This window comes from Carlito syrichta, unplaced genomic scaffold (assembly GCF_000164805.1).
Source record: "Carlito syrichta isolate Samal-C Ts95f unplaced genomic scaffold, Tarsius_syrichta-2.0.1 Scaffold300909, whole genome shotgun sequence".
NCBI lineage: Eukaryota > Metazoa > Chordata > Mammalia > Primates > Tarsiidae > Carlito > Carlito syrichta.
This window is the reverse complement of record NW_007245005.1, coordinates 158,501-230,589: the sequence shown is the minus strand read 5'-3', so window position 1 is coordinate 230,589 and position 72,089 is coordinate 158,501. Positions and strand designations below refer to the sequence as shown.

General features: G+C 46.6%; 1 protein-coding gene across 1 annotated transcript; it reads left to right on the top strand.

The window, feature by feature from the left end:
• The first annotated feature begins 28,437 nt into the window (after positions 1–28,437).
• THBS2 (thrombospondin 2) lies at positions 28,438–60,597 on the top strand. The gene is made up of 21 exons (XM_021710742.1): positions 28,438–28,489; positions 30,377–30,933; positions 32,636–32,720; positions 34,903–35,096; positions 37,374–37,514; positions 38,211–38,307; positions 40,030–40,200; positions 40,447–40,623; positions 41,456–41,629; positions 44,875–45,002; positions 45,079–45,231; positions 45,648–45,866; positions 48,476–48,583; positions 49,367–49,526; positions 52,184–52,302; positions 52,975–53,209; positions 54,788–55,015; positions 55,470–55,741; positions 56,294–56,391; positions 57,544–57,683; positions 60,170–60,597. The coding sequence occupies exons 1-21, from the start codon at positions 28,438–28,440 to the stop codon at positions 60,175–60,177; spliced, it is 3,516 nt and encodes a 1,171-aa protein (XP_021566417.1). The 3' UTR covers positions 60,178–60,597.
• The last annotated feature ends 11,492 nt before the right edge of the window (positions 60,598–72,089 follow it).

Sequence of the window (72,089 nt, the reverse complement as noted above, 5' to 3'; positions counted from 1 at the left end):
TGTGAGTCTGGGCAACAGAAACACAAGGTCTTGTATTCCCAGAAGACCTGGTGGGCTGGAAGGGTTTGGATGGGAGGATGCGCTCCTGGGAACAGGGCAGCTGCATGGCAGTGGACAACCGCTGAGAGGACCAGCATGGAGTGGCTCCCCCACCCAAGCCCTCGATTTCTCTGGAAGGCAGACATGCTGGAACTGTGCTGAAGGGCCTCCCAAACCAGATCGTAATGAGCAACAGTTCTGGTCTCCATGACATCTCCACAGGGCCTTGAGGCATGGATATGTCAGAACACTGTGGGTCAAAGTGGAATACGCACTGCCCAACTGGCTTTACAAACTCCAAATTCATGTCCCTTGACACCTGCTTCCCTGCCCCCAATGGTTTCTCCACATGGTATTTCCTGTCTGATGTGTCAATGCCATACAGTGGGAGACTGTGGCCTGCACCTGTCTTGGTCCTTGTGTGCTCAACCCAGGTGCAGTGGGAGGCATGCATGGTAGAGGACTCGCAGGGGAGCCAGTGTCTGGGGAGACCTGACCACGTGCAGGGAAGGGATGCTGGGATGCATACAGGAATACTGGGACTTGGGTGTACTTTGAAATTAGAATTTTCATTTTACATAAGAGATCATTTTTTGTGGCAAGCCTTCCATTGGATCTTCCTCATGGGGCTGAAGGCTCCAGACACTCAGGAGATATCACTTTTCTTTTTCCTGGAAAGCAGCTGGAGTCACAAGTGGAGATAGCCTATCTATCTGTCTTTTCCCCAGAAAATAAACCATGTTGGACAAGGAGACAATAGAACACTTACCAATGAGTCTCATCACCAAATCTCTTCATCTACAGGCTGGATCAACTTGCCTTCTTACCTCCTCTCTGAGGGAAGAACATGCCTCTTTTTTACAAGGTTCAGCATCACCACTGAATCAGCCCAACATGATAACGTGTGTGACTGGGTGATGCCTCTCTGCCCCAGGAGAGGGAAAGTGGTCAGAAAGTATTCTCTGAAACAGTTCAACCATTTGTTCCCACTGAACTTGGCTCTGGCTGCTGGAATAGTTCCATGGTACTTACATTTCTGTACAAGAACTGGTGACATTCTTGGTATCCTTAACTGCTTGGACAGCAGAGTCTCCCTGGCAGCCAGCCAGGAGCAGGAGGGCCATGCTGGAATGTTGCTCTCACTGCCCTGGATAAAGATGAAAGGGAAAGTGAGAGCCTGTGGAGGCCACTGTCTATGGATGGCCAGGCCTTTTCCCAACTGCACTGGGGAGAATCAGAGGAAGGCTCAGGCAGACAGGGGAGTCATCTTGATGGCTGCTTCAAAGGCATCTGTGAAACATCAATCTTTATCACTGGACTTTTTGGGAAAGTTGTGGCAAATGGCTGGGACCCAGCCCTGTCCTGAAGAGAACAAGTGACTCAGTCATATTTATCTTGACACGTTCTTGTTCCCCTCACTCATCCGCCACGGCTCCTTACATGGGCATCAGACATGCCCTCAGCACGAGAGAGGGCTCTCTGAGGAAGGGTGGCTCGGGGTCAAGTGCCTTTACTGGGCACATTCCTCTTTCCCACATCCATCTCTGGCCTGCGTTCTCAGAGACGACCCCAGTCTCCTGCTTTCTCTCTGCAGCAAAAGCCCTTGGTGCTCTAGTGTTCGTTCTCCCCTTTTCCTCAGGAATGCAGTCCCCATGGCAGACTGAATAACAGCCCCAAAGATATCTAGGTCCTAATCCCTGGAGCCGGTGGCTGTTACCTTATAAGACAGAAGAGACTTTGAAGATGTGATTGAATTAAAGATCTCGAGATGTGGAGGTTGGATTATCCATGTGGACACTGGTTGCAAGCATCTGTGTCCTTCTAAGAGAGAGGCAGAAGGACACCGACAGCACAGAAGGGGGATGACTTCTGAAGCACCATGCTACCCAGCTGATTTGGAGATGGAGACAGGGGCCAGAAGCCAAGGAAACAGACTTTTCCATGGAGCCTCCAGGGCAGAGCCTGATTTTGGAGTGGGGAAACAGAGCTATAAGAAAATAAATGTATGTTGTTTTAAGCCAACAAGTTTGTGATTATTTGTTAAATAGCTATGGAAAATTAATACAGTGGACAAATGTCTGGTAAGAATAAATTCTACATTTATTAGCTCTTTTTGCAGGTACCTGTGGCCTTGTTACAGGTTGAGTATCCCTTATTCAAAATGTTTGGGACCAGAACTGTTTCAGATTTTGGATTTTGGACTATTTGCCTTATAATTACCAGTTGAGCACTCTCATCCGAGAACCTAGCATCCAGTATGCGCCAATGAATTTTTCCTTTGAGAGTCAGGCTGGTGCTCAAAAGGTTTTGGATTTTGGATGTCAAGTTTTCAGATTTGGATACTCAACCTGCACTGGGGTCTGACCATAGAGATATACATGAAAATGTGGTATCAATTTCTAGAAAGTATTCTTAAAGAAAGGTGTTTTCCTCTCCCCTCAGTTCTCCTTCATGCTGGGTGAAATGCTGATGCATTCTCTGGAGTATGTAGCCATCTTGGACCATGAGATGAACTTGGGACTTGAGTCTATTCGAGGTGGATCAGCAATATAGAGCAAGCTTGGCAACACATACTAGGGGTCACACCAACCTAGATTGCCCACCAAGTATTTTATGTAATGATAAAAGAAACTGTATTCTATTTAGGTAAATATTATTTGGGTCTTTCTGTCAGCCTGATCTAATCATAGCTAACAGAAAGTTATAATTATATAACAGATCTCCTTATCTGCCTTCTCCAAAGGATCTCGTAGATTAATGTATGCCTATATCACAGTATTGATCATAAATTAATAACTAGGAAGAAAACAATGTAATTAGATTAATTTACAAAAAGATATACTTGACTAATAACCTCATGATTTACATTTTAAGAATAAATACAGTAAATATATTTTAAATCAAATGTCTCACCCACATGGCACATTTCAGCCTTAGGAAAAAATTAAAAGGAAAATCAATGAGGGAACATCCTCTATGCATATGCTCCATCTTCAAAGTTTCACCAGTGGCTGAAGTGTCTGGAGTTGCAGATGAACATTTCTCTTAATTTTTTTTATTTTTAAGTGTTAGTTTGTGCCGTTGGTATTCATGTTGACTCTTATTTTGTTACTATTTGACTCATATAAGAGAGAAATTTCTATGAGAATCGTGTCTGAGCCTTCTCACATTCTCAGTGCATCATTTTATGGAAGGAAGAGTCATGTGATGCCTGCTCCACACTTGTTGGAACCATCCAGATATGTCTTTAGCTCTTTTTCCTCTTTATGGAATACAGATGGGCACCTTAAAAATATGATAGTAGTAAGAGTCGTAAAGTTTACCCAACATTGAGTTATTTTTTCTTCTGTTTATGGAACAAAACTATCAATGGCTTTTTAAAGTTGGTTTCCAAATACCTTTTCTCGGAGAGGCCAGTAGAGATGGAGTTACAAATGCTGGAATCCGGCCCGCTCAGCCCACATATGTCCTCCCAGCTTAGAGTGGAAGAAGATTAAAGCTGGCTCTTCAGTGTTGGTGCTATGAAGAGTTTGGAGAAATTCATTGAAAATGAAAGCAGCATTTGATTATACGCAGCTTATTCTATGATGTACAAAGTACTTGAGACTCATAAAACACTTTTTGTTGCCGGATTTTGTGCCTTCATGTCTTTAGCAAGTCCTTTTTCTCAATATCTTGGCAACCTCAGCTCCAGATTCAACCAAAATCTACAAGTGCAGATAGCGGCGATTGAGAAGACCTGTAAAAAACGGGAAGAGAAACGCCAGTGTGTTCAACACTACACAATTGGTTGACTTGGTCTCAGAAAAGAATCTTCAACTTCAATCTTTTCTATCAGTTTGGTTTCAACAGATTTTATTGGCTACCTTGTAGAAGAATGACTATATTTTTATCCCTTCAAAGTACATTTAACTTCCACAAAATATTTTTAAGTTAATATGAGCCAACTGAATATGTCTTTTCAGAAATCCATTGAAGAGGGTCCATGCTTTCTAATCAACTTTGATATTTGACTATTCAGTGGATTGAAGTTGTACTTCTAAACTTAATGCTATCCCTGTTAGATTTTGTACCTTTTGCAGAAAATTCTAAATGTATCATTAAAAATTGCAAGAAGTTTATTGTTGAGAGTATGAACCGTTCATATGAACATATGAGCTGAAATTCAGAGATGCTTGGGAAACTGTATTTCTACTAGGAGAAATCAGCTTTTCAAACCCAGAATACTGAACAAGGGCCTTCTCGTTGTAAATACCAAAAGTCTAAGAAATATCCACTTTTAAGAATCTGTAGCAGTGGAGGCTGTGTGGTTGTGCAATTGATGGTGAATTTGGCTTCTGTCCGTATCTGTTGGTTTCCTCCAGCCCTGAGGTAGGTGAGGAGGGTTGTGGGGTGGGGATGAGAGGTTCTGCCTGGGGGTCCTTGCCTCACCAGCCTCTTCTCCTGGAGTCACACCCTTGCCTGTTCCATCTACTTGGCCATTATGAAATGCTTTCCTGGGATGACCTGCTTTGTGGGAGCTATCTAGAAGTTTTTGGGTCCATGACAGAGGGAGCTCTTCCCTGTTTGAAATGTCATTGATGGGCAGGTGGCTGTGTGTGCCTGGGTAAATGAAGAGCTAATCATCGTGGGAGCAGACGGAACGTTCTCATGCAGTGTGATCTCTCCTTAGCAGAAGTGACTGCATGGTTCCTCAGGGCTCTAAAGTGATTATGAGTATTCACACAGAGACTTAGAAAATCATTATATTATTAAATGGTCCTTTATTGTATATAGATTCATTGACCAAAAAAAAAAAAAATGCTATCAGCATGCTCTTAAAACGCCTTCTATACTGAAGTCTTTGGTAGTTGGCCCAAGAGCATGAAGGGAAGCTCTCTGGCCTTGAATCACACTTGTGAATCTTCGAAGTGTGGTTTCATGTCATTTCAAGGGGCAATTGGACCACGATAATAAATGTAATTCCTAATCAATGTACATCAAATGTTTGTGGGGTTTTTATTTTCAAGATTCCTGAGACTTTTCCATTTTATGTAGAGAAAATGTATTCATCAAAGTGTGGCAATTATATCTGTGAATTATATTTCCTTTCTCTCTGAGTGGGGATAAGAAAAGAGTTAAAAAGGGAATTCTCTTTCCCCATAGAGTGGCAATCGGTGGGTCTAACCATGTTGACAATTCCTACCTCTCTGTCCCTGAGCTCACAGCTGCCTTGTCCTAGATCCTATGGGCTATAGGTGGTGGAAAATAGCATCGACCATCTTGTCTCACATAACCCCATATGTAAAGGATTCGAGACAGAATACAGCTAAAGTGTTATCCCAGAGACAACTCCTGCTGTGACCTTTACGTGGATTGCCGTCTGCACAGTGGCCGAGACCAGAAGATCTGGGCCACAGCACTGTGCTGGCTCTGGAACAACATGCTTCCATCTTTCTGGTGAGAAAAGGGTTGTGTGTCTCTCTCTCCATGACTGACTGGACGTAGCTGCACCAACCACTCTTTGTCAATACTTCTGAGTCTTCCTGCCCCAATTTTAGGGGACCTGATAGGGATCCTTAACAAATTAATTAGAAGGAATAAAACAAAATAAAATGATTCCTCATTTCTGCCTGTCCAGATTCTAGACTCATGTATTCCCTAACTGTGCAATTTGCTTTCTCACCTTCTTTATTAAACACCCTTCTATTGGGACACACATTGGACAGGAATTAGCAAGGGCCATTTTCTTGTGGATGTGCACCAGCCTGGGTAACCCAGATGTCTATTTTGCTTTCACTAATGTCATAAGAAAAAACTCAGGGTAAATATTTACGAAGTCTGAGCAGGTGTTGGAGTCACAACGTGCATGTTGATGGGGAGGCTTTGCATTGGTAAATCCCCCCTGGTTCACATAGGCCTGTGTCTAACTGCATGTGCATATTTGCAGACTGCTCAATTCACATTCAGATCACAAACTCCACTGTAACAACAGCAGATATCATGCAGTGTAGTTAGACATAATAATTACAGTAGTGCCATTGATGGAAATCTTAGTGCATCCCTGGTGCCTCATTCATGTTTTACACAAATAATTTCATTAATTCTCAGAATAAAACTACTAGGTAAGATGTCTCTATGTATCTTCTATCTCTATCTCTATCTCTATCTCTAACCTCTATCTCCATCTCCATCATTTATCCATACATATCACTAATCGAATTAGTTAGCTGTTTCTGCAATGCTGCATGACTTGTCCAGGTCTTGGGGAATCTCAGGTCCCAGGCTTGCATAAGTCTTAAGCTTTCCACTATCTCCTCTCATAAATCATGAAATTAAGAAATAGAAGAGATAAGTTGTTTTGGGCTTTTCGTACTTATCTGGCATGAAAACTTTATTCTTAGCATGAATAGCCTAAACAATGCTGACGTGTATATTCAGGGAAATAATTATGCAAAATTAGTGAGGTCATTGCAGGGTATTTAAACCTTTGATGTAATCTTATTTCTAGATATCTGGTTCAGGAGAATTGGTAAAAGTAAATGAGTCATGTCACTGTGTGTTGATTTTTCATTAATTTTGAGGCCACACAGAAAGTTTCAAAATTAATAGACTTAGGTTTGGAAAAATCATAGCATAATCTGAGTAGAAGCCAGAGAGTTCATTCCTAGGTCGAACTGGCTGGAGAACAGATTACAGAGCCAATAATGAATGAGGGTTAGATGCCGGGACGCTGACAGGCAACACACAACGGGTAACAAGAATGTATGTTCACAGGAATGGCCAAAGTCCAAGGGCTTTGATGGAAAGTCACTGCCACAAAATCATTAGTATTATTTCATAGACAGATATGCTTTCATGATCGGTTTTTCCAAAATCATTGATGTGGTCTCTGTTACTAAATGTCACTGAATAACGCAGTTAGCACAGACTCCCTGTTTGCTTTTGCTGTGGACTCTGACAACCCACACCAACTCATTCTCACAGCAATCAAAAGCATGTGGCTTGTCACTGCTAGCATTGGCCTCCACTCAGTGGCCACGTGTTGTGTCCCGCAGGTAGGAACTAACCTCTTCCCAGAATTCTCACTGAACCTCTTCCCAGAGGAAGGAGTGGTGATGTCATGAGGTATTTTCTGGACATAGACTGTTTCCCCCTACACCTGACTTCTTTCCATCCCTACCCTCAGGGAGCACCTCCGGCCATGGCTGGTCTCTTAAGGGTGTGCATATTTCAGTAATGAGTTACAGGATGCAGGTGACCAAGCAAAATTGAAAGCAATGTAGGCATCCCTCTTACTCAGTGTAATTATAAACACCATATGGTAATTCGAATTCCTATCTTGCTTGATTACAAACTGCTTACTGTGCTGCCCGGAGGAGCGGATTTTTCAGCAACCACCCACCATTGGTGACTCCCATAAGTTCTAATAAACCAATGACTTTCCCTGCTGGACCTCCAGGTGACTTCTTTGGAATAGGTAAACATTACATGCAAAGCTCTCTCAGAGAGGGAGACAACCTTGAGTGTCCACCGAAATTTCTGAGGTCATGGATGAGCACATTTCACAGCTGCGGTTCATGGGAATCCACAAATTGTGGGCATAGCTCATCTAGTGGCTGAACAAGGTGCCTCCTAAAATGCAGGAAATGTGTACTGTGCTATTAATATTTTTTCAATGATGCATGTCAACACTCTCTTAAAGTAATAGCTGGGGGATACTTTCCATTCCAGAAAGGCATCAAAGTGACTTTTAAAATCCAAAATAGAAACAGTGTGGCATTGTTTTTTTGCCTTTATTTAGCTGGAAGCAATCATGGGCAATCCTCTGGCTGATCCTGGCTGGATTCATCCCTTTCCTGCTGTCGCCCACTTCTCTGGTTTTTCCTTTTCAGTTTCCTTCCCTGGCTCCAACTCCTCTTGCTCACTGCTGGTTCCCCCATTTTTTTGTCTTCCTCTCTTGTCTCCTAAATTCACCTTTGTCACTATGAGTCAGGTCTTTGGGGACTCCATTAGGCTGGCATCTTCAAACCTGTGTCTGCGCTGCTGGTATTATTTATGACTTGTGACTGCACATCTGACTGCCTGGACCTCTGGCTGGAGCATCAAACCCAACATGCCCATGCCTGGGAGACAGTTATGGGCAAAACCATAAACCAATGCATGTAGTGTATACCTTGGTTCAGTCTGGCAATTGGGGGTATCTTGAAGTAGGGGCTTATAGGTCCAGAGGTGGATTCAAAGATTTTCCATTTGGCAGTTGGTTGAAAGCGTAAAGCTTTGTCTAAAAAATTCTGAAGTTGGTAGAAAGGAATTCTTGAGTTAAGATGGTGGGGGAAGGCATGTTGTGAAATCCAAGGTTCTTGTTATGCAGTTGAAGCCTCTAAGAAGCAGACTTCATGGAGAATAGACAGCAAATGGCAGCTTTTGGACTTTGAAAGGTGTCATACTCTCAGTTAACTCTCTCCTGGTCTGGGAGAGCACAGGGAAGGAGATTCTCTACAGAGGCAAATGTCCCCAAAAGAAGGCTTTGTAGGCCTGGTCCAAAATATGTCAAATAACATATCTTGGGGTAAAGTATGTTTATGTCCTGTAGGGCCTTTTACCTGTTGTGTGATGCTGTACCAGAGTCAGATTGGTGTTTGGTATCTTATTCCCACAGAGTTTGTGCTTTTCAGTCTGACAATCTGTTTTAATGTCAGTGCTGGTGTGTTGTGCCTACACTCCAAAGGGAGGGACCCTAACCAGAAGCATCTGCCCTCCTGTCCTGTCGTGGTCTGGATTTGGTCTTCCACGTTTCCCTTGACCCAGAGGAGCTTTGCTCAATTATTGGGAGGTTCAGAATTTTATGTTTGGTTTACAATACCACCACAGCACATGCACAAGTGCACGCGCGCACACACACACACACACACACACACACACCCCAGTAGATCCATCAGCTCAAAACTGTCCTTCTGCCTCTCTGCAATCCCCCCCTTCTTTTTCTCTCCACCTGTCCCTCTCTAGGCAACTGCTGATGTCCCTGTCACCTCAGGTTAGTTTGCATGTTAGTTAGTTTGCATGTTCCAGAGTTTTCATAAACAGACCCTGACAGTTTATACTCTTTTTACTCATTTTTCTCTGAATAATTATTTTAAGATTCACCTATATTGTGGCATAAAACAACAGTTCCTTTCTTTTTTAAAAAATTTAATTAATGTATTTATTATAAAGATGTGGTGTACAATTCAGGGTTAGGAATGCAAACATTGATCATGCAGGTACCTTTGTTGATGAGGTATGTCCCCCCTTCCCTAGCAGTTTCCCTCAACTGCCAGTCCCACCCCCACACCCGACAATTTTCCACTACTGCCAATTGCTTTCTTATAGCATTATAATTGTTCAAGTTCACCTTATGAGTGAGAACATATGGAACTCAGTTCTTTGTTTCTGTGATAAGTCACTGAGTATGATCGGCTCCAAATCCATCCAATTTGCTACAAAGTCCATAAATTTATCCTTTTTTATGGTTGCATAATATTCCATTGTGTATATGTACCACTTTTTTTATCCAGTCCAACTTCGATGGGCAACACAGTTGGTTCCATATTTTTGCTATTGTGAATAGAGCTGCAACAAACATGCATGTGCAGGCATCTTTTTCATAGAATAATTTGAGTTCTATGGGCATATTCCCAATAGGTGAATTGCTGGGTCATATGGAATGTCAATTTCTACTTCTTTCATAAATCTCCAGACTGTTTTCCAGAGAGGTTGTACAAGTTTGCATTCCCACCGGCAGTGTAGAAGCATTTCCTCTTCTCCACCTCCTCGCCAGCATCTGTTGTTGCTTGTTTTATTAATGATAGTCATTCTTACAGGGGTTAGGTGGTACCTCAGTGTGGTTTTGATTTGCATTTCTCTGATGATGAGTGAGGCTGAGCACTTTTCATGTGTCTGTTGGCTGCCCATATCTTCCTAACCAGAGAAGTGAAAGACCTTTACAATGAAAATTACAAAACACTGCTCAAAGAAATCCAAGAAGACACAAACAAATGCTCATGGATAGGAAGAATCAACATTGCTAAGATGCCCATCCTACTAAAGGCAATCTACAGATTCAATGCAATACCCATTAAGTTACCAACATCATTCTTCTCAGATCTGGAAACGACAATACAGAAATTCATATGGAAACATAAACGACCATGAATAGCCAAAACAATCCTTAGCAAGAGAAACAAAGCAGGAGATATCACACTTCCAAACTTTAAACTCTACTATAAAGCTACAGTAATCAAAACAGCTTGGTATTGGTATAAAAACAGGCACATAGACCAATGGAACAGGATCGAGATTCTGAAAGCAAAGCCTCAATTCCTCAACCAATTCATCTTTGACAATGACTCCAACAAAAACTGCTTGGGAGATGAAACCCTATTCAGTAAATGGTGCTGGGAAAACAGGCTGACCACATGCAGAAGACTGAAACTGGACCCCTACCTATCACCATATACAAAAATTAACTCTGAATGGATCAAAGATCTAAACGTAAAACCTCAAACTATAAGAACCTTAGAAAACGCAGGAGACACCCTTATGGAAATTGGAACCGGCAACAAATTCCTATCCAGAACGCTAAAGGCTAATACCTTAAGAAATAAGATAGACAAGTGGGACCTCATCAAATTAATGAGCTTCTGCAAAGCAAAAGAAACCATCAAGAGAGCAGGGAGACACTCCACAGAATGGGAAAAATATTTGCCAACTGTATATCGGACAAAGGCCTAACATCTAGGATCTACAAGGAACTCATATGCACCAAAAGGAAAAAAACAAACAGCCCCTTTAAAAAGTGGGCAAAAGACATGAATAGACACTTCTCAAAAGAAGATATATGGGCAATTCATTTCTTTCATGATTGAATAGTATTCCATTGAATGACTGCACCACATTTTGTTTATTCATTCTTCTGCTATGGACACTGGGTTGTTTCCAGTTTTTGACTTTTACAAGTTGTTGTGTGGATACGTCCTTTCATTTCTCTTGAGTAGATACCTAGATGTGGATTGGCTGGATGGTATGGTAGGTGTATGTTTAACATTTGAAGAAATAGAGAAACTGTTTCCTAAATGGTTATGAATTTTTGCCTTTCTAACTTGAATGTCTAAAAGTTCCAGTTCATCTACATCTTCCAGCATGTGGTGGGTCATTTAAAAAATTTTAGTCATTCTGATTGCTATGCAGCAGAATCTCATTGGGGTTTTAATTTTCATTGCTCTGGTGACTAATGATTTTGAGTATCTTTTCAGCCACAAGTATTCTTTGTGAAGTGTGTACCCAAGTCTGTCTTTCTTTCTCTTTCTCTTTCTTTCTGCAGGGAACAAGAAATTGAGAAATCTTGCCATATTATGAATGCGGGTCATTTGTTAGATAAAAGATTTGCAATTCCCCCATCCCCCCCCCCCATTTTGTGGTTTCTTTTAATTCTCATACCAGGATTGTTTTTTTTTTGATGGACAGAACAATTTCATTTTGTTGATTTTCAATTTATCAATGTTTTATTTTATGAATATGCTTTTGAAGTACAATTGAATATTTTCTTCAAGCAAAGTCTCAAATATATTTTTGTACTATTTCTTATACGATGTTTAGAGTGTTAGATTTTATAGTTAGGAATATCATTCATTTTGTGTCCATCTGTGTACACGATGCAAGGTAAACACTGAAGGCTATTTCTTGCTGTTTTGATATCAGGTGTTCCAAAATCATTAGCAAAAATAACAATCTTTTCTCCACTATACTGCTTTTGTAACTTTGTCATAAACCACTTGTACATACTTTTATTGTCCTATTTTTGGACTCTTTCCGTTCTATTGATTTTTCTGTTTTTTAAAAGAATACTATGCTGTTTTGATTAGCTTTCTAATAACTAGTGTTAGTCCTCTCATGTTGTTCTGCTTTTTCAAAGTCATTTTGTCTATTCTGGATACTTTAAGCATTTTCATATGGAATTTATAATTAGCTTCTCAGTTTCTACCAAAAAGCATATCCATATTTTGATGGAAATTATACTGAATTTATAAGTTCATTTGGGGAAAATTGGTATTTTAACAACTATTAAGTCTTCTGTACATACACATTGCATACCTCTTCATTTACTTAGGACTTCTTCAATTACTATCAGAAATGTTTTATACTTGTAAGTAGCAAGGTATTGCATTTGTCTTGTTTGATTAATCTCTAACTATTTAATGTTTTTGTTGTTAATGTAAATATTTTTTAAAATGTCAATTTCTCATGATTTATTACATATATGTGCATATATAATTGATTTTTTGCATATTAATTTTGTATCCTAAAAGCTAAACTCATTATTTTTAGTAGTTTTTGGTAGGTTTTATTAGATTTTCTACATAGATGCTCATATTGTCTGCAAATAAAGGGACAGTTTTACTTCTACCTTTTCATTCTGAATATTCTTTTTTTCTTGCCCATTGGCTAAAAGTTCCATTCAGACATTGACTAGGAGTGATGAGAGCAGACATCTATGTCTTGTTCTACACCGTAGGATTCAGACTTTTGCTATTAAGTATTAATTAGTGATAAGTTTTGTTTTATTTTGTTTTTTGTTTTTGAGTTGGAGTCTCACTCTGTTGCCTAGACTGGACTGCAGTGGCACGCTTACAGCCACCCCATCGTCCATCTGCTGGGCTCAGGCAGTGCTTCCAACTCAGCCTTCCAAGTAGCCAGAACTACAGGTGTGTGCTACGATGCCTGGCTAATTTTTTGATTTATTGTAGAGATGGGTCTTGTCAAGTTGCCTGGGCTGTTCTTGAACCCGTGGGCTCAGGCAATCCCCTCACCTTGGCCTCCCAAAATGCTGGGATTACAGGCCTGAGCCACTGCGCCCGGCCTACTTAACTATTTAAACATATGTATTACAGTTTTAAGCATACAAAATATAGTCATAAAAACAATAAAAATTGTTTTAATGCAGTTCTCTGTGAATGCTAATATCTGTGCCAATTCTGGGTTAGTTTCAGTGGACTGAGTATTTTTCTCATTGTGCGTTCAACATTTCTACATCATTGCATACTTTGTAATCTTTGATTAGATAACAAGACATTGTGAGTATTGCATTGTGGAGTGCTGAGGTTTTTTTTCCCTATAAATATTCTTATATGATATTTTGGAGTTCAGTTAAGCCTGGTCTCATCCTTTCGGGTCTTGCTTTTAAGATCCATGAAGTAGAATGAGAGCAGCTTATAGTTTAGGGCTAATTATTGCTCATGACAGGCAAGAGCTTTCCAAGGACGCTACTCAATACCTCATGAAACATGAAGGTTTCCAGTGAGGCAGGCATGATTCCAGGTTCTATGCGAGTGGGGATTTCCCCCTGCAGTGACAGTTTCTACTCGTGAATATTCTGATGGAGTCCACTGAATATTAGAGGCGGACTCACTGCAGGTCTCTGAAGTTCTCTCTGCTCTGCTCTCTACTCTTCAGACCTCTCTCCTGTGAATTCTCACTTTCTCAGCTCCCCAGGATCTCAGCTGTGTCAGCTGATACAGGGAGTCAACCGAGCTTTCCCTGGGTACCCCCAGTCCTGCCTGCTCCCCTGGGGTCTGGGGGTGCTCTCCAGGTAGTCATTTGGGGTGATCATAGGGCTCAGATCATTTCTAATCTCTAGAGCTTCACCATCCTTTGTTGCTGATATCCAGTTTCTCAAAACTCGTTCTGTCATGTATTTTGTCTTTTTCTCTATGTATCTTATATAGTTTGTTTGTTTGCTTTTTTTTTTTTTTTTTTGCTGGGTCAACGTGAAAGGGTAAATCTGGTTGCTGTTGTTTAATTTTCTCTGGATGTGAAAGAGACTTTTGTTTTTTATTTGTGATTGGTATTGATAGAAGAATGATACCATCTCAGCACTATTTTGTGGGAGAAGAAATAGCTACAACAAACAAGGATAAAAGTAAAAACTGGTGTTGATGCTTTCTTTCTATTTCACTTGAGATGCAGATGAGTTGGGATGCACAGCCAAGGGGCTTCACTGTGTACTCGGTCTCATGGGACCTGCCTAGTGGTGACTGGTTCTACCCAAATCTGGACACATGGGATGGAATTTTGCACAGATTTAAGAGGAACATCTGAGAATTATCCTTTCTACTATATGCAGTGATATAAAGTTGAATGAATTAATAATAATAAAGCATTTAGAAAAAATGTCTTGTATGTAGCAGTCCAATAAAAGTGATATGTAGGTTGGCAAAGACAGGTAACATTTTACTGTTGATTTGCATGTTAGCCAGTGCTGCTATATAATTCCATATTAGATTTTGGCATATAATTCTGAGACAGAGACTCTGTGCTGCTTCTGGGGTAGCACAGATGAGAAACAAGGCTTAGAGACAGTGACCCCTCATCTGAGGGCACACGGTCTGTACTGTCTGAATGAGAAGTTGACTCATAGTTTCTGCTCCCAAGGTCATTGCTCCTCCAGCCACAGCAGTTTCCAAATTTTAACTTCTTTTCTAACTTCAGCTACTTGTTCTGGGACTCCTCAGTGGCTGTCAACTCCCAGATCATGAGCAGAGTGCTTCTTTCCAGTATCCGCTCCAGCTGTCTTGCCCAGATCCCGCCTCCCTTGTTATCGTAAACAGGGGCTGGAGCCCCACCTGCCTCTATTTCTCATGCAAGGCATGGCCGAACTGGAGCACATATGATCAAGCCATGGACTTGATGTGTTTGCTAAATTTTATTTGCTTTTATGGCAGGCAGGGCAAAGAGGAACTTAGCTGCTGGCAACTGCACGGTGGTGAGGGCGTCTGGCCTATCCAAGGGTCAGCCTTCCTGCCGCCCAGCTCTCCCCTTTTGGTCTCTGCAGCTTTTTGGCCAACAGTTCAGGAAATTGAGCCTGGACTTGCAGGGAGAAAGGCAGCATGATCCTGGCCTTCTAGGCCTATTTTGGGTGGGCCGTTCAAGCTCCCTGGGCTTCTGAGGTTTTTATAATGGAATGAACAATGAACTTCCCAGGGAAGAGGCAAAGATCAGGATGCGAATGCCATGGGAAACTCCCTGCTGGGTTTAGTCCATGTTCTAGGTCTTGAGGGAAAAAAGACAAAAATCTCTTTTCTCATGAAACTTTCATTCTAGCAAAAAGCATTCTTTATAAACTCCAAAATTCTAGAGACTCATAAGGCAGTAACATTTAATCCAATCAGAACCATGGGTCTGTCTACAGCAAAGTAGAAACCCATGAACCTTCTCCCCAGAAAAACAGACACATGTTTACACCTATATTTTCATTCAGTGTAAGCAGTTTTAGTTGTTTCAACATTGATTCTGCCCTTAGGGCCTCTTGGCATCTTCTTCCTGCTCTTCTGAATGAATGAACTAAAAATACTTTACAAAACCACAATCAGACTATTTCTGTCTATTTTATTTTTCAATAGCTTCAAAGATTAGAAAAACAACAAAATACTTGTGATAAGAAACACTTTCAAGATCAAGTATTTAATTTAAAAAGGTTCTTTTTAAACTCCCTCAATCCAGCCAGCTTATTCTTGATGTAGTGGCACCATGGCCACTGCAGCCTTGACCTGCTGGGCTCAGGTGATCCTTCCACCTCAGCCTTCCAAGTCGCTGGAACTGCAGGCAAGCGCCACTATGCCTGGCTAGTTTTTTGATTTATTGTAGAGACGAGGTCTTGTCTAGTTGCCCAGGCTGGTCTCACCTCTGGCTCAGGTAATCCTCTCCACCTCCCAAAGTACTGGGATAACATGCTTGAGCCACTGTGCCCGATTCATTCGCATTAGTATCCTGGTGGTCCCTTGAAGAATGAACACATCCTAGACGAGAGTATCCTTTGTGAGTCTCATTACCGGCCTGTGCCCACGATAAGCTCCACTCAGCAGAGCAATCCTTTTGCTTTCTCTTCTTTTGGTTTTTAACTTTTGTCCACATAAGGTGTAAAGGTCAATTTTATGTGTCAACTTGCCTGGGTCATGGGGCACCCAGGTATTTGATTGAACATTATTCCTGGGTGTTTTAGAATGAGATGAACCTTTGAATCAGAAGATTGAGTTGAGCACGGCGCCCTTCCCAGTGTGCTGGGGCCTTATCTGGTCCAGGGAAGCCCCAGCAAGGCTGACCCTTCCCTGGGTGAGAGAGGGCACTCTAGCCTGACAGCTTGAGCTGGGAATCAACCTTTTCCTTATTTAGATCCGTGTTTCGGTTCCTCCTGGGTCTCAAGCCTGCTGACTTTCAGACAAGACCCCTGTGGGGTCAGTTCTCCTGGGTCTCCAGCTCACCCACAGCAGGTCTTGGGCTTTGTCACCTCCTTAACCATGTGGCCCAATTCTTTATAATGAATCTCCTTCTACGTAAACTCATACATCCTACCGATTCATTTCTCTGGAGACCCCTGACTAATACACAGGTTTGCCAAGCACTTTTTAAACAATCCAGTATTAGGCAGAGAATGAAGGACCTGAGGCCTCCTCATGAAACAATACAGTGTGGGCGTTTTGCAAAATGTAGTCTTGTCACTCACTTGCAGTGACACTGAAAAGAAAGGAGATACTCCTAAGCTCTTTTCCATGATTGCATCTTGCAAAAGGTTGTGCTTGCTCAATGCTGGGAGTCATGTTTACATCTGTCATCCCAGCGGGGACATTTTACAATCACTGGCATTCTCCTGCCCTTTCTGATTAAATGCTGAATTCCACAATAGCAAGGCACACACAAGTCCTCCGCCAGTGAGCGGTGAGCAGGGAGCCGGCTGATCCTCCTCTGGTCTCCATGCTCAGATTCTTGCCTAATTGCAAAAACATTGAGCAAATGTCAGTCACATGAATCTGTTTATGAGAACCCCATTCTCCCAGGACACCACACAGAGAGTGACTCAGCACCAAGATGCTTCACTGCGGACGGACAATGTTGACCAAAACACCCTGATGTTGAGTACATGGAAACACACCCTTGCTGGCCCACAACCTGAGCGCCAGCACCTCCCTGCTCAGTCACATAGGATGGCAGAAGGCAGGCCACGTGTGTGCCCAGCTCTGGTTGCCGTGGCAGACCCTGCTCTCTCTCCTGTGTCTCAGGTGTAATAAGATAGCAGCCTTCAGGATTTGAACAGAATAAAAGCACCACAACTGCATGCAAGCAAACCTTGTGAGAGATGTGGTGTCTGTCTGCTCCTTTCACAGTTCCACTGGCCACAGCCAACCTGTGCAGGCTCAGCAGCAAATGAACCTGACGTATGCATTCAGAGTCAACTTTTGCTTGGGGGCTGTATGGAGCAGAGGTGGCTGTGACTGCCTTCCGAGGACCTCTCAGCAGATGCTGGGGTATGGTGAGCTGTGATGCCTACCCTGGCCTCACACCTGGGGCCTCGAGACACACAAGCTCCCATGCCAGAGGGAGGTTCATTAATGTGTTCATGGGAGGAAGAGGATGCTTTCTTACTAGCAACAGGTGTCAGAACCAGCCACAGAAAATGCCCTAGTCTGTCACTCCATCTCTGCGTTCCTTATGCTCTCACTCCATCTCTGTGTTTCCTGCTTCCCGCCCACTCTGAGAATCTTCTAGAGATTGGGGAGCCACCAGAGGCTCCTGCCACTTGAGGACATCCTGACCAGGTAGGATGGGCCTGCAGCCTCAGCCCCATCTTCCAGTCCTGAGGTGCCCCATCCGCACACCCACAGTCGCATATGTGCACCCACTTGGGTTTTTGTCTTTTGGTCTTGGTGCCCTTAGCAAGCCCGAGACACTTTCTGAGCCTGCACTGGCTTCCATAAGGCCCTGCCTGGCCTTTCTTCTCTCTCCCCTCTTCAGAGGGGCAGGATCTGGGTTCTGAGTCTTTCCCCGTGTGTTTCTGCCACGGCCTGGGCCTGGTTGACTTCAAGTTCTCACCATGGCCCCAAATTTCTCCACTACACGCTACATCTGCTGAGTCAAAGAACCTGACACCAGCCTCTGCTTAAAGGAAGTCTGCACAGTTGGAACTGCCTTATGGTGAGGCATGGGTGCCTGCCCCTCTGCCTCTGTAGCCAGGCCGGATTCACAAATAGTTCTGCTTAGTTCCAGCTGTTGCTGCTTCCCTTCCCTTCCCTCCCTCCTTTCCCCTCCCCCCCCCCCCCCCCCCCCCTCTTTCCCTTCTCCTTCCTTCCTTCTCTTCCTCCCTCCCTCTCTTCCTCCTTCCCTCTCTCCTTCCTTCCTCCTCCCTCCCTCCCTCTTTTCTTCTTCCTTTTCCTCTCGCCCTTCTCCCCCCGCCCCATGGCCTGTTTTACTGTGGCCTCCAGTGTCTGGTCCTCCTGAGTTCATGCTGCTGTGACACAACTTTGCAGAGTGACTGCCAGCTCAGAGGTTTGAGTTAGGAGCAGGGAGAGGCCTAGGGGGTGGAGAGAAGGTGGAGAGACCCTGCCCAGTGCCTGATGAGACCCAGTCCTCCCTGAGGTCTCCGCTGCCCCCTTCCTTCCCACAGACAAGCTGGTTTTGGGGATCTCTGCTGTCTTGAACTGCTGCTCTTAGGCCCACTACCTGGCACGTGTGAGGGACCAGAGGATCCAGTTTGGATGTCAGGACTCTTTTCTGAGCCTCCCACCCTGGCCCACGTGCCATCCCACAGCCAGGAAAACAAGCCCATGCCCCAGAGGGAGACTTTGCTTTGAGTTTTAGACCTTGGACTTGGCTTCTCTTCCTGGTGCTTCGTGAACAGGGAGCTTCCAAGTTCTTGTCTTAATGTTTTCTCTTCTCTCTCTCTAGATCCTCTCCCTGGAGGCTTTATCATGTGGCATTGGCCTCTGCTTCCTTGGATGTTCCTGTCCATTCATCTGTTGGTTATTTCAAATGGTTCCTCCTCCTCTGGAGGAGGGGTGCTGAGGGGTCAGCCTCCAGTGCAGAACACTCATATGGCCGTCTTGGAGACTCTTCTTATGACATATTTCCAGTCCTTGTGTTTCTGCTAAGGTCTGCCGTCCATGGCTATGTTTTGTGGCACACCAGACTTCCCGCCTGAGATCTACACTAGTGTTTCAAGAACACTGATATCCCCTGATGCCAGTGACGGTTGGGGACAGTGGGAAAGTGGGCAGGGAGGGAATGACAGAGGTGTGGTGCCTGATCTCATGCAGACCAGCTCTGCTGCTCCCAGCATGAGCAGATAATTCACCCTTTCTGATTCTTTGTTTCTACAAAATGCATCCAGTATACCCACCATGCGATCTTGTGAATCACAGATGGTGTATTCAAGTGATGGATGGGGGGTCCTCGCCATGGTGGGCATTTAGTACATGGCATCTATTCCAGTCAGGACAAAACACTCTCTGATTCCTGGCTTCTGCCTTCTCCTTGTCTGTCAATGGCCCCAGTGTGATCCTGTGCTCTCTCTACTCCTCAGCTTCCGCATCGTAACTTGAATCCCTTTTCTCTGCACACAGCAGTGGGTTTTCTAGACATACACACGCACCCTCTGCCCCTGCCTTCACGACAACTCAGCCCACAGCACATGGCCACCCAAACTGCCCCTCGGCTGGCTCTCTGACAAGCTGCCCCATCTCACTGAACGGGGGCTGCTGGCTAGAGTTGCAGTCTGGAGCCTGGACTGCAATGCTCAGTTGCTCCCGCAGTGCTCTGCAAGGACTTCCCTCCACCACTTGGTCTTCTGGGTTTAGGAATCATTCTCTGGTATCGCTTTTTAGAGCTGCAATCGGTGTCCCGAATTCCACATGCTAGAGCCCTTGGAACCCGTTCTACTACCCAGCACCATGAAGGCCGTGCACTGGATGTCATGTTCACAATGAGCACATACTTGTTGACTCACAGAGTCCTGGGTTTACAGCATTTACAGAGTTTATGGTTGACTTCACACACAAGCAAAGATGTTAATGTATTTCTGTGGGAAAATCAGGATGTCTTCTCTGATTGTGAAAGGAAGGATACATAAGACTCTGGATGAACAGCCTGGCGGCCTTCCCTCTTTCCCAGCTGATCAAACTGCCTAGGCCTGTAGCCAAGAGCAGGCCCATTTGCAGAGACATTCACCCATTCACTCATTCATTCACTCATTCACTCACTCACTCACTCATTCATCTGTTTTCACTGAGTCTGTGGTCTGTGTCATGCTCCCAATGGGGCCGTAGTAGATGGGAAGAGGTGCTTGCAGGGCTTTTCCTCTGGTGGAGCTGACTGTTGGGAGCCAGAAGATGTGTCCCATGAGCCACAGGAAGACCACAGGGTGAATCTGGAGGCTATTGGCTGCAGATGCTAAATACACAGCAGTGGACAGTGAGCAGAGGTGGCCGAGGAAGCTGGGGTTGGCTGATCAGAGGAAACCCTGGGGAGTGGCTTGACCTGAGATCCGGGTGACCCAGGTGACCTTTCACAGAAGATGTGGCATCTGGATGTGACATGGAAGGTGCTTCAGGTAGGAGGAACAGTGAGTTCAAGGCCCAGGACTGTACTGGGCACAGAAAGGTGCAGGGTGGGGTGGGAGAGCCCTGACGAGGCATGGGGGGAGGCAGGGCCAGGTCATGGAAGGACAATGTGGTCTGTGTGTTTTATTCTATACACACTGGGAGGCCCCTGGGGCTTTCCAGGAGGTCTCATTCATAGAAATCCCTGTGGGCACTACATGGGGACCGGCAGATCTGATGCCCGGCAGCGGCGAGGTGCTGGCCTGTCTCTACCAAGCACCAGGCATGTTCTGAGCACTCTGAGACATGGTCTTACACCCACCTGTGAGAAAGGCCCTGGCACCTCCCCAGTTCACTGTGATTCTGTGGGTGCACAAGGTAGTTGAGTGACTTCTTGGGGGCCTTAGCAAGGATGTCCTGCTGACCCATGGAAGGGGTGTAGAATGAGGGGCTGGCGCCCAAGGCTGGGTTTGCAGTAGGGCTGGCACAGAAAGTGCAGCAGGAGGATAGGGGAATTGCAAACTGCTCAGGAATTGCAGACTGATTGGGTCCACTTCCAGGGAGAGCTAGGAACGAGGGTAGGGGAGAGGTTTTGACTTGAAAACACTTGGTGCTCTGGGGAGGGTCAAGGCAGGCACCATTTCTGTTCCTGGGTGGGGGCTGCTGTGGACATGGAGTTGCACCTCAATGGGTGCAACTGACCAGAAGCCAGACGCGTCTAGAGCCAGGGTAGTCCTTGGCTAGAGGTGATGTCCAGCCCTGAGGCAGGTGAAGCCACGTGGGAGGAATGAGGATGGGGGAGGGATAGACATGGTGGGAGGAATAAAGGTAGGGGAGGTGTGGTGAGGTAAACCAGGTGGGAAGAGTGGAGGTTGGGGTGTGGTCAGGTGGTGCAGTGTGAGAGGTGGAAAAGTGAGGTGGGGGATGGATAGGTGGGAGGAATGAGGGTAGGGAACGGATGGGGGAGGGGTGGATGGGTGGGGGCGTGAGAGTGGGGAAGGGGTGGAGGAGGGGTGGACTGGTGGGAGAAGTGAGGGCAGAGGAAGAGTGGACAGGCGTGAAGAGTGAGCTGAGGGAGGGGTAGACAGGTGGGAGGAGTGAGGGTCCATGGGCCGCAAGCTGAGTTGAGCCATGGATGGGAAGCACAGGTGACCAGGACAACTGCAGCAGAGCCAGGGTGAGGCCTGGTCACAGTGCGGCCTCCTGACCCCGGACATCCACTGCTACTCTGTGCTTTCCACCATCCAGATGTTCACAGGCTAAGTCAGAAGAACAGCAAAGCCCCATGTGGGCACTGCAGAGAGTTTGAAAGAAACAGACACATGGCACGTGAGGAGCCTGGGACAACTTGGCCTGTAGGAGGGGCTGGATGGGACCAGGGCCAGTGGCTCCTGGCAGCATGTCCAGTCAGAGTGTTCAGAAGCCACTTCTTCTTGCTCTGCTTTCGGCCTGGACCTGCTTCCTAGTACCCCGAGGTGGCCTGGGGACCCTTGCATGGGGATGGAGTTTGGAGCTTGCTGAAATTACCAGAAGAGCCAGCGGACAGACCTCTCACCTTGGCTGCTCCAGTGGAAACAGGCCACAGGCCCTAGGCCAGCCAGAGACAGGCTCTGACTCAGTAGATTTGGGGCTGAGGACAGAGGTGTGTTTGGAACAAGTCCCTCCCCGCTACAGAGGTCAGGTTGGGGACAGCAGACCTAGTGTCGGGTGATCTGCAGGGCATGTTCATCCCTGCCCCATCCTGGGATGGGCTTGTCATTGCACCCATTTTGCAGGGAGAAAGCAGAGGGCTTTCTGTTACAGCAGCACAGTTGGAAGTGTAGAAGAGAAGTCTGAAGATAGTAGAGGCTGGTTCATGGGGTTTAAGGAAAGAGGCTGTCGCCGTAACACAGAAGTACAGGTGAAGGAGCAAGTGCTGATGGGGAAGCTGCAACAAGTTCTCCAGAAGATCTAGCTGAGGTCACTGGTAGAATGGCTACATGAACATCAGATTTCCAATGTAGAAGACACAGCCTTCTATTGAGAAGATGCCATCAGGGACTTTTATAATAGAGAGGAGAAATCAGTGCCTGACTTGCAAAGCTTCAAAGGACAGGCCGACTCTTGCTAGGGGCTGATGCAACTGGAGACTTAAGGTTGAAGCCAGTGTCCACTGACCACTCTGAAAATCCCAGGGTCCTCAAGAATAATGTTAATCAGACTCTGCCTGTGCTCTGGAAATTGAAAAACAAAGCCTACATTTCAGCACATCTATGTATGGCATAGCTTACTGAATATTTTAAGCCCATCATTGAGACCTGCTGCTCAGAAAAGAGGATTCTTTTCAAAATATTACTGCTCACTGATGATGCTCCTGACCACCCAAGAGCTCTGATGGAGGTGTACAAGAATATTCATGTTGTTTTTCTCCCTGATAATGCAACATTCATTCTGTTAGTCATGAACTAAGGAGAAGTTTTTGAGACTTTTGAGTCTCATTATTTAAAGAAAGACATTTCATAAGGCCATAGCTGTTCATTGACAGTGACTCCTTTGATGGATCTGGGCAAAGTAAATTGAAAACTTTCTGGAAAGGACTCACCATTCTAGATGTCGCGAAGAGCATTCATGATTCAGAAGAAGAGAAAAAACATCAGCATCAGCAGGAGTTGGGAAGAAGTAGACTCCACCCCTCATGGGTAACTCTGGGAGGTTCAAGACTTCAACAGAGGAAGAAAGTGCAGTTGTGGTGGAAACAGCAAAGAACTAGAATCAGGAGTGGAGTCTGAAGATGAGACTGAGTTGTGCCACGTCATGATGAACCTTGCATGGCTGAGGAGTTGCTTCTTATGGATGAGCAAAGAAAGTGGTTTCCTGGAATAGAATTCATTCCCGATGAAGATGCTGTGGACATGGTTGAAATGACGGCAACATATTTTCAATATTTCACAAAGCTGATAAAGCACCGCAGGGTTTGAGAGGCTTGACTCCAATTTTACAGGAGACTTTCAGAAGCACACATCTCCATCCATCCTTTTCCCTTCCAGCCCCACCCCTCTTCTCACACACCACATCCCTCTTTCCCCTCTGTCCACATTGACACTCTTGATGTGACCTGTCCCTTCTCTCCACCCCGACCCCGCTGGTGTGACTTCTCTCCTCTCCCTCCTTCCACCCTGACACATGGAGACTGGTGGAAGCAGCGAGGCTCTCCCCCTGAGTGGGAACTGCTGTCACTGTGCGGTTCCCACTTCATATGAATCCAAGGGTACAGAATCCAAGGGTACAGAATGCCAGGACGGGTCACGGATACTCCTCTACCAAAGCCACGGGAACTGTTGACATCTCCATGCAAATTATTTGCCATGTCCTGTAGTTAATACATGATGTCATACTGAGAGGCCATCAAGGAAGAATAACACCAAGCTCCCCTTGGGGAAGGGTGACAGATCAAGACTCTACAGGTCGTGTTGGGTGATGTGACCCCTCCGTCCACCCTGATGCTGTTGATGTGATCCCTCCCCTCCCCTCCCCTCCCTCCACTCCGACCCTGGTGACCCCTCCCCATCTCTCTCCCTCCACCATCACCCTGGTGGTGGGCTCCCTCCCCTCTGTCCGCCCTCCACCCTGACTCTGGTGAGGTGACCCCTTCCCTCCCCTCCCTCCACCCTGACTCTGGTGATGTGATCTCCCCTCCCTCTACCCTGACCTGGTGATGTGACCCTTCCACTCCCCTCCTTCCATCCTGACTCTGGGGATGTGACCCCCTCCCCCTCTTTCCCTGCACCATTACCCTGGTGATGGGACCCCTCCCCTCTGTTCATCCTCCACCCTGACCCTGGTGATACACCCTGCTCCTCTGTGCACTGTGTTCCATGAGTCTGCCTTTCAGGGGTCATGGGTTGGGGAGGGGTGGAATGCTGGCTGCTGCCACTGCTTTTGCCTCTCCTGATCCCTTTCTGTGCCACCTACTCCTGATATTCCCCTGCAATTGGGCTTCTCCTGTCCAATGCAGAGTGTGTCCCTTGTGGACCTGGGCAGGTGATCAACACCCTCAAGGAGATATTGTTCTGGAGGATCCTTGCTGCAATGTGAAGCAGGATCTAGATGAAAATTAATCATCCAAAAGCTGCAGTGTGGCTTCTCAGTGTTTTAACTGCTGAGATAAAGTTAGACAGCTTTCTTTTAGATTAGATGTCATTTTTGCACATGTTAAAATTCATTTACTCTAGTAGCTTCATCAATAGGCACAATAATCATTCACACCCATTGATATTTTTTGTGTTTTATTGATTGCCTCATATTTGGTTTAGAAACAGTCGTATTCTTTCGAGTAATTCAAAACATATTTAAAGCATAGAACTTGCATTTTTTTTTCCTCTTAAGCAAAACGGGGATCTCTAGCCAATCCTGCTGGTGTTATTTATAGCATTTTATTTCCTGAGAGAAGACAGGAAAAGTGTGTCCCTGCTTTCCCTCTGGTCTGGCTCCGCCCCGTCCTGTCTGGCGGATTGGGTGGATGGGGAGGGGGAGTCCAGCACAGAGAGGCTGGACTTGGACCATGCAGCAGGTACTCAGCAAATGGTGGGAGCAGAAGGAGGGATTATGTCATTCCCTCGAAGGAATGAATTAAATGTACTTCCTTGTGTGTCTGATTGACAGCCCCGCACAGGACCCAGAGTGTATAAAGCCGCAGCTGCAGCTGGGGCCGGTGAGGCCACATCCATCTGGAGCCCCTGCTGGTGGGGCGGCTGCTTCCTCCTCCTTTTCAGCTGACTCTTTCTGGACTCCGTTTGGAACATTGAAACCAGGCGCCACTATATCTTCCATATACCAAGTAAGATTATTTCTTAAATTGACTAAATCATTTCATTGCGTTATAATTTTCAGAAAAATCTCTTGATTTCTAAGAAGGGAGATAAAGTGCAATATAGATTCTTAATTTAAGGTGGGAGATCCATCCATCAACCCATAACAGCAAGTTCCCTCATGTGGTGTTTTTACTACTTGATGGAAGGATTGGGCAGGTAAGCTCACTTTGGCTGTTTTGTTTGCAGTGGTGAGCATTCACCTTTCCTGCACTTGCTCCTAGATAGGCGCTGCTATTTTAATGCTTTGAGCCTGCCCAGGAATCTGAGGAGACACTTGTGTTTCAGCTTCAGAATGAGAGGCTTCCACATGATAGCTGACTGTCAAGGAGGGACAGTAAGGGAGGAACTGGAGAGAGTTCCTTGGGAATCTGAAGAATACTCAGAGAGATTATAGGGATTCTGGCTCTAAACGTTATTAATAGCTGAAAGAGAACTTTGTTACCAATAAGTCATTTATAGTAATTTTATAAGAAGTGCTATGGCTGCCAGAGAATACAGTTAATATTTGGAGTTTGGGGATACTTTGCACATGAGAGTGAGCTGGCAGTGTGCAGGGCTTGGATTTTTGGTGACCCAGACCGGAGGCTGAGCTGGGTGTAGGATCTTGGTGTTAGCATGCTGTGTGCAGGGTAGATTAGTATCTCTCAGCAAATGTATCATTTGCTTTGGTTGCTCATATAAAAATAATTTTAAAATCCCTTTGTAAATTCAAATTGCATTTTGTTGAAGTCATGCATGGGAAATACTTCTTTTGGAAAAATATCACCATTGACATAAATGTGTGGAGTAAAGAGAGGCTCTGCACAGGTGTGATGTGTACTCACATGTCAGGGCTTTGATCTCCTCCTCAAGTCAAAGATGAGGAGAGTCTGTCCTAAGGAAGACATTCTTTCTCTGCTCCTTTTCTTTTTCTGTTTTGTTCCCATGAGAAAAGATGGACACACATCACATACATCACTCCTTTGAAAAATAGAAGATGACTAATACTTTGTTAGGAGAGGGCTGATACTTTGGTAGGAGAGAGCTGATACTTTAGTAGAAGGGGGCTAATACTTTGGTAGGAGGATGTTGATACTTTGTTAAGAGAGGCTGATACTTTTTTAGGAGGGGGCTTATACCTTGCTAGAGACTGATGGTTTGTCAGAAGAGGCTGATACTTTGGTAGGAGAGGCTGATACTTTTTTTTAGCAGAGGCTGATATTTTGTTAGGAAAAGCTGATACTTTGGTAGGAGCAGGCTGATACTTTGGTAGGAGAGGGCTGATACTTTTTTTGGGGATTGATACTTTGTCAAGTGAGAACTGATACTTTGTTAGGAGGAGGCTGATACTTTGGTAGGAGAGGCTGATGTTTTCTTAGCAGAGGTTGATATTTTGTTAGGAAACATTGATGCTTTGGTAGGAGAGGGCTGATACTTTGATAGAAGGGGCAGATACTTTGTTACACTCCTACCGTTTTTTTTTTTTTGGAGGACACTTCAGGTGAGAGGCAGAGCAGGATTTGATGTGTCAAATGGCATCTCTGCACTCTTCAAGCCTGTCATCATGAAGCCTGGCATGGCATCCAGACTTAAACATTGACTTTTTTTGGATGGGGCATGCCACTCTAGAGCCAGCATCACCTACTGTCCATAGGTGATCGTGATTACAGGGAGGATCAGGTGGGGACAGATGGCCACATCTGGCCCAGTGATGCAGGCTGGGAAGACATTGCACCTGCCTGCTGCAATTCTGAAGCCTCTGTAGGGTTTACTGTGAGCAGGACTATTCTAAGTACATGGCAAGTGTTTACTCTTGTTATCGAATCCTCTTAAAAACCCATTGAAAAGGTCCCTTTAACGATATCACTGATATTCCTGCTACCACCTTGGTACTCTGGAGTGGACACATTCCAGATACAGCCTGCTTCCCAGGCCTGGCACAGACTGTGCTTGATGGCACATTATGGACAGTCTTATCGAATGTGCTTCTCATAACAGCCCTCTGAGGTGGATATTCTAAATACATGTCTGTTTCATTCTTCAGATGAGGAGGCTGAGATAGGTTGGACAAGGTGTCCTGGAGTGCAGAGCTGGTGCTCCACAGAACTAGTCTGGGTGCAAATGCTGGGGCTGGCAGTGCTGCTGCCTGCAGCGATGTGTAAACCAATCAGTAACTACCCCCATGTGTAGCCCTGTGTGAAGCAAGTCTAGGAGGAGCCTGGGGGCCATTGAGTTCTCTCCTTCCTTTAGGAACATTCATTTCTCCATTCCTGAAAGGGGCTATTTCCAGGTTGCCAAATGCTCTGGAGAGGGAGAGTGCTTGGATTTCTGCAACAATAAGATGCTTTGATAGTCTCATCGTGTGAGGGATGGGGTCTCTGATTGGACTCCACCAAGAGCAGGATGTGAACCTCGGAAGGGACTGCAGAGCTGGCTGTCACACATGCTCCCTCATAGGACAAGGAAGTGGAGACCAAGGGGTTAATGTGAACCCGGCTCCCAGGCTTTCATCCAGGTCTGCTGACTCTTGGTCCAGGCTCTGTGGAGCTGTGCCCATTGGACATCCCCAAGAAGGGAAAACAGGCAGAGGGGAGGGTAGACGCGTGGGGTCGAATCTCCTGCCAAGGAAAATGTTCTTTGTTCTGCACGAAGCACCAGCCTACATTTATCTCCAACTTTATGTGTAGTTAATGTGTATTCTATTTAATCAAGTTATGCATAGTGTTTTTTTTTTCTTGGGCATTTACACAAAATGCCTTTACAAGTATTTTTGCTAGACTGGATATTTTTCTAAAGTCAAGTTCCCTGGATCCTAGTCCTGGCTACAGGTCTTCCTAGCAGAGCTACTCTGGGTGAGCACTCAACATGCCTATCTTCCACTTGCTCATCTGTAGAATGGGGACAATCCCACACGCACTGTCCTCCTTGGGGATTATGAGGAGGAAGTACTATGACTTTTAGAATGGGATCATCAATGATTACCAGGCACATAAATATTAGTTGGAAGAATCCTGCCTCAAAAGTGAATTTCCAACATAGCCTTTGGCTTCCCACAAATCCATTTACTGTTGATTTTTGTATACAAACTGTTTTTGAATGGTCTCATGAACGAGCACTCAGAATTGCGACTGTGCATTTGTAACTAACAAGGTTTCCTTTACTCCTAGGAGTCAAGCACAGGAGGCAGGATGCTCTGGGCACTGGTCCTGCTGGCCATGGGGACGTGGCCCCACACTCATGGTGAGTGTCCACTGGGCCCATGGTCTCCTGTGCTTGTCAGATGCAGCTTGGCCAGGAGTGAGGGATGTGAAATCATGTGTGTGGGTAGAGAATCCAACCTGCTGAACCTTCTTAGCTCCTTTGTAAATAAAAGTTATTTACATTTGAGTCAGTAGAACATGAGACACTTTATCTTAGGAAAATCCAGGTGATTGGGAAGAATGCCCTTCCACCTGGAGATGCAGCATTTTGCCATGGGTAGTTCAGCCTTTTTTCATATATTTTACTCACAACAGTGCAAGTATTAGGTGTTTTCTCATCTTTCTGTGTAAAATACAGATATCAAATATTTTTCCATATCTGCTTACAACTTGATTTTGATGACTGTGTAGTATTCTATCACAGATAAATGCCAATATTTTAAGACCAATTTCCACTTAGGTTGTTATTTTATTTTAATTAGTATCAATGATGACACAAGGAATTTTGTTGTGACTAAATCTTTACTAGCACGTGTATTATGTTCATTGGATAAGTTACAAAAATATCATTGCTGAGTCAGAGGTTTTAATTCTTTTAATTATTGCTCTGTGGAAAGTGTGGCAATTTACACTTCTACCAGCAACACTGTATGTTATGATGCTTCAATTTGTCTAATATTAAATGAAAAGTTGTACTGTATTTAAACTTTCTATTCAGCGTATTATTTTGAATTATTTAAACTGCTATACTTTTGGTAAAGTCTGATCACTTGTCTTGCCAATAGTGAAGACGGTGACTTGAAACCATTCATTTGCAGACTTGAGGTCAGTCACTCTCTCTGTCCTTACTGGGTATGCAGCATGTGGTGGAGAATACATTTTCCCAAAATAACAAGAAACGAACATAATAACAAACAACTAACTAACTAAAAGAAGATCCCACTAAGAAAGCCATGTGTAATTTAGTGACTTTCTGAAACTCCATCAGTAGCAAGGCTAAAGATCCATTTATTTCCTAGTCTTCTGTTTTTTTTTTCCCAGAGCAATCAAACGGTAGAGAGGAAGGAGGCTTTCCAGCCTCAGGCCTGGGGTGGGAGAACAGAGAGAGAGGGTGGCTTAACATCAAGCAGTGAGGCCTGTGCCAGCCTGGCTTCCTTCATTGATGAAGTCAATCTGTGGAAATGCAGCAGCACAAACAGGTGCTTCCTGACACTGGTGTGCCTTCTGACACGCGCTTATTGGCTGGCCAGTGGTGGGGATGTCCTTATGGCCCAGCAGCTATTTTTGGGCCCATGCCCTAGGGCAACCCTGGGGCAGAGGATGGTGAGTTTACATCACATGCAGTGTTGGGATCCTGACACCAGCCATGCTCTGAGGGGGTAGCCCTGGGACAGAGGACAGTGGGTTTACACCAGATGCAGCATAGCCATTCTGACATGAGTCGTGCTCCGAGGGGCAGCCCTGGGGTAGAGGACAGTGGGTTTACACCAGATGCAGCATAGCCATTCTGACATGAGTCTTGCTCCGAGGGGCAGCCCTGGGGTAGAGGACAGTGGGTTTACACCAGACACAGTGTGGCTATCCTGACACCATCCACACTCCAAGGGGCAGCCCTGGGACAGAGGACAGTGGGTTTATACCAGATGCTGTGTTGGCATCCTGACCCCCACCACATTCCAAGGGGTAGCCCTAGGACAGAAGATGTTGGGTTGGCATCCTGACACCAGCCATGCTCCGAGGGGGTAGCCCTGGGGCAGAGGGCAGTGGGTTTACACTAGACACAGTGTTGGCATCCTGACACGAAAGGGAGAGAAATGACAAAAGGCAGGGTGACCTCACTTGTGTCCCTGGAGGTTGTCTTGTCACCCTGAACTTGGTGGCCTCGCCCTGGTGTGAGTGACCCTCCTGCTGTGCTTCCCCATGGCAGCTGGCAACCAGGATGAAGACGCGTACTTCGACCTTTTCAGCATCAGCAACATCAACCGGAAGACCATTGGTGCCAAGCAGTTCCGAGGGCCCGATCCCGGTGTGCCAGCCTACCGCTTCGTTCGGTTTGACTACATCCCACCAGTGAACGCCGACGTGCTCAGCCAGATCGCCAAGGTCATGAGGCAGAGGGAGGGCTTCTTCCTCACAGCCCAGCTCAAGCAGGACCGCAAGTCCAGGGGTACGCTACTGGCCCTGGATGGCCCTGGCACTGCGCAGCGGCAGTTCGAGATTGTCTCCAATGGCCCCGCAGACACCCTGGACCTCACCTACTGGGTGGACGGCACCCCGCACATCCTGTCACTGGAGGACGTGGGCCTGGCCGATGGCCAGTGGAAGAATATCACCGTGCAGGTGGCAGGCGAGACCTATAGCCTACATGTGGGCTGTGACCTCATTGACAGCTTCACGCTGGATGAGCCCTTCTATGAGCACCTGCAGGCAGACAAGAGCAGGATGTACGTGGCCAAGGGTGCTGCCCGAGAGAGCCACTTTCGGGTATGTCTGGGGCATGAGGTGGCCATGGCCAAGAGCTGTGCAGGAGAGAGCCATTTCCTGGTGGGTTTGTAGGCACAGGGTGGCCATGGCCAAGGGGGCTTCCCACGAGAGCCACTTGTGGGTACATGTGGGGCATGGAATGCAGCCAAGGGATTTGCTGGAAAGAGCACTTCTGGGTATGTCCCCCAGGGGGTGGGATGCACGTGGCCGACGGTGCTGCCTGAGAGAGCCACTTCCTGGTGGATTTGTGGGTGTGGGTGTCAGTGACCAGAGGCCCTGCCCAGAGACCCATTTCCGGGTATGTTCATGGGCGCTGGAGGAAGGAAGACTCTGCTGGGTTGACATGTGCTACATCTAGTCATGTAGGGCTCTTCTCAGCAGGTCCAGTCTGGCTTGGAGCAGCACACTGCCAGCTCACACACATGCTTGCACACTGCACACATCACCTGCAGGTGCACACACAACACACCACATACCACACACCCATACACATGGTGCATAACACACACACATCCCTGTGAACATATACAAACACTAACACATGCATATTCTCATGCACAAACACCACATACAGGCATACACATGCACATACATAAACATCATACATGCATCACACTCCACACGTGTACACCCAACACATACACATGCCTCAAAGATGCACACACAGAACCACACATTCATGCTCACAATACACCCACACATGCCTACACACAAACACCACACATGCACACATGTCCATACACAATGCCCACAGATACTCAGTTACAAGCACACACACATTCACACATATAGTCACACTTTCACACACACAAACACACATACACACACACACATACCTTTCCAGGTCATGACTAGGCAGAGAAAGCTGTCACAGGTGTGCTTCCTCACCTGCATGGCTGGTTGTTGGTGGAAATTGGGGATTGGAGTTATGATCAAAGACTCAACCCCCTTCAAATGTTTCTGGCAACCCCAGACTCCTTTCACTGCAGCTGAATCCATGCTGACTTTTTGTTTCGGTGGTCACTGCTGGGAGGGCCAGTTAACAACTGTCTTTTCCCAAGGCAAGGGCTATCAGTTACGAGGCGATCGTTTCACGTCCATCTCAGTTCAAGCCCATTTGAACCACAAGCGTTTAGCATCTGCAGTGGAGCTTGAGGGCATTGCTCTCTAGACGTGTGTCCATTCTTGGAAATACATATGGCTTTAAACTCAGTGCTCTGAGCGAAAGGCCTAGAGACAGGCAGCTTGTTGAACAGATCCTGCGTGACTGTCTGGGAGCTTGCGTGGCTGTGCAGGGTTGACCTGAGCCCCCAGTGGGGTGACTGCCCATGCCCCTGGGAAGGCGCTCCTGTAGACTGGACCATTTAGCCACATGCAGGAGCACCAGTGATACTAGCCGCCTGCCAGGGAAGAGTGGCCTCGAATGTCTTCCAAAGCAGTATGTGTTGCCCCTCCTAGGACCATCCTCTTTCCTTTCTATGGAACAGTTTCTTCTTTTCTTGGTAAGCTTGTAATATTAAATCTCACTTCTTTTAAAAACAAAGTTTCAAAAGTAGCATATGCAGGAAAATCTGCTACATAGAAGAAAACATTCTTACTGTTTTGCAAATTCCGTTTGGTATTTCTAAAATGTCTTTTGGCTTGGTAACAAACCTTTGAAGTTTGACTGCTGCTCTATTTCTCTCCTTGTGTGTATTTACAGGGTTTGCTTCAGAATGTCCACTTAGTTTTTGAAAATTCCGTGGAAGATATTCTAAGTAAGAAAGGCTGTCAGCAAGACCAAGGAGGTAGGTGTGCTTTGTGCAATGTATTTAATTTCCTGTCTTGGGTGGGTTTTTGACATGACATGGTGTGCATGTGTGCACGGGGTCCCAGAGGGATTCCAGTAAAAATACTTGAATAAGTTACCTTCGCTGTCTTTAAGTGAGTTATTGGTCAGCTTAGACATGTCAGTATCTGAAAATGATGAGTTGCTTAAAGAATTAATTTAAAATAATTTTTAGTAACCCAAAAATATTATCCCATTTTCAGATATTGACATATCTGAGCTGACCCAAAGATGACAAATGTATTTTATTCAAGTATTTTTACTTAAATCCCTACTAGTGTATACATGTGTGTGTGTGTTTCCATGAATATACACAAATGCTGTTTTTATGAAGAGAAAACATATTTTTAGCAGCTTCTAGTTACAGATTTGTTCCATAATTTGATGTGGACTGAGTTAAACTAGAACTGGGTTGTCTGTGGTATGTTGAGACAGTTGTCACATTGTCGGGGGTAAAATTAGCCTCCTGTGACAGGCACAATTCACAACCAAATGAAGCAAGTGCCATCGTGTTTGTTCTGGCCAACACATGTCCTCACAGTGAATGCCCTTGCATGGATGCTTCCCAGGCTCAGAGCTAGAAGTCAGGAATCCCTGTAATGATTAAAGCAAACATTTACAAATGATGGGAAGCACTTAGAACCTCTTAAAAAACAGACTTACTCAGAAATCCAAGTTTGAGATCTCTAGACGTAGAGTAAGTATGAATCCACATGAATGAACCTGTCTGACACTACACGACCACAACCAGGAGTCTCTCTCCTGGAAGCAGCTGTCCTTTAAGCCGCTGTTGTCCTTTAAGGCAGTTCTTCACTGCTCATGTTGGACTCAAGGAAAACCAGCCTTATGGAGCAGCTAGCTTGTGAATTGGTGTTTGGTACTGGCACAGCCTTTCTTACTGTTGGCTAAAAATGAGTGACCTTGTGGAGGGGCCAGGCCATGGTATTTCAAAACTGGGAGCATTGGCAGAAGCCTGGGGTGCCGGCGAAGGGGAAGCCAGAGTCACAACCAAGGTGGAGCAAGCTGTGCCCAAAGGCACAGACTGGCTCCTGCAAAAGGTCACAGGACAGAAAGGACATTTCCTGGGAAAGTAAAGATGCCTCTTAAATACATGTCAGGAAGCGTGCTGAGTGAAATCTATGTGTGTGTACATGTATATATAACATACGTGTCTATATAATTATTAATGTTTATGTTTACATGCTTAAATATGGTTATAGGCATAATGGATCTGAGGGGACACGCCAAAGCTTAATGTGAATTTCAGCAAGGTTTATAACCAAGTCATAAATACTCAAAATAAAAAGCTTACAGAATTGTAAAATTTGCATGTAAAAACTAAAAAATGGAATGACTAAAAAAAGAAGCATTTTAAATATGTGATAATCACCCCTGAGAGGAACCTGGAGGATGGATGTGACTGAATAAGATAAAAGAATAGTGAATCAATCAACAGGAACAGCTCTGGCTATAGCCCCTGCCGTGCCAGTCCCTGAGGGTGGCTACTGGTTCTGTAAATCACATGTCACACACATATCCCACGGACTAGAGCTTCCCAGGGTCTGTGTGATTCCGGTAGGCTGAAAGAGTCTGGTGGTCGGTGGGACTCGTGGTGCCCACCATCCCTTCAGGGAAGGATGTGTCCAGGCAATGGGGAGCAACCGGCAGGCAGAGTCGAGGAGATAGGGTCTGCAGGGGACTCTGAGCACAAGCATGACTGAAGGTGCTAGAATGCAGAAAAAGGAACTGCAAGGAAGGCATTTGGGGATGGAAGGAGGGCCAACAGGAGCCAGAGGATGCAGGGATGTGCTGTCGAATAATTAGGATTGGACGGGGGCTGGACAGGAGGAGAGGTGAGGTGAGAAAGGCAAGAAGCCCCCCCCCCCATTGGATGCTGTCCGTGTGTGTTCAGACAGGGTGGGTCTCTGGTGCTCTGTGCGTTTGTCTATTTGAAGTGAGTCCTCTGCTGTGCTCCATTTGTCTCTGGAAACAGCCACCTCAGCCCTCCTTCCTGCTCTTGGGTGTCTCTTGGCCTGCGGCCTCTCCAGCAGCCCACGCAGACCCAACCCAGGCCACCTGACTCAGGTTCCAGGTCATGTGGCCCTCGGCCGTCCTCTCACATCCCTGTGTCTTGCCCGCAGTTGAGATCAACGCCATCAGTGAGAACACAGAGACACTGCACCTGAGCCCCCACGTGGCCACAGAGTACGTGGGTCCTAGTGTGCCGAGGCCGGAGGTGTGCCAGCGCTCCTGTGAGGAGCTGGGCAACATGGTCAGCGAGCTCTCTGGGCTGCGCCTCCTCGTGACTCAGCTCGGCGAGAACCTCAGGAAAGTGGTGGGTGCCTGGGTGGGGACCTTGCAGGGTCAGAAATGTACTGTGCTCCTCTGAATGTCCCCCGGGACGGTGTAGTGCCTGGCACTTGCAGGACACTCGCTTATTGCCCTGCGTGGTTAGAGGGAGGCGGGATGGGCATTAGGAAGGATCTGAAGGAGAATAAGGAGAAGTGCGTTCTCCAAACAGAGACTTAGTATGGGAAATTTATCTCCTTGGTAAACAGACACACGGGAGTCTGTGTATACACATCTCTGCAGGGGAAGCGATGCTACATGAAGATGGGGTGTGGAGGCATAGTCTGAGAGGTCTGGGATGTGCAGACTGTCCCTAGAGGCTGGATACAACCCTGGCTGCTGCAAGTCGGGCATGTCTGCAGAGTGTGTGGGAAGAGAGAGGAGCCTTGAGGCTGTAGGTTAGGTTTGGTCTGGACGAGGGAACCAAATGTCATGAGTGTCTCTGGGCCACACTGCCCCATAAGGTCCAGGTGGCTCCGTCAGGGTGTGGGAATGGCAACAGTGACTCACACCCAGAGGACAAGGATGAATGAGGCCAGAAGGGAGGCCAGGGAGGACAGGAGACTCTGGCTCTGAGGCTCTGCCTGTTCTTGAGCCTGTTGCTCCAGATCTTATCCTTACCTGATTCCACCTGTCCCCACATGAAGGTATCCCCACCATGCTCCGACTGGGCCCAGGAGTGCTGGGACTGGCACAATTCCACCCCTTTTGGGGGCAGGTGAAAGGGGTGCCCCAAACCCACTCAGCAGCAAAGACTGAGGAGCTGACCCAGGCAGCACCCAGAGGATGGAAGGCAGCTTCGGGAACATTCCTCCAGGGATGTGTCATTGGGATCGCCCTGGGAGGCAGATGCAATGGCAGCTCTGGCCTGCCCATCTGCTCAGACTTGCTCAAGGTTCCTGCCATGCACAAGGGGGAAATGGCCACTCCTAAGGCATCCTGAGATGACCCTCATGGGCAGCCTCCTTGTAGGCATCCCCTCCCTCCTGGCACGGGTGTGCCCTTGCCCCTCTCATGGATGCAGGCCTTACTGGCCGGGGTCGGCTTTAATCCCAGGCTGCTTCTGTGGTTGCTGTAGGCACGGTATCCCTGCTGGCCTGGACAGAGGGCTCAGGAAGGGGGAGGGCCGGGCAGTTTCTCCATCTCAAATTAAATGAGCAACTAGGACCAGGCTGCTTAACCAGGAGTTGGAGATGGAGGATATTTGTGAACTCCATGAAACTGTGCAACAATTCGATGGACGTGGTTCATGCATTCTGTGCAAGACCATGTGTGAATCATCAGCCTCTCAAATGCACTGTTACCCCAGGTTAGCAGTCACCATGTGAGAGAAAAGGTGGACACATAGTCCCATCCTAAACTCATGTGTGAGCATGTTGGGGGCACTTTTCACTTGAATTTTTAAGCTTCATGCCTTTTTTTTCATCTGCCACCCTGGGACAACCAGAACTGTCATCTTTCTTGCCATTGTCAGAGCAGCACCTGTCATGTGTGGGGATGGAAGGAGGAATGGGTGGCTCATGGGTGACATGGTGTTCTGTTGCTGTGGACCCCTCCTGCCTTCCTGTCCACCTGCCTGTTCCTCCTCCTTCCCCTGCCCTCATCCAGGGAGGCTCGGCCACCTCAGGTAGGGGACTCACCACATCACATGGAAAGGCAGTGAGTGTTCCAGGGTCTGTGTTATTAGACACTTACAAGTGAGTGGGGGAGAGGGAACAGCAGGGCCTGTGGGTGGCTGTGCTCCTTCAGTGTGGGTCTACGCCACAAGGTTGCATGTGGATTTGAATGCCACCTACCTTTATGAGGTGCCACTGTTTTGATGCAGGGTTTCCTGCACCCTTGGTTCATTCTGCTGGCTTTAGCTAGGGAGGAACATTCTTTTTCATTCACAACCATGATGACCGAATGTGTTGCGGTCTTGTGCTGCTTTCTATTGTTTTGTTTTGTTATTTTTTGAGGCAGGGTGTCATTCTTTTGCCCAGGCTGGAGTGCAGTGACATGATCATAGTTCACTGCAGCCTCCACCTCCTGGGGGGCTCAAGTGATCCTCCCTCCTCAGCCTTCTGAGTTGCTGGGACTATAGGTACATGCCACCATGCCTTTTTGTAGAGGAGGTCTCACTATGTTGCCCAGGCTGGTCTCAAACTCCTGGGCTCAAGCAATTCTCCCATTGTGGCCTCCCAAAGTGCTGGGATTACAGGTGTGAGCCACCGTGTCCAGCTATATTCTTGTGTATACTGAAATATTCAACTTGGTTTTCCAGTCAAACGATAACCAGTTCCTCTGGGAGCTCATCGGTGGCCCCCCGAAGACGAGGAACATGTCAGCGTGCTGGCAGGATGGTCGGTTCTTTGCAGAGAATGAGACGTGGGTGGTGGACAGCTGCACCAAGTGCACCTGCAAGGTAAAGCCCCGCAGGCACGCTTGGTTGAGTCCAGCCTCGGGAATGGGGATGCTCGTGTGACGTGTGAACCCACTCAGACATGTGAGGAAACCAGGGGTCAGAGTCATGGATGGACCATGAACCGTGAGGGTGCCATAGACTAACCCCTTTGTTTGCACATAGAGAAACCAAGACCCGCAGCGAGGAGCAACTTGGCCAGGTCACCAGGTGGCTGGAAACAGAGCAGGGACAGAAGCCGGACATGGCTCTGCTTGTGTTCAGCCTCGTTTGGTTCGGGAGGGGGAGGGGAACTTGAGGCCGGGAAGACATGTCAGAGGAGTGAAGCCACTACCCAGCATCTTGTAGATGGTTGACTCTCTCCTCCTTACTTAGTGTTGTTCTGTTTCTGTTGATACTGCCTCAGACGTTGGAAGACACAGGCACAAGGTCCTTCTTTCTTCCCTCCGCCAGATGCCTGGGAGCTCCCTGTTGTGCTCTCGTTCCTCCGTAATGGGAGACAGGGGCAAAACGGGCTCATGGGTGTGTGGGGCCCATCCACAGGGGGTTCTCAGCACGAATGGGGGAAGGCTACTTTGTTCTGCATCCCTGGGTGTAATGTTCGGCTGTGGGGTGGAGAGTAGGCATGCGGGTTGGCGCCTGTCCCAAAGCCTCCTGTGTCCAAATGCGTGTCCCATGAGTGCCTGTCTTCACTTACAGAAATTTAAGACCATTTGCCACCAAATCACCTGCCCACCAGCCACCTGTGCCAACCCGTCCTTTGCAGAAGGAGAGTGCTGCCCCTCCTGCCTCCATGGTGAGCATCCCCAGGTTGCTGTCTCCAGGAACTCCTTGCTGTTTGTTTACTTATGCGTCTGCTGATTTTGGCAGAGAGGGGTGAAGCTCAGATCCCTTTGACAGGAGAGGGACCTGGTCATTAATAACTGAGGAATGACCAGAGGGCCTGGGAGTCCTGGGAACTCAGGGGTGGATGGGCTGTGTCCTGCCCATGCTGTCTCAGAGGAGGAAGCAGAGCTGGGGACTTGCATGTTAGGAATCTCAACTTTTTGGCCCAGGGTGAGTCCCTGATGTAAATACCAGACACGAGACAGAACATGGCTCTGATTAGTGGCTGCATCACAATAGTGAGGGATCAATGTAAACAATCCTTGTGGGAAAACAGCAACAGGAACTAAACAAAAACCAAAGCTGCAGCCCAAGTGATATATCCAGAGACATGGAAACACCTTGCAAGAAACAGAGGCTGGCCTTGAGGGCAGGAGACTGGCTGTCCATATTCCTGGGGTTCGTGGACGCCATGAACAGTCAGTGCACTTTGAAAGAATGAGCTGGCCGCAAGGCTGCTGTACCCCTACACCTGCCTAGAGCTGTCCTTCCAAGGTCAGCTCTGTTGGTGCCCCATGCTCCTGACCTGGCAGTGGCTCCCTGGTGCCAGCACCATTGGCCATATGTCTCAGGTCCACACCCCAAGTTGCTGCTGCACTGAGCACATGTGATGCTGCTTCCACAGTAAACTGGTCCCTCACCATTTCCCAAACTTTCCCAGAATGTTCCTCTGGTCCCCTGAGCCTGGATCACCCTCAGGATGTCTGCCCTCCAGCTGTGGACAGAGAATGGGTTTCTGACTCCAGCTCTGACTCTCTGTGATTTTCAACAAGTGTGATTTTTCTGAGTTTCAGATGTATTATCTGTAAGATGCAGAAAAATGATCCCTAATACACAAGGTTGATCTGATAATCAAGATAAGCAGTCCAGCGTACATGAGAGCGTCCGACATCTACAAAGTCGGGTTTCCCGTTGCACAACACAAACATGTGATTTTGATAGCCTCAGGCTTGCATTAGACAAGAGGGGACATTTTATGTTATCAAGAGTGTGACGTTGCAAAAAGAGGCCTTCCGGACCATTCTTTTCCCTGCTTTCTGGAACACCTTCATAGGGTTTGTCTTTTGCTAACTGCTGAAGGATCTCTTGTATTGTGTTACTGTCTTTCCCCTCATTTAGGGACTGTAATTACCTGTGAGGAATTTCTTTGCAGGGAGCTACTTTTTTATTTAGTTTGTCTCAATTTAGATTATTTGGAAATAAATTAAGTGACTTGTATTTTCACCAGTAATTGAAATGTTTCTCTACCTTATGCAAATCAGCGAAGGTTAAAATGGAAGTAAATGAAATCCACAGTAAACTTCATGAAGCCTTCGTGAAGAGAGATCTAGCATTCTCTTCTGTAAGCTTTCTTTAAAATCCATTAGATGACTTTTCTGTTCACATGAACTAAATGCTCCTCAGCTCAGACAGTTGATGCCTTGGAAGGCTGCCATGGGCACCTGCGAGGATGCAGACGTGGTCACTTGGAGCCTCTGCCCAGGCTAGGCCACCCTTCCCTACCTGTTGGCAAGTGACTTATTCCGATGTTGGTACCTGAGCCCGACCCCACACTGGCTTGCCGAGTCCCTGTTCTGTCCTGTGGCATGTCAGTGAGACAGGGCCTGACATTGCTGTTTGTTTCCTCCACCAGCGATAGACAGTGAGGAGGGCTGGTCTCCGTGGGCAGAGTGGACGGAATGTTCCGTCACGTGTGGCTCGGGAACTCAGCAGAGGGGCCGGTCGTGCGATGTCACCAGCAACACCTGCTTGGGGCCCTCCATCCAGACTCGGGCGTGCAGCTTGAGCAAGTGTGACACCCGCTGTGAGTGTCGGGGACCTGGTCCCCGTGCCTGTGGGGGTGGTGGGCATCTGGGCCATTTGGGTCATTTGCATGGACGGAGCTGCTGATTGACGGTGATCGACCGGAAGGCTCCTGTGGGGTGGGGGGTAGCGGCTGGGGTTCCCATTCCCTTCCAGCTTGAAATGTGAATTAGGATGGCAGATGCTGGTGTGAGCTCAGCCCCCTGGCCGCAGCCTGGTTGCTGATCTCTGTGCCTTTCCCTCTTAGTCCGGCAGGACGGTGGCTGGAGCCACTGGTCACCCTGGTCTTCGTGCTCTGCGACCTGTGGCGTTGGCAACATCACACGCATCCGCCTCTGCAACTCTCCGGTGCCCCAGATGGGGGGCAGGAACTGCAAGGGGAGTGGCCGAGAGACCAAGGCCTGCCAGGGCGTCCCCTGCCCTGGTAAGTAGGGGAGGGCAACCCGGCGGGCCCAGCGACCTCAGAATGAGCCGCCATGTCTGGGGTTGGCTTGGACCAGGCCTGTCCCGGCTCTGCCTGGTGCAGTGACCAGCCCAAAGGTGAGGGGCCCACCAGCTGGGCCTGCTCATTTCTGGATGAGTCCTCTGGGACAAATGCCCTCACCTGGGCTCGGCACTGTCCTGGCTTGAGTCGGCCCTGTTTCACTGTGGTCAGCACAAACTGTAGTTAAGTCACCAGTAATCTACTGTTCAAGGGAAAAACAGCCAGAACTGTGTACAGTCATGGGAAGGTTCTCGGCCTGGGAAGACTTAATGCCTGGAATGTGGAGTGCTAAAAACATCTTGTCCCTGAGCCCGGGCGAGCTGGCATTGGGGACACATGTGGCTCAGAGCCCAGGGGCTTCCCAGGGAGGCACAGGGACATGTGTGGCTTAGCAAGGGGCTTCTAGGAAGGTGCAATTCATGATGCATACTAACATTGGGAGAATGAGGGTGGGCGATGGCCTTTATTGCCGGGGCATGTCTGTGACCCTTGGGGACGTTACAGTGAAGTTCAGTTTCACACTAGCTTCCACTCTGAGACTGTGGGGGTGCAACCCAGGGAGGAACTCTGAGTGTTCAGGTGTAAGGGGATGTCAAAAATCCTGTTGCCACGCCACCCCTGCATCTGTGGGCAGGGACACTCGTGCAGTCACCCTCTGACCTGTGTGGGGAGAACTTGCTTCCCCAACCTCCACCCTCCCTCGAGTTGGCCCAGCCATGCTTGCTCCCACCTGTTGCCCTGTGCTGAGCCCCTTGCTGGCCTCTTTCTGCAGTTGATGGCCGCTGGAGCCCCTGGTCGCCATGGTCAGCCTGCACTGTCACTTGCGCTGGGGGCATCCGGGAGCGCACGCGCGTCTGCAACAGCCCCGAGCCTCAGCACGGAGGGAAGGCCTGCGTGGGGGATGTGCAGGAGCGCCAGATGTGCAACAAGAGGAGCTGCCCCATAGGTGGGTGAGGGGCACAGCATGAGGGGGTGTGAGGGAGAGAGGGTGTGAGGTTTGGGGGTGAGGGGGCGTGAGGCATGGGGGTTCAGGGACTTGGGGCATGGGGCCCATGCCACACAGATGCCATCATAGAGTAGTGTCTGGAAAAAGCACTGGGTTTTTATCCTAATGAAAAGTGCCAAAATTTTTGGAAAATACATAAAAACACAGAAAAGAACATTCACTCTAGTTGTGCCACATGAAGGTAGTCAACACCTCACTATCTGTGCCATCCATGATCTCCCTGTGTTTTCATGTGAGAACAGAAGAGATGCCTGCGGGTGGGGTGTTGTGTGGAGGGGAGTCACGTGTGACGTGCTCTTGTGACCCACCATGTGACACACTGAGCCCTGTGTTCTCAGAGGTAAAATCTCTTGACAACTGTCTAGTGCCTCACTAGACAGACCAGATGTGCCTCCTCTGCTGAGCTGCTCTGTGTGGCCTCAGGATCAACTCCCCTGTGTGACCTCTGGGGTCCACTCTCCTTTGTGAACTTGGAGTCAACTTTCCTGTGTGACCTCTGGGGTCAAATCTGCTGTGTGACTTCTGGGGTCGACTCTCCTGTGTGACCTCTGGGGGGAACTCCCCTGTGTGACCGCAAAGTCGAACTCCCCTGTGTGATCTCAGAGTCAACTCCACTATGTGACCTCAGAGTTGACTCCCCTGTGTAATGTCAGGGTTGACTCCCCTATGTGACCTCAGGGTCGACTTTCTTGTGTGACCTCAGGTCGGCTATCTAGTGTGACCTCGGGGCCAACTCTTGTGTGACCTCAGGTCAACTCTCCTGTGTGACCTCAGTGTCAATTCTCTTGTGTGACTTTGTGTTGGCTCCTTTGTGTGGCCTCGAGTTGAAACTCCTGTGTGACCTCGGGTTGACTCTCTTGTGTGACTTGGAGATGAACTCCCCTGTGTGACCTCAGGGTCAACTTCCTTTTGTGACCTTGGGGTCATCTCTCTTGTGTGACCTCAGGGTCAACTGTTCTGTGTAACTTGGGGGTGGACTCTCCTGTGTGACCTTGGGGTCCACTCTCCTGTGTAACTTGAGGACCAACGCCCATGTGTGACCTCAAGGTTGACTCTCTTGCATGACCTCAGGATCAACTCTCTCCTGTGTGACCTCAGGGTCTGCTCTCCTGTGTGACCTCAAGGTCAACTCTCTTATGTGACCTCAGGGCTGACTCTCCTGTGTGACCTCAGGCTCAACTCCCCTGTGTGACCTTGTGTCTGACTCTCCTATGTGACCTTGGGATCGACTCCCTTGTGTCACCTTGGGGTCAACTTTCTTGTATAACTTGGGATCCAACTCCCCTATGTGACCTTGGGGTAGACTCTCTTGTGTGACCTCAGAATCAACTCTCTCCTGTGTGATCTCAGGGATGACTCTCCAGTGTGACCTCAGGGTTGACTCTCCTGTTTGACCTTATGGCTGACTCGTCTGTGTGACCTTGGGGTTGACTGTCTTGTGTAACTTTGGGGTTGACTCTCTTGTGTGACCTTAGGGTTAACTCTCCTGTGTGACCTCAGGGTCAACTGTCTGGTATGACCTTGAAGTCAACTCTTGTGTGACCTCGAGTCAACTCTCTTGCATGACCTCGGGGTCAACTGTCTTGTGTGACCTTTGGTTGACTCCCTTGAGTGAGTGACCTTGAGCTATAACTCTTGTATGACCTTGGGTCAACTCTCCTGTGTGACCTTGGGCCGATGCCCTTGTGTGACCTCAGGGCTGACTCTTCTGTGTGACCTTGGGATAGACTTCCTTGTGTGACCTTGGGGTTGTCTCAATTGTGTGACCTCAGGGTCAACTCTCCTGTGTAACTTGGGGGTAGACTTCCTTGTGTGACCTTGGGGTCCACTCTCCTGCGTAACTTGGGGGCTGACTCCCCTATGTGACCTCAGGGTTGACTCTCTTGTGTGACCTTAGGGTTGACTCTCTCCTGTGTGATCTCAGGGTTGACTTTCCTGTGTGGCCTCAGGGCTGACTCTCCTGTGTGACCTCAGGCTCGACTTTCCTGTGTAACTTTGTGACTGCTTCTCCTATGTGACCTTGGGGTTGACTCTCTTGTGTGAACTTGGGGTTGGCTCTTTTGTGTGACCTTGGGGTTGACTCTCTTGTGTGACCTTGGATACACACTCTTGTGTGACCTCAGGGTCAACTCTCCTGTGTGACTTCAGGGTTGAGTCTCTTGTGTGACCTAGGGTTGACTCTCTTGTGTGACCTCTAGGGTGGTCTCTCTAGTGTGACCTTGGGGTCAACTATTTTGTGTGACATGGGGGTAGACTCCCCTGTATGATTTCGTGGTGGACTCCCCTGTGTGACCTTGGGGTCGACTCTCTTGTGTGACCTCAAGGTTTTCTCTCTTGTGTGACCTTGGAGTTGACTCTCTTGTGTGTCCTCATGGTCGACTCTCTTGTGTGACATCTGGGATGGATTATCTTGTGTGATGTTGGGGCCAACTCTCTTGTGTGACCTTGTGCCAACTCCCCTGTGTGACCTCAGAATTGACTCTCTTGTGTGACCTCAGGGTTGACTATATTGTGTGATCTTGACTATATTGGTTGACTATATTGTGTGTCAACTCTCTTGTGTGAACTTGGGGTCAACTTTCTTTTGTGACTTCAGGGTGGACTCTCCTGTGTGACCTCAGGGTCAACTCTTATTTGACCTTGGGTCAACTCTTTTGTGTGACCTTGGGTCGACTCTCTTGTGTGACCTCAGGGTTGACTGTCTTGTGTGACTGACCTCAAGGTCGACTCTCTTGTGTGACCTCGGTGGACTCTCTTGTGTGACCTCAAGTGGACTCTCTTGTGTGATCTCAGGATTGACTCCCCCACGTGACCTCAGGTAGACTCTCTTGTGTGACCTCAGGGTTGACTCCCCTGTGTGACCTTAGGGTCGACTCTCCTGTGCGACCTCATGGTCAACTCTCTTGTGTGACCTTGGGTGGACTCTCTTGTGTGACTGTGAGGTTGACTCTTGTATGATCTTGGGTGGACTCTCTTGTATGACCTCGGATGAACTCTCTTGTGTGAATTCAGGTGGACTCTCTTGTGTGACCTCACGGTTGACTCCCCTGTGTGACCTTGGGTTGACTCTCCTGTGTGACTTTGGGGTTGACTCCCCTGTGTAACCTCTTGGGTTGGTATACCCTGTGTGACCCTGGGTTGACTCCCATGTGTGAGTTCTCAGTAATTTCTCTTCTCCTGTCCAGATGGGTGTCTGTCCAATCCCTGCTTTTCCGGTGCTGAGTGCAGCAGCTTCCCTGATGGGTCCTGGTCATGTGGCTCCTGTCCTGTGGGCTTTCTGGGCAACGGTACCCACTGTGAGGACCTGGATGAGGTGGGTGTCCCTCCAACCCCGGGCAGTAGGGACTATGAGGGCTGGGAACAGTGCTCATATCTGCTTGTGCTTGCAGTGTGCTGTGGTCCCCGACGTCTGCTTCTCCACCGGCAAGGCACCCCGCTGCATCAATACCCAGCCCGGCTTCCACTGCTTGCCCTGCCCACCACGCTACCGAGGTAGCCAGCCCAGTGGGGCTGGCCTGGAGGCAGCCAGGACAGAGAAGCAGGTATGTGAAGTCACCTTCCACAGAACTTCAGGCCTGGAAACATAAGGTATACTGGAGAGAGAAGAGGAGGGGCAGGCACATTGTGGCAGGGATGCAGGAGGGCTCACCTGGGAAACCAGTGGTCTCACACTGTCAGCATGGGGAGGGTTCAGGCCTGGGTTTTCACACAGAGGGTCAGGTGATACTTTCTAGTATATCAGTGTCATCCCACGAGGACCGCAGGTGGTGCAGAGACACTGTTTGCATCGCTTGAGGAATAATGAGCATCCTCAAGCTCTCGTCCAGAAAGAGCGGGGTCCCTAGTTCTAGACTTGTGTCCCTGGAGATGGCCCTGCTGTGGTTCTCCCTGCCTGCCTGCCACTCTGGCTCTCCTTGTGCCTCCCCTACCTGTCTTGACTACATGGCTTGGTCCGCAGGTGTGTGAGCCTGAGAACCCATGCAGGGACAAGACACACAACTGCCACAGGCATGCAGAGTGCATCTATCTGGGCCACTTCAGCGACCCCATGTACAAGTGTGAGTGCCAAACAGGCTATGCGGGCGACGGGCTCATCTGTGGAGAGGATTCGGACCTGGATGGCTGGCCCAACCTCAACCTGGTGTGCGCCACCAATGCCACCTATCACTGTGTCAAGGTGAGGGTGGTGTGTGGGGCTCTGGTGGTCAGTCCTTGGTGGGGCGTGGAACATTGCATCAGGGAGAGGACCGTGGCCAAATGTGGAAGTGGCATGTTGGTCTAAATAATTAGAAACCCCAAATCTTCCAGTCTCTTCCCATGCTCCTTTGACTTTTCTGTTTTGAGCTGGTAACGTGCTAGGGCCATGCATGCTGTCCATGTGTGTGAGGACGGAGGGAGTGTCCCTTGGGTGTCTTTCCTAAAGGGCCATAGCCATCAGGTTGAGCCCAGACCCATTCATCCGCTATGTTCTGGGGATTGGTGTTAAAGCAGCCATACTTTCACCCTGCCCGCTGCTGAGAACAGGGAAAAAACTGTGTGTCTTAGCTGACAAGCTGACATTTGATGACTGCATACATAGGGAGACTTAAAACCATGAAGGGAAGTGGAAAGACAGCTGCAATGTGTGTAGCTCCAGGCTGTGGAGAGGCCAGTGTGATTCACATGGGGGGGGCAGGCTAGTAACTTAGAAGGGTCAGTCATATCTCCTTGAGCTACAGTGTAAGGAAGCCCTCAACCGCCAGGGAGAGGGCCACCTTCAGGACCCCAGCAGGCAGCTGCTTTCCTAGACTCTGGAATGGGTCTCCACAGCCCGGGCAGAAATTGTGTTCTCATGGTCCTGGTGGAAGTGCACAAAACCAATTGTGTTCTCATGGTCCTGGTGGAAGTGCACAAAACCAAGGTGTGCCTGGTCCCCTGGGCCAGTGGCTGCATCACTCCACTCCCTGCCCCATCCCCACATCACTTTCCCCAACACATTTCTGTCCCCAAACTCCCTCTGTCTCTCTTATGAGGACACATGTAGCTGTATTTGGGGCCTACCTGATTGTCCAGGCTAATCACCTCCTTTTAAGATCCTTGACTTCATAGCATCTTTCACCATATAGAGTGAAATTCCCTTTTGCCTTATAAGGTAATAAAGTTCACTTTTGCCAAATTCACCTTTGCCTTATAAGGGGATAAAATTCACTTTTGCCTTATAAGGTGATGAGATTCACTTTTGCCTTACAAGGTGATAAAATTCACTTTTCCATACAAGGTGATAAAATTCACTTTTACCTTACAAGATGATGAAATTCACTTTCGCCTTACAAGGTGATGAAATTCACTTTTGCTTTACAAGGTGATGAAATTCACTATTGCCTAACAAGATGATTAAATTCACTTTTGCCTAACAAGGTGATTAAATTCACTTTTGCCTAACAAAGTGATGAAATTCACTTTTGCCATATGAGATGAAACAGGCTCCAGAGATTAGGATGTAGACGCATGTTTTGGGGCCACTATTCAGTTCACTACACAGGGTGTCCCAAATGTGTTACTGCAGTTTTATGCCTTAAGATCCTCAGAAGTGTAAATGCTACAGACTTATAAAGCATCATATGAAAGCTTAAATACATTCATGTACTTAGTACTTATTATTCCTGTGAATTTTGTACACTAGAGTTTTAGTTTTAATTTTCTCTTTCAGTCTCTTTTGATTAATGATGGCACATATTGACTGAAAGGAAGATGAATGTGCTCTGAACTAAATGAGGCCCTAGCTCCAGCCTGCCCCCCTCCCCCGCAATTTCCCCTAGTCCCTGATCTGCACTCAGGAGTGGTTAAGTCAGAGCGGCTGTGAGCTTACCCTGATTGCTTTTCTCACTTGTGGGGAATTTCAAACAGGAATTTAGTAACTTCAAAAATGGCACATCACAATGCCCAGATGTGCAACCTAAGTTCTGAGGACAGAAGGCGTTAATGAAGGCTTGCCAGGAGGCCCCACTTCTTTCGTCCCCCTGAAGTGCAGGTGCGGCTCTTTCTTCCTGGAGCACTACTGACCGTGAGCCTGCTCTTGCTTCTCTGTCAATTAGTGCTGGCACTCTGGCCTCCAGGGAGTGGTCCTATGGGCCGTCCTCTGAATCCACCGATGGTCCATGTGGAGTCAGGTGGGCATATGTTCATGGATCAGCAGACTCTGTCCCTGCCCTCTCCTGCTGCCTCTACTTCCCCAGCTGTTGGAGTCTGTGCAGCTCAGGCTTGAGCTGGAGTGTAATTGTACCAAAACACAGTGGCACTGTTGCCGGTCACATGTGTCATTCACTCACTGGGAAGGACTGGTTCCCAGATAATTCCAAGTTCCAACTCTTGGTTCTGAGTGCAGCACACCCCTCAGAAGGCCCTGTCCTGGAGGCTGTGTGGCCAGAGAGGGTGAAACGTTCACCTGCACTGGCTTCTTCCTGCATGAGCTACACTGGTGGGAGGAGAGGGACTCGGGAGCCTCTGGCTGGTCCTGTGTTTTCAGGTAGTGAGGGTTCCGCATCCTTTCCCGTTTCTGCAGTTTTCTGGCAACTCTGCTGGGGTTCTGGGCTCCGGTCGCGAGTTTCATGGTCTTACCCACTGGTGGTGGTGGTGATGTAATTTCTAGGGCAGGACTTGAGGATAAAGCGTGTGTCTCTGCGGCTGGGCAGTCTCCGACTCTGCTACCTCTGGTCTGGCATTCTTGTCCGAAGGGCTGTCCTCACTGATTTTACCCTCACCCCGAAAAGAGGAGGATGTACCCTGATTCTTCTTTCTCGATTACAGGATAACTGCCCCCATCTGCCTAATTCTGGACAGGAAGATTTTGACAAGGATGGAATTGGTGATGCGTGTGATGATGACGATGACAATGACGGAGTAAATGATGAGAAGGTAGGTGCAGACTGTGCACAGAGGCCTGCTCACGGCTGCAGGAACAGGGTCAGAAGGAGCACAAGCAGGCTGAGGATGGAAGCGCTGCCACCTCCATGAGTGTGTGTGCATAAGAGGTTCTCAGGTTCACTGACAAAGCCGATCATTTACAAAAGCAGATGGATGTGCATGGAGCTGTCCAGGGGCTCTGCCAGGGGTGATTTGAAAGGGCATCTACTTTGAATGACTCCATCCGCTTTGAATAGCTCTAGTTACTTCCAATGACATGGAAAGAGCTTCTCTTCTCTTTTTCCTCTGTGAGGAGCCAGTGATGGGTGAGGCTGCCACCACCAGGAGTGAGATCCTTGCTTTTATGGCAATATTTAAAATCTATCATTTTCTGAGAAAACTACAAACACACATGACTTAAAGTATCAGTATAGGAAACACTAGCAAGGATAGACTACCTCAATTTTTATTTACTGCTTTCTCACATCTGTCTTTCATTGATTCGTTGACTCACTGGCAAATTCATTCATTTGACATTTACGTATAGTATATGGTGCACCATCTTTGCCTTAGAACAGCTCCACATTTTTAGCAGAAGACAGATGCACACATAATTATAAAGTGACCTGATATTGAGAAAGTGTTGGCTAGGGCTAGCTAGCTTGTGGTTTGCTTTATTGCTGTGTTGATCAGTTTGACCTTGAGTACCTGGCTTTTAAGGGCTAAACCAGTTTACAGGCAGCTCAACCCACATTCCCATGATCTTTCTTAAACTCTTCCTTCCTTTTTTCCTAGGACAACTGCCAGCTCCTCTTCAACCCCCGCCAGTTTGACTATGACAAAGATGAGGTTGGGGACCGTTGCGACAACTGCCCTTATGTTCACAACCCTGCACAGATTGACACCGACAACAATGGGGAGGGAGATGCCTGCTCCGTGGACATCGATGGGGATGGTCAGTTCTACTCGCTTCAGTGGGTGCTTGTCCAGGCTCACCGGGAGAAGTCCGGGCAAGCTCCGTATCTTATTCTGGATTTATGATAGGCTCCATTTCATCTTTATATGAGGATGAGATTAAATGATTCAAAAAGCTGGTAACATGTTACCACGCTGATTGCCAAGGCTGTGACATGTGTCACCTTGCTGATTGCTAAGGTTGTAACATCTGTCACCTTGCTGCTTTCTAGGGTAGTGACATCTGTCACTTTGCTGATTGCCAAGGCTGTGACATCTGTCACCTCACTGATTGCCAAGGCTGTGAAATCTGTCACTTCACTGATTGCTAGGGATGTGACATCTGTACTTCACTGATCACCAAGGCTGTGACATCTGTCACTTTACTGATTGCCAAGGCCGTGACATCCCTCACCTTGCTGATCCCAGGCCTGTGCCATCTGTCACTTTGCTGATTGCCAGGACTGTGACATCTGTCACCTCACTAATCACCAATGATGTGCCATCTGTCACCTTGTTAGTTACCAGGGCTGTGCCATCTGTCACCTTGCTAGTTACCAGGGCTGTGACATCTGTCACCTTGCTGGTTGCCAAAGTTGTGACATCTGTCACCTCGCTGATCACCAAGCCTGTGCCATCTATCACCATGCTGATCACCAAGGCTGTGACATCTGTCACCTGCTGATCACCAAGACTTTGGCATCTGTCACCTTGCTGATTGCCAGGGCAGTGACATCTGTCACCTTGCTAATTGCCAAAGCTGTGGTGTCTATCACCTTGCTGATCACCAAGGCTGTGACATCTGTCACCCCACTGCCTGCCAGAGCTGACTTGCTGCTCTGGCTGCTGGGTGGTGTCCTCTTCCTCCCTCCCGGTTCCTCATGCATCCCTTCTGAAGCTGTGAGCTCAGTGGAAGAGGAGGACCTTCCCTGGTGGAGGAGGACGGCCCTCTGGTCAAGGGGGTACGGGTGCTGTGCTCCCTGCTGACCTCCAGCAAGTCTCAGAATCCCTTGGTAGGAAGATGCAGGGGAGTGGGGCTTTGAGACTCCAGACACATCCAGAGGAGGCACTGCTTGTTGTTGTCTGCCTTGCTTAAAAAAACAACAAATCCAGCAAAAACAAATCAAGCTGGTCCCAGAGGGGCCCTTCCTTGGCCTTGTCTTTTCCTGTGGGTTGGGGTCTCCATCCTCAGGTCCACTCTTTAGGAAATTACTGGTCTAACATTCTCCCTTCCCGAGCCCCAGCCTGCAGTCCTGTGCCCTTAGGCCTCTCTGTGACATCTTCTCTAATGTTCACCCTTCTCTCAGCTTTTCCAGGAAACCAGGCCTGTCTCCCCCACAGACTGTGCTTCTGAGAGCCATGATTCTCTGTGTGTCTACCCCAGGAAGTCTGCTTCTGCATTCTTACTTCTAAACACTCATGGGAAACCTCATCCCACAGACTCCCAGCTACCCCAGTCTGTTGGGACGATGTGGGCCTATTGTGGTCATGCCTGACACCACTGCAGGCTGACACTTTACCCTGAGGTCCCGTTGGCCTAAGTGAATGAGTCCCACAACCGTCATACTCAGTCATGCCTTGTCAGGGTGTAAGGAAGTCTGGCGAGCATTTCTGTGGCCCCAGAGCCATCTCTGGGCGAGGGCATGCCCACACTTGGGGTAAGCGCACATCCATGCTCATGTTAATGGCATGTCCATCCTTGGGGCTTGAGACAAGCACTTGTCCATGCTTGAGGCAAGCACACATCCATGCCTATGCTCCACCTCAGCCCCCACCTGTGTGCATGCAACCTCCTTCCTCAGCCCTGCGTCAGCCTTCCCCTCTGATTCTCTCTCCTGCAACTCTGTCTCATGGTGAGTTCCTGTATATTTTCAGGCAACTTCTGCCTCCACGGTGTCCCCCGGATAGATCAGGGTCTAGCTGCCCACTCGAGGCTTAGTGACCATAGGAGGCACCTCACGCTCCTGGTGATGGGGCATTTGTGGCCTGCTGACTCCCACATCATAGGTCTGGGCCCTTTGCTTTTAGGGAGTCTGAACCCTCTTCCTCCTCAGGCACCCCCAGCCCAGGCAGGGTGAGCTTCTCAGCCCAGTTCTGGCTCCTCTTGAGGCCTCCCTGACTTGTGATGCCTTGCTTTCTCATTTGTATCTGTTACTGGTGCTGTTTTTTAGTCCACTGCTAATTCCTATTTTTCACAGTTCCAATATCAGTGAAATTCACGGTCTACTTTCAGGTATCTTGAAATAAGGTATTGCATCTGGAAACCCTGTCATCTCTGCCGTTGTTACTTTCCTACTGCTGCATGGATGTCCATTCCCAGGATCTCAATGCACGTTTTCCAAGTGAATGTTAGAGGGGATAAGTGATCACTAAACTTGGAAATGTGCTGTGGCCATGTGCTTGCTCCTCCTCGTGTGGTGTTGCCCAGAAATCTCCACGAGCTGGCTCTTTTGTCATCTGAGGGGTTTTCATTTTAATGAGATGTACACCATAATTTCTTTCATAAATCTAATAGTCTTTCCATTTTACCAGATTCCTGGGTCTCTTATTATTGTTATTGAGTAAAGTCTGGCTGTAAGTGATTTAATGTGATAGGAAAAGCAGTGAGCTTTTTAATACACTCAGCATCTTCTATTCTTTCTCTGTGAACACCAACAGATGTTTTCAATGAACGAGACAATTGTCCCTACGTCTACAACACTGACCAGAGGGACACTGACGGCGACGGTGTGGGAGACCACTGCGACAACTGCCCCTTGGTGCACAATCCTGACCAGGTGAGGGCATGCCATGAGCAGGTGGGTCTGAGGTCCTTTCAGGGGCCCACTTGGGTGGGGATACTTCATGGACAGATGGGCCTGAGGAACTCTCAGGGACCCCTTTGTTGGAGACATGTGGGCAGACAGTCTCAGGTCCTCAGCTGCACACACACGCACCTTTGATGTTTCCGTCAGCTCTCAAATCCAGGTATGAACCCATGTCTCAGATGTGTGATGCCTCCATCTCACCATCTGTGTCTCTGCTGTGGCCCTCTCCATGTTTCCCTGAGACAAACACAGGATTTGGCTTCTGGTCCAGGTTTGATTCTGGGCGAGACAGGGAGGACAGAATATATTGAAGTAACCCAGGAATATATCCAGCAAATATTGTGAAAAGACATTTAATTATGTGGGAGCTAATTGTTTTCTAGTGAAGAGATGAAGGTCTTCCCTGGGTACAGTGGATCCCTGCAGTCCAGAATAGAGAGTTCCCTGGACCATGTTCCTGAACTCCAGTCCTGGTCCTGCTGTAGGTAGGGGAGTGGCCTCAGGCAGGCAGGTCCCTCTCCGTGGCCCCAGCCACTTCTGCTGTAGGATGAGAAAGTTGACTTTCCACCTCACGTTCTGTGTGTCTTCTCTGCCTCCTCACATCGCTGACCCTGTGCTGTTTCCTCACGTCCGATCTCCCAGACTGATGTGGACAATGACTTGGTCGGAGACCAGTGTGACAACAACGAGGATATTGATGAAGACGGCCACCAGAACAACCAGGACAACTGCCCCTACATCTCCAATGCCAACCAGGCTGACCACGACAATGACGGCAAGGGTGACGCCTGTGACGCTGATGATGACAATGACGGCATCCCCGACGACAGGGACAACTGCCGGCTGGTTTTCAACCCAGACCAGGAGGACTCCGATGGTAGGTGATGCCTCTTTCACATGCATGTGGGAGCTGTGTGAGAGTCCCGTGGGGCAGAGCACACACATTTGGACGTCATCTCAAGGCTCCTGGTGGGAGAAGTGCAGGTCCTTTGGACATTCACGGTGCTGGGCCTGTGGAATACGCATTTCCTTCTGCCTGCCCTGCTTGGTTTGGGTGGCTGTGGCTCTGAGGTCATCCACACGTGGTTGGCCTGAGTGTAGGTCTGGGGTGAGGAGAAGCCTTGGCATCTCTGTGGCTTTTAAAACTTTGATGATCAATTACAGAGAGATGCTGGCTATAAACACTGGACAAATCAGGGATTCAGTGTATGAGGCCAGCAGGGGATGGAGGATTTGTTTCTTAAGGGCAAAGCAAACAAAAATGGCCAAAGCGTGAAGTGTTCGGGAGGAAGCTGCTTTGCCCAGTGACTGGCTTGGACTGCAGCCCAGTAGGGTCTGGGATGCAAACCCACAGATGGCTGAAGTCCCCTGTGCCAGCATCTCCAAATGATGAGAAGGAGCACAGCTGAGCCATGGCTCCCCACGCAGGCTGAGACGGTGTCTATGGGGTGGGTCCTGGCAGGTAGGTGCTCTCAGCAAGACATGTATCCTCAGCAAGTGAGGACAAGGAGCCAACATGACTCAGAAGCACTTGGGGGGCACTGGGATGGGAGGCAGCTCCTGGGAACCCCTGAGCAGCACCAAGCAATCCTGGGAGCAAACGGGAGGCTTAGTCTGATGGAAGAACAGGGGTGTAGCCCCCTAATTCCTCCGTGGGGGGCAGGCCGGTGGACGGGGGTTGCTGACACACAAAAGAATGTGTTCACATTTTAAAACATCTTTATATGACTATGTGCCAGCCACACAGTAGCTGGAGTGTGTTATCACAAAAAACTAGCCTAGAGAATGGGGATGGGACAGGATATTCAAAGTATTTGATCCAACTCCATATCTATTTCTCCTTCTATAACAGTAGGCAGTAAAATAAACTAACACAGACATTGTCTTCTGCCTGTCATCTCTGTCACTAGCACAGTAGATTGGACAGGCTGGGCACCTGTGATGAGCATATGGTCACCTCCCTGTCTGCACTAGGGATGCACACACCCCCTCCCCTGACCACTCTCCACCCTCCATAACCTCTTGGAAATGTCAGACAAGAAGCCTCCAGATGACGGAAGTCCATGACTCCCTAGGGAAAATCACTTAGTGTGAGAGTTCTTCTTTAAATGCCAAACAGATTTCGAAAGGCAAAGATGATTAAGACAAGTAATGATAGAAGTTCAGAAAACTATTTTTAAAAAGTTGGAAATTCGTCTTGCTATTCATGCCCCAGCTCTGAGCTCAGAACCACGTGAGAAAAGACTCTTGTGGAATTTTTTCTCTCCTCTCCTTGGCTGCAATGTCTATCACAAGAATGTTGTGAAAAGAGCATTCAATGTTGTGAAGATGGCAGAGTGTAAACCAAAACCCCCCACAAGGCACTTCATCGTGGATATGCATGCCCTCTGCAGACAGAAAAGCAAACGCAGCCACATGCTGCTTCTCTGTTTTCATGCTTGTTCTTTGTGAACAGGTGATGGGAGGGGTGATATTTGCAAAGATGATTTTGACAATGACAACGTCCCGGATATTGATGATGTGTGCCCTGAAAACAATGCTATCAGCGAGACCGACTTCAGGAACTTCCAGATGGTCCCCTTGGACCCCAAAGGGACCACCCAAATCGATCCCAACTGGGTCATTCGCCACCAAGGCAAGGAGTTGGTGCAGACGGCCAACTCGGATCCTGGCATCGCTGTAGGTGAGCCTCCTAGACGCCCTGTGATGCCAGCATTCTGGGGGTGGGGGCAACGCCCACAGAGGATATAGCTCTCTCTTTATGACCTGGTAGATGGGGTGCAGGGTGGTCTTTTTGGATGCCCCCGTCTGTCTGCTTAAATCATCTTGATGGGTACACTTGGGGAAGCAAGAATCTGTCCCTCAAAGTCATTGAAATGTCAGTAAACAATTTGTATGGTTTTGGTCTATAAAGTACTGCATGCACCATACGATAAAAACTCTGTCATAATGCTCTCAGTTGGATCTAAAAATATCCCTTAAATTCATCAATCTCATGGTGAAGAACCTAGTGGAAGGAAGAGGAGGGAGGGGAGGGAGGGGAGGGCCCACCCTCCATATGTGCTGTCCAGTGTTGTGGGGCCAAGCTGGAGTTCTTTTCGAGCATGTTTCTAATGCAGCCTTCCGACTCTGTGCAGGTTTTGACGAGTTCGGGTCTGTGGACTTCAGTGGCACGTTTTATGTCAACACTGACCGGGATGATGACTATGCAGGCTTTGTCTTTGGCTACCAGTCGAGCAGCCGCTTCTACGTGGTGATGTGGAAGCAGGTCACTCAGACCTACTGGGAAGACCAGCCCACTCGGGCTTATGGCTACTCGGGTGTGTCCCTCAAGGTGGTGAATTCCACCACGGGCACTGGTGAGCACCTGCGGAATGCGCTGTGGCACACTGGAAACACGCAGGGGCAGGTGAGGACATGTTGGGGACACGGCTCCATGGTCACCGAGTCACATTCTGGTGTTCTTTGTGCTCTGGTGTTTCAGGAGGACAGGCCTAGCCACCCCAAAGATGCCCCACTTTTGTTTTTATTAATTTTAGCTCAAGTCACCATCATTTGAATAATCTTATATTGACTAATGACACCAGGCCAGATACTTTTATAAACTCCATTGTTAAACCTTTTGCAAATTAAATATATATTTACCCTCTTTTAGAGATAGGGAGAATGGAGTATCAAAAAGTTTTGCCCAAAGTCCCACCCAAATCAAGGAAGCAGAAGATTCAGAAATGAACACAGGAGTCTCTGGGTCAGGAGCCTGTGCTCGTAGAACTGAACTGCACTGCTCCCATTCAAGGAATTTGATTCACACTGGAGATTGGCACTACAGACGTGTGAGAGGGAGAGGCAGCAACACGAGCCTTAAGGGCTAATTTGCGAAGTCGTGCTTTTGTTTCCCACTTTGTGTTATGGAACTGAGATCCCAAGGCCAATGGCACTCAAGGGTGGTGCTTTTTCACAGGTGCGGACCTTGTGGCATGACCCCAAGAACGTGGGTTGGAAGGACTACACGGCCTATCGGTGGCACCTGACTCACAGGCCCAAGACGGGTTACATCAGGTGAGGCTGCCAGGGGCACATCTTCCAGGGGACTTCCCGTTAGATGCAGCCTGAACATTGATTGGAAATAAGCCCAAGGGAATTCTATTTTTTCCCATGGGTTCTCCAACTTTAAATGCCTTCTCTTTTTTCTACTATATATTACTTATCAAAAAAAAAACCCATTGAAAAGGAGAAAATAAAATTTGCCTTGTTTTTAAAATAACTTGGAGAATGATAGACATCTCCTCTCCTAATTAGTACCCAAGGCATGAGAGAGAAAGTGCAGTAAAAACAACTGTATCTTTGCAAAATTAGCATGTGCTTCACTTGGAGAACAGGTTCATGTCTAATTCTGACATTGTACATGGCTGAATTTAAAACACATATTTGAGTAAAACTTTCACACTATCAGTCAACAGCATTTTGTTCCCTTGGCTTAACAGTATTTGTAACTGATTTTGATTAAAACAGAATGTGGACAACTTAGGAATTAGGTTTGTTTTGTAAAGTTAGCAAGAACCAAGATCTGGCTGGAATTTTTCAGGTGCCGGGATTGTACATGTCCTTGACTTGAGGACGTAGATCTGGGTGGGTGAGGAGCAGGCTGGCTGCGTGGCTGCGATGTCTGTGTGGAGAATCCCATTAATTCATTTGTGATCCCTTTCCCACGTCGGGGGTTTTAGGCACCTAGCTCTTCTCAGGGCAGGGAGGGCAGAGCTGCCACTGCCCCCATGCAAATCTCATAGTGAGGGGAGCAGAGTTGTGAGCTCATGGTTGTAATGCAGTGTGGAGTGGGGAGAACCTGGCACTGGTTCCCAGGAAGTGGAAAGGTGGCCTGACTCCCCCAGAGGGTACACAGGAAACACCCCTCGTCCACCCCTCCCCTTGTGTTCTTTGGCTCTGAAGGTGGAGCCTACTCTAAAACCCTTGCCTGGGGACTGTAAGTGAACTCACCAGCTGTGGCAATGGTATGAGTTATGAGGAGGAAGGCGTGCTTCGGATTGGTGCTGCAGGACTGGTGCCAGAGCAGAGGGCCAGGGCCCCATGTCCACCACTGGGGATGGAGCCCACTGCCAGCCTCTGGTGAACGTGATCCCAGAGCTTATGTTCTCTCTCTTATTTATGTATTTATGATGTATTTGTCTTTATTTTTTCTATAACTATTTTTAGAGTTTTAGTGCATGAAGGAAAACAGGTCATGGCAGACTCAGGACCTATCTATGACCAAACCTACGCTGGTGGGCGACTGGGCCTGTTTGTTTTCTCTCAAGAAATGGTCTATTTCTCGGACCTCAAGTACGAATGCAGAGGTGAGTGAGAGGATTCCAGGACAGGGCTTATGGCAGGCAGAATGGGAAAAGAACACACATTTTACTTCCTTTGACAAAAGCCATGAATGAGGGCAATAAACCCAATGAGGAAACATAGAATAACACACATGAGGGCGTCTACTCATTCCAAGCAGAGGTTTGTTTGGTCAGATTAGGTTGCTATTTGTTTTAAATTGCACTTGGGTGCCTCTGGTAGGACACACACTTTCTGGTTATCCACAGGCTCTACCACAACCCATTTTACTATAGCCTAGAGTGTCCTAGGTTTTCTATTCCTTCTGGGCTCCTAAAGATATTTTAGATTGCTATCCTTACCAAAAATTGAAAAATGGAAGGAAGGAAGGAAGGAAGGAAGGAAGGAAGGAAGGAAGGAAGGAAGGAAAGTCTGTCTTTAGTTACCATCCCTTGAGATGGGCATGAAAATATCCCTCTTCTACAGATGAGGTAAGGAAAGTTCACAGATGCTTCTCAAAAATCACACATTGAAATATCACATGTGAAGAAAAGAGAAGAAAGAAAGACAAAAACTTTGATTTTCTGCTTGCTTCTGGTGAAGTTTTCTTTATGTTATGTTGCCTTTTGAGACATTTAATATATTAAATATATTCCTTCCATTTACCTTCCCATCTATCCATCTTTCCATTCACCCATCCATCTCATCCACCCATCCATTTATCCACCCATCCATCCATCTATCCATCCACCCACCCATCCATCCATCCACACACCCACCCATCCACCCATCCATCCATCTATCCATCCACCCACCATCCATTCATCCATCCACCCATCCATCCATCCACCCACCCACCCATCCATCCATTTACATACTCACCCACCCACCCATCCATTCATTTACATACTCACCCACCCTCTCATCCATAAATCCATTCATCCATCCATCCATCCATCCATCCATCCATCCATCCATCCATCCATCCATCCACACAGCCATCCTTCCATCCACCTATCCATTCACCCATCAGCCCATCCATCTGTCTGCCTGTCCATCCATCTATACATTCATTCATCCGTCTGTCTGTCCTTCCGTTTGATCATCCATCCAACCATCCATCCATTCAGCCTTCCCCCTATCCATCCATCCATCCATCCATCTGTCCATCTGTCCATTCATCCATCCATCCATCTGTCCATCCGTTCATCCATCCCTCCCTCCCTCCCTCCTTATCCATCCATCCATTCACCCATTCATCCTTCCATCCACCTATCCATCCATCCATTCATCTACATATCTATCCTTCCATCCACCTATTCATCCATCCATCCATCCATCCACCCACCCACCCATCCACCTATTCACCCACCTACCTATCCATCCATCCATCCATCCATTCATTCATCCACCCACCTATCTATCCATCTATCCATCCATCTATCCACCACCCACCTATCCACTCTCCTACCCACCCACGCATCTATCCATCCATCTGTCCATCCACCCACCTATTCATCCATCTGTTTATCCATCATCCATTCATCCACCTATCTATTCATTTATCTACCCATCCATCCACCTGTCCATTCATTCACCTATCCATCCATCCATCCACCAACTCACATCCATCCATCCACCCACACATTCACCCATCTATCCATCCATCCACCCATCCACCCACCCACCTACCCATCCACCCTCCCACCCATCCACCCACACACCCATTCATCAATACACTCACCCACCTGTCTAATCATCTACCCACCCACCTGTTCACCTATGCACCCATCCTCCATCTATCCACTCTGCCCATTCATTCAATCATCCATCCGTCCATCCATCCATCTATCAATGCATCTATCCACCATCCACCCATCCATCCATCCATCCATCCACCCCCCCACTCACCCACTCACCCATTCATCCATCCATCCATTACCCCACCCACCCACCCATTCATCCATCCATCCATTTACCCATCACTCATCCATCCATTCATCTATCTACTGATCCACCCATCCATCCACCTGTCCAGCCATACATCCACCTGTCCATTCATCCATTCACCCACCCACACACCTACCCATCCACCCACACATCCACCCATCTATCCATTCATCCATCTACCCACCCTTCTATCTATTTATCCATCCACCCATCCCTTCAATCTTCCACTCCATCCATACATTCATTCATCCACTCAAGCACCTGTCCATCCATCTACCCAGCCACCCATTCATCATTCACTCACCCATCTATCTCATTCACCCACCCACCTACACATCCATCCACTCATCCATCCATCTGTCCATCCATCCATCCATCCATCCACCCACCCACTATTCATCCATCCACCTATTCATCTATCCACCTATTCATCCATCCATCCATTCATCCATCCATCCCTACTGTAGATGTCATTTTAAACTAAAATAATGGGATTTTAAGTTACAGGTAAAACAAAACTTCTGATCCAGTCCTCCTAATTCTGTCTGTTGCCTTTCTTTAGATGTCTAAGTGAGATCTTCTGCATTACAACTATGCCTTGTACATGCTGTGGTCCTGAGACTTCTCAGTTCATCGTGGTCCTTGCAGCTTCTCTCTTCAGCAGCACCTCTTGTCCCTTGACCTTAACTCTCATGGTTCTTCACCTCCTGTCATCAACCCCAAACCCAAGTGCCTTCAGAGGAGAAATATCAATAGAATCCTAAGATGAACGTCTGACCTGCTAGAGGAACCAGTGTGATGATGTGTGAGACTTTCTGTGGAGGGAACATCAGGCATGACATCGCCTTGCTTTTTCTTGTTTGTTTAAAAAGAATGACGTTTACATATGAAATGTAATTACTTATTGTATTTATGTGTATATGGAGTTGAAGGGAATATTGTTCATAAGACATCATCATAAATTAAGCATGAAAAATATTGCTAAACTACTCCTGATGCTTAAAGTTGTCACTATTCTTGGATCAGAGCTGCCCAGCACTAATACACAAATCCCATTAGCTGGTTACAAAGCAGGGCCAACTCAAACGTGGAGTCATGCCGTGTGAGGAGGCAAGGAGATGCAGTCATGTGAGAGGGTGGCCCCCATCAAATGATGTAAGGCATCAGTCTACTTGTTGGAACAGGGAAAAAAATCATACAGAAAAGTGATAGCCTTTCCCCTGTTCTCCTCCTGTCCTGCAGCGATAGCCCTTCTATTCCAGGGAGAATCAGAGTTTTATCAAAGAACGAACATTTTTGCAAAATGGCTGTGATGTGGTTCCAGATGTGGATTTGACCACCCTTGTTTAAGGAAATTCCAACAGGGCAGAGTACTTTTGTGTCCCTTGGTTTCTGAGCTGCAGCGTAGAGAGAACTCCTGGCCAGCCATGCCTTTATTTTGCATCCTGATCCCCAGAATTTAGCTTGACCTTGTCTCTTAATCTCTGCTACTGGAGGATAGACAAGCAGACAGACAACTCAGATAATGCAACGTTGGTGTCTGTATCCTGTTCTTGGCTTTGGTAACTGTAGAAAGGTTGCTTTGATCGGATTGGATAATATATCTCATTAAGGTTCCAGTTATAAATGTTTTGTTAATATTTATTAAATGATCATAGAATGCAGCTCCATTCACCAATAACTTATTTTAAATATGCCAAGTAACACGTATGTTGTGTAATGTCTAGAAACAAACATGAGACAAGTATATAATAACATAAAGATACAGTTACAGCAAAAGACCTGCCTGGGAAATATGAAGCTTTTAATGTGTGGTTGTCTGGTGCAACATGCTGTAAAAAGTAATAGAGGCATAAATAATAATGAAGAATTTATAATGGAACCTTAATATATAGTGTTGTCAGTGATTTTAACTCAATATTTGTTAGTGTTATCTATCTGCTGTATGTAGAATTATCTTTATTTGAATGCTGAAGATGAATCGGCATTTAGTCTTGCTAGACACACCCAGTAATCAGTCATACAGTCATATACACAAGTTTGATTTTTTTTTTTTTTTTTTTTGCTTTAAGTAGCATGATCTTTCTGCAGGAAATGGTAGTTCGTTCCACTCCACAACAGAGGTTTAGTAGGGAACCTCTTAACAAAGGTGTGCCCTTTGTCTGTCTGATAAAGGGCAAACCTTTCTCCCCTTTCTGTCATAGTAATCACATTTCTATGTCAAATAGGAAGGATATATAACTTTTGTCTTAATTTACACATTTTGTGCTGATAAAATATTTTTGTTGCTTCCTTTGAGGTTGATTTTTCTTCTTAGTTTCATTTTGTGGACTTCTTACTTTTTTGTGTGGAGCTGTGTTCCCAAGACCAGAGCAGGGTCAGGAGACTTCATTAAATGTGTCCACCGTCATGAGCGTGTAGGCTTTCTGTGTCTGTGTTGTGGGTTAGCCGTGCGGCCGTGTGGGATGATGATGTGAATATTTAGAATGTACCATATTTTTTGTAAATTATTTATTTTTTTTAACAAATTTCTAATATAGGTTGATGAAAAACTTCATGTGTTTTGCCAAAGAATGTAAATATTTATTTATTGTTCACATGGTCAAAATTTCACCACTGAAACCCTGCATTTAGCTAGAGCCTCATTTTTATACTTTAAAGATTAAAAACAGGAAATAAATTATAAAAAGGTTTTCTATCAACAGATCTCTCTCCCTTTTTTAAGAAGAATCAGCAGGGTTTCTACTGGGGGAAGGGAGAACATCTGAAGAGGAAGAATTGGCATTTTGCTTCCTGTGCCATGAACAAACCTGGCTTGGTGCGGGGTCCTCTCATCCCCATTCTGGACAGAGTGCAGACTGAAGGGTCCCTGCGGAGGAAGGCTTGGTCTCTCTCATACAGGAGTGACTTCTGCTGAGCCACCAGGCTTGTATGTGAAAGGAGCATTCAGCAGTTCACCCCTGCGGTGCTCCTCATTCTGGACAGGGAACAGCCTTGTCAGGGATTTTGGCAAACGTGATGGAAAAATGGTTCAAAAAAGCAGCGACACAGGGGACCCTCTCCCTAACACAGCAGTGCTGATCTCATTCACTTCTCTCCAGAATCTGAGGGGAAAGGGGTAGAGAACAATGGGGGGAAGGGGGCCGAAGGGTGAAGGACACATCCCAATGTGGATGGGGGGTGGGGTGGGGGCACTGCAGGGGAGCTTCTGGGTTGCCTGCCTCAGCAGTTTCCCACCTGTGTGGGGATTTCTGAGTGTTATGGTGGAATCAAACATAGGGAGAACACATGGGGGGGAAGAGGGGGAGGCAGAGGGGAGAGGAAGGGAGGGAGAGAGGGAGGATGGGAAGGAAAGAGAGGGAGGGAGGAGGAGGCAGGGGGAGAGAGGGAGGGAAGGAGAGTAAGTGAGAGGGAGAGAAAGGGGGAGAGAGAGGGAGGGAAGGGGATAGAGAGGGAAGGAGGGAGGGATAGAGGGGAAGGCAGGTGGAGAGGAAAGGAGAGGGGAGATAGAGTGTAGAGGGAGTAGGGGGAGATAAAGAGGGAGAGAGGGAGGAGGGAAGAGAGAGGGAGGAAGGAAGAGAGGCAGAGAGGGACAAACAGGGAGAGAGGGAGAGAGAGGAGGGAGACAGAAAGAGAGATAGACCAAAAGTCGAGGAGACAGAGGGAGACTGAAGAAAAACAATCTGCCTGGCTGAAGTGTGCTAAAGTGAGTCAGAGGGTGAAGCAATGCGACGACACAGTAAAGGCCATGTGAGGCGAAGGCTGTGAACCAAAGGCCCTGGCTCCACTTAGACTGTGGGATGGGCCCATTTGGCTTCATCATGTGGAGGAAAGAGCTAGACCTGCATGTGTGAATTAAAAGTTTAGAAACAAGATCATGAGGGACGTGATTCTGGACTATGGATGGCCATTGGAGGAAGCTTGCATTACATTTTACTCATGAAACAAAAAGTACATATTATGTGGCTAATGATATGTAGAAGTCAGGTATTAAAATGAGTGTTATTTCTCATCCGTTCAGGTTGTTTTGGTCATTTGTTGGAAAGTAGAGGTTTTCTGATCGACTGTCCCTCTCCTGTCAATGGATGCAGTCACATCAGAACCCTCTTCTCCAAGGACTGAGGTGCAGCATCTTTGTGACCCCACTGGGAGTAAGGTGTCCTTGGACATGAAGGTATGGGAGAGGACTGCTCCGTACTCCTCTCACTCTATGTCAGGGCTCTGGCTGGTTGCTATCGAGCCTTTGCTGTAGAAGAGGCTGGAGACTGTGCCCATGGGAGGGTCAGCACAGTCCAGTGTGCAGAGCCCTGCTGTGTAAGGATCAAGGAACCAACTAGCTTACCCCTGGGGCAGGCACACCTTGATCATGTAGACTGAGGTGGCTGATGGAAAAACAATGTCCTCGTTCCCGAGTAACTGGACTTGGGATCTGTGACTGCTGGGAGAAGAGAACTTTCCAGAATAGAATCATAACCTTGACCATCACACTGGCTGCTGAGTCTCCCACCTATAGGCTACATGGCCAGAGGGAGGGGTTTCTGTGGGTTTCAAAATCTCAGGCAGATTTTGCTTAATTAGTCTGAGTTTCACAAAGTGAGGTTTTTGGCCACAGAGCAGAGTGGTGCATGTGCTTGGAGAGATCCAGGCACTGCCCCTCAACAGCTCTGTGGCCATGGCCAGGTGAGCTACATGTGTAATAGAGACAAGGATCCCTATGTTGGGGGATTCTACCCAAGACTGAGAAAATGCAGACCAGGCCTTCAGCCCAGGGCAGGCATCCCTGCTGATCCTTTCCTCCCTCTTATACAAATACCTGTGGAACCACCACCCTAGTGATCCCGTGGAGGTGCGGAGATACCTGGAGTCATCTCTTGTGACACTCCCCTTGCCTTGCCAAGGGGTCGGCCCTGTTCCCGGGAATTGAACTTGACAGAACTTGTGGGCAGGGACGGGAGCAGCTGGCTGTCAACTCAGCTGGGGACACTGGTTTTGCAGACCCCATGGACGTTTTTGCCTGGCCGTCACCCTGCTCCCTGTCACCCTGTGCAGTTCAGGGGTGGCCACTTCTGCCTTGCCCAGATGGCCCTCTGCTCTGTATGTCTTCAAGGCTTCTCTGTGGGGTGGGCTTGAATCCCTGGCAGCCAACCTACTTCGTCCATGCCAAGGGGGTCTGACCACTCCTAGGAGCTGTAGCAGGACCCTGTGCTTGCAGGCTTGCTGCATGGATGCTTTCAGATCATATTTCTTAGTCATGATGACACTGAAAACTTTTGCCCCTTTTAGATGTAGTTTTTGCCATGCCATGCCTTTTCATCCCAAAACACACCAAATGCATCATAAGCTGTGGTCTTTTGACATCACGGCTTCCAGCAAAGACACTCCCCAAGTGCCCCAATGGGATAGCTTTAGTAGAGGATGTCACACGGGTGGAGTCAGGTGCATGTGTGAGTAGACCTCGGGTGGTCTGCTAGATGGGCACCAGCCTTGCCAGGGTCACACAAGTGGCCCCTCTAAACCCCTATACTGGGGACATCACTTTGTCCTGCAGCTCTCAAAGCATGGTGGTGTTAAGCCTCTGATGTGCCCAAGTGTTCCCTTCTCTGCTATATGAGAAAGGACCCCCCCAAATGAAATTTGCTTATTAAAAATTGTGTATTCTTACATGTTTACATGTCACTCACCTTCAAAGTTCTCTCTGTTGGATGCAATACACCTATCAAAATGCTTTTCCACCGCTCAAAACAGTTTTTGAACTCGTCCATTTTGATGCCTTTTAGTGTTTCTGCCATTTTTTGTTTTACCTCTTCCACACTGGCAAAGTTTTTTACTTTGAGGCCTTTTTTCATTCAGGGAAACAAAAAAGTTGCTTGGGGCAAGATCGGGTGAATACGGAGTATGGGGCGCAGGGCCATGCCATTTGTCACTGAAGCCGAATGCAGCCTCTCACAGCACAACAATGCTAGCAGGTACCGATGCTGATGGGTTCCTAGAACACTTACCTAGTGGAGGAAGCCTACGCTCCAAGGGGTCCACCCTGCAAAAGATAATTCTGATTTTGTTTGAGTCCCCCTTCTTACCTTACATTTAAAGGACATTTGACTATGGGAAACTATGAACTGCCAAAAGGTTGATTCTGACAAAAAAGGTGTAGAAAGAGGAAAAAGGTATTAGGACAACAGAACTCAGTTGCAGTTCCTCTCGTGTGCTATTTACTTGTAAATGGTTTTTTTTTTTAATCATTTACATAAATTGGTTTTGTTTTTCAATGGATTTAATTTTTCTATCTATAAAAATTACTTTGTTATCCTGAGGTGGGACAGAAGTCTGCATATTATCTTTCCCATTAAAAAATGTAATTATTTTCTTTTAATATGACTTCAGAAACAAATTATAGTTACTTAAAAATATATAGTAAGTATATTTAATATTGCATGTCATATACACGTTCACATATACATATGATAATACTTGCCTAGGGAACACGCAATTCTCTTTCCTCCTCTAATAACTTATTTTTCTGTAATTAAAAAAAATGGAGGTTTCATCAAAATTACAGAATACAAAAGCGACCCACAAAACTCAATTGTGTTTCTATACACCAGAAACAAATAATCTGAAAGGGAAATTTAGAAAACAATTGTATTTACAATAGCATTCAAAACAATAAAATACCTAGGAATAGATTCAACTAAAGAGGCAAAAGATTTGTGTTATGAAAACAGCAAAGCATGGCCGAAAGAAATTAAAGAAAACCTAAATAAATGGAAAGACACCCCATGTTTATAGATTGGATGACTTAATTTTTATTGTTTAAAATAGTTCCACATGTTTTGGGGATATATGTGATATTTTGATACCTGTATAAAATGTATGATGATCAAAACAAGGAAATTGGAAAATCCATCATCCCAAACATTTATCTTTTATTTGTATTGGGAGCATTACAGTTCTCTTCTAGCTATGTTGACACAAACAATAAATTATTAAGTGTATTTTCTCTACTGTGCTATAGAATACAGAACTCATTTCTTCTACCGGTATTTTATGCCCCACAATCAATTGACCTCTCTACCCTCTCCTTCCCTTCCTGGCCCCTGGTTACCATCATCCTCCCCTCTACCTCCATGAGACCCAGTTTTTTAGCTCTCACATGTGAGAGTGAGAGCACTTGATAGTTGTCTTTCTGTACCTGACTTATTTCACTTAACATAATGATCTTCGGGACAATCCATGTGGCCACAAATAACTGGATTTCATTTTTTTCTTATGACTGACTAGTATTATCATGTGCATATCTAACACATTTGCTTTATCCATTCTTCTGCTGTTGAACACCTAGGTTGATTCCACATGTTAGCTACTGTGAACCATGTTGCAATAAACATGACATGCAGCTATCTCTTCGATGAACTGACTTCCTTCCTTTTGGATATATATCCAGTGGTAACACTGCTAGATCAGGTAATAGTTCTAGTTTTAGCTTTATTTATTTATTTATTTATTTGAGTTGGAGTCTCACTCTGTCGCCCAGACTGGAGTGCAGTGGCTGCTCCCAGCCACCGCAGCCTTGACCCGTTGGGCTCCGGCGATCCTTCCGCCTCAGCCTTCCAAGAGTAGCTGGAATTACAGGCAGGCGCTATGACGCCCGGCTGATTTTTTTTTGATTTATTGTAGAGATGAGGTCTCGCTGCCCAGGCGGGTCTCGAACCCATGGTCTCAGGCAATCCACTCACCTCAGCCTCCCAAAGGCGCGGGATTACAGGCTGAGCCACCGAGCCCAGCTAGTTTTAGCTTTTAAATAAATCCCCATACTGCTTTCCTTGGAGGTTTTACCACTTTGCTTTCCCACCAACAATGTATGAATTGTCCTTTTTCTCTGCATCCTCACCAGCATTTGCTATATTTTTCTTTTTGATAATAGCCATTTTACCTGGGGTGAGATGATATCTTATTGCGGTTTTGATTTGAATTTCCCTGATGATTAGTGATGTTGAGCATGGATTCATATACTGCTTGGTCATTTTTATGTCCTCTTTTTAGAAATTTCTGTCCAGGTCTGTTGCCCATTTTAAAATTGAATTATTATTATTTTCTGTTGAGTTTGAATTCTGTACATATTCTAGTTATTAATCCCTTATCAGATGATCATCTTACAAGTATTTTTCTCTCATTCTGTAAGTTGTCTCTTAACTCTGTTGATTGTTTCTCTTGTTGTGTAGAAGCTTTTTAGTTTAATATACTCTCGTTTGTCTATTTTTGCTTTCATTGCCTGTGCTTTTAAGGTCATACTCAAATACATCTTTGCTCAGATCAAAGTCCTGGAACATTCCCAAAAGTTGTCTTTTATTAGTTCCACAGTTTCAGATTTGACATTTGCATCTTTAATCCATTTTGAGTTGATTTTTGTATATGGAGAAAGAGGAGGATGTGGCTTCATTGTTCTGCATATGGATACACAGTTTTCCCAGCATCATTTATTAGAGAGATGCATGGTCTTGAAATTTTTGCCAAAAATGAGTTGGCTGTAAGTGCATGGAATTTTTTTCTGGATGCTCTATTCTGTTCCATTGGTCTATATGTTAGCTTTTGTGCCAATATCATTCTGTTTTTGTTACTATAGCTTTGTCATATAATTTGAAATTAGTGTGGTGTCTCAAGTTGTGTTCTTTTTGCCTAGGGTGGCTTTAGCTATTTGGGGTCTTTTGTGGTTCTCTACAAATTTTAGAATTGCTTTTCTTGCTTCTGTGAAGAATGTTATTGGTTCTGTACAAATGTTAGAATTGTTTTTCCTGTTTCTATGAAGAATGTCATTGGTATATTAATAGGGATTGCATTAAATCTATAGATTGCTTTGGGCAGTATAGTAATGATTAAGAAACATATTAATTATTTCAGTCCATGAGCATGGGATATCTTTTCATTTTGTGTGTGTGTGATCCTTCATTCATTTCATCAGTGTTTTGTAGTTTTCCTTGTAGATATGTTTTGTTTCTTTGACTAAATTTATCCTTGGGTATTTATATTTTTGTAGTTATTATAAGTGGGATCGATTTCTTTTTTAGATTGATCATTGTTATAATATATATAAATGCTGTTTAGTTTGTGTGTTGATTTTGTATTCTGCAACTTTACTGAATTTGTTGATTAATTCTTACAGTTTTCTGGTGGCGTCTATAGGTTTTTCTAAATACAAGATCATGTTGTCTGCAAATAAAGGTAATGTGACTTTTTTTCTTTTCCAGTTTGGATGTTCTTCATTTCTTTATCTTGTCTAATTGTTCTGGCTGGGCTTCCAGTACTCTGTTTTAGAATTGTTGGAGCTGGGCATCCTTGTCTTGTTCCAGATCTTAATGAAAAAGCTGTTCAGTATGATATTAATTGTGGCGGCTCAGTATGATATTGTGTGTCATATTGCCTCTCTTATGTTGATAAACTTTTTGTCTATAACTAATTTGTTGAAAGTTTTTATCATGAAGAGATGTTGAGTTTTATTGAATGATTTTGCAGCATCTATTGAAATGATCATATTGATTCTGTTCGTGTGATGTATCATAATTTTAATTTGGATATGTTGAAACATCCTTGCAACCTTGGAATGAATCCCATTTGATCATAGTGAATAATATTTTTAATAAGTTATAGAATTTGGTTTTCTAGTATCCTATTAAAGATTTTTGCACCTATGTTCATTAGGGATATTGGCCTATAGTTTTGTTGTTATTGTGTCCTTGCCTGGTCTTGGTATCAGGGTAATGATAGTCCTCTGAAATGAGTTTGAAAGTATTCCTTGCTATTCAATTTTTTGGAATAGTTTGAGTAGAATTGGTATTAGTTCTTAGCTACATGTTTGACAGGATCTAGCAGTGAACCAATCAGGTCTCTGGCTTTTCTTTGAAGGTGGACTTTTTATTATTGCTTCAATCTCGTTACTTGTTAATGGTCTGTTCATGTTTTCTATTTCATTTTATTTGTTTTAGAGAGGAGATATCCAAGGATATTCTGGAATTCGTGGGCTCAAGCAATCATCTTGTTTTAGCCTCCCAAAGTGCTGGGATTACAGGCATAAGCCTCCATGCCTGGCCAGGTGTCTATTTCTTCATGATTCAAACTTGGTGTGCTGCATGTATCAAGAAATGTATCCATTTCCCTAGGTCCTCAATTTGTTTGCATATGATGCTCATAGAGGCCTCTACTGGTTCTTTGAATTTCTGTGGTTGTAGTGTTGCAGAGTTTTCTTTTTTGTCTTTGATTTTATTTATCTGCGTTTCTCTCCCTTCATTTTTTCTTAGTCTGTGAAGGGTTTGTTGTTTTGTTTACCTTTTAAAAATGTTTTTTGTTTTATTGCCTTTTTAGTCTTAATTTCACATATTTCTGCTCTGATATTTATTATGTCTTTCCTCCTCCTAGTTTTGGATTATGTTTGCTCTTGCTTTTTTTAGTTCCTTGAATGGCACTGTTAAGCTGTTTATCTGAGCCTTTCTCTTTTTTGATGTAGGCACTTATTGCCATAAAATTTTCTCTTAGGACTGCTTTTGCTGTACCCCATAGGTTTTGGTGGGTTGTATTTCCATTCCCATTTTTTTAAAAAACATTTTTGTACTTTCCTTCTTTATTTCTTCCTTTATCTATTGGTCATTCATGAGCATATTGCTTAATTTCCACATATTTGCACAGTTTCCATAGTTTCTCGTTATTGATTTCCAGTTTTATTCCATCATGATCAGAAAAGACACTCAATATGAATTCAGTTCTTTTAAATTTGCTGAGACTTGTTTTGTGACCTAACATGTGGTCTATCCTGGAAAATATTTCTGTGTTGATCAGAGGAATGTGTTTTCTGCAGCAGTTGGATGAAATGTTCTGTAAATGTCCTCTAGGTCCTGTTTCATCTAGAGTATAGTTTAATCCCAGTGTTTCTTGTTGATTTTCTGTATAAATGTTCTGTCCATTGCCGAAAGTGAGGTGTTGAACTCCATTACTATTATTGTATTGCAGCCTATGTCTTCTTTTATATCTAGTAATATTTACTATACACATTTGTTATATTCTCTTGTTATATTGTTTATCATTATATGATGACCCTCTTTGTCTCTTTTTAAAGGTTTAGACAACGTCTATTTTATTTTATGTAAGTACACCTGGTTTTCTTTTTTTAAAATTTTTAATTTTAAAGGTTGAGATACAATTCAGGGTTAAGTATACAAATGTTCATTATGTAGGTACCCTTGTTGATGAGGTGTGCCCCTCCTCCCCTGGCAGAATCCCACTACTGCCAGTACCACTCCCTGCCCCTCAGTAATTCCCCACTACTGACAATCCTTATCTTATAGTATTACCATAATTGTTCAAAGTCCACTTATGCGTGAGAACAAGTGATATTCAGTTCTTTGTTTCTGTGATAGATCACTCAGTATTAGAGACTCCAAATCCATCCAAGTTGCTGTGTAGTATAACTTTGTCCTTCTTTATGGCTGCATAATATTCCATTATGTATATGTACCACATTTTTAAAATCCAGTCCTCTTTCGATAGGCAGCATGGTTGGCTCCTTGTTTTCGTTATTGTGAACAATGTTGCAATAAACAAGCATGTGCAGGTATCTTTTTCTTAGAGTGATTTGAGATCCCCTGGGTATATTCCCAATAGGGGGATTGCGGTGTCGTATGGAAGGTCAATTTTTAGATCATTTAGGAATCGCCAAACTGTTTTCCACAGAGGTTTTACTAGTTTACACACCCACCAACAGCGTAGAAATATTCCCTTTTCCCTACATCCTCTCCAGCATTTGTTGTTTTTTGAGTTATTGATGATGGTCATTCTGATGGGAGTTAGGTGGTATCTCAGTGTGGTTTTAATTTGTGCTTCTTTGTTGACTAGAGAGGTTGAGCATTTTTCCATGTAACTTCTTCAGTTGAGAAGTGCCTATTCATATCTTTTGCCCACTTTTTTTTTTTTTGAGTTGGAGTCTCACTCTGTCGCCCACACTGGAGTGCAGTGGCCGCTCCCGGCCACCGCAGCCTCGACCTGCTGGGCTCTGGCGATCCTTCCGCCTCAGCCTTCCAAGTAGCCGGAATTACAGGCATGCGCTACCATGCCTGGCTGATTTTTTTTTATTTATTGTAGAGATGAGGTCTTGCTGCCCAGGCGGGTCTCGAACCAGCGGGCTCAGGCAATCCATTCACCTCAGCCTCCCAAAGGCACGGGATTATAGGCTGAGCCACCGAGCCCGGCTCTTTTGCCCACTTTGTAATGGGGCTGTTTGTTTTTTTCTCTTTGGCATGTTTGAATTCCTTGTATATCTAGATGTTAGGCCTTTGTCAGATATACAGACAGCAAATATTTTTTCCCAGTCCCTGGGCTGTCTCCCTACTCTCTTGATGATTAATTTGGCTTTGCAGAAGCTTGTCAATTTGATGAGGTCCCATGTGTCTATCTTATCTCTTATGACATGAGCACTTGGGGTTTTGATCAGGAATTGGTTG

Bases quoted from the DNA above. Each gene is read 5' to 3' on its own strand.
- THBS2 (XM_021710742.1), top strand. From the start codon at position 28,438: ATGCTCTGGGCACTGGTCCTGCTGGCCATGGGGACGTGGCCCCACACT. The intron at 38,308-40,029 runs GTGAGCATCCCC...TTCCTCCACCAG, and splicing joins CTGCCCCTCCTGCCTCCATG to CGATAGACAGTGAGGAGGGC. The intron at 40,201-40,446 runs GTGAGTGTCGGG...TTTCCCTCTTAG, and splicing joins GAGCAAGTGTGACACCCGCT to TCCGGCAGGACGGTGGCTGG.